Genomic DNA, 58,348 nt, shown 5'->3' on the forward strand with positions numbered 1-58,348 from the left:
GCCGCAAAAACACAGCAAATGACGCATTAAACCTACACAAAATGAAATCCCTAACTTCTTTACTTGACCGAATGAAAAAAATTATTCATTTCAGACTTGATGATTAAACCTCAGGCATAGCCAAAATTAAAACTGATTGAAGATGTTAGGGAATATTACTAACTTTTATTGATCAGTGCTAATCATTTACGTAGTCTTCCAGCAACAATGCATCTTCAGCTGTTTGATGACGATATTTAAAAACGCGGATTTCAAACTAATGATAATTGCAGGTCTTGGCTTGCGAAACCGCTTGCGCAACTGTTCACTTAGTGGACTGCATTAATGAAGTTTGTTGAGGGTTGGTGACAGTTACCACAAACCATGCTAACGGTTTGTCAACAATTACTGACAAATTCCGAAAGAAACTTGACTAACTTTTTAACGCTCGGGTTCCGTTCCAGCTGATAATTATTCCATTAGAATTTACCTCAGTGACGTACCAATGTTCACATTTTTCAAACATCTGTGTGTGTAAATAATTCTGTTTTTTGTCCATTTTCAGAGCTGACTATAAATATTTATAATTGAACGATAAAAAGTCATATAATGTTTCGACTTCCGGTCCTATGTATCATATACCATAGTTTACGCTCAGAAAAATATCGTGAGAAAAATTACAGCTATACTATGTTTTCCAACAAACATATCGGTGCATATAATATTTTCTTTTCTTATGAAGATTATTGTTAATAATATGGTTTATAGGAATTTATAATACGTTTATAAAAGGGCCGTGTGTTATAATCCATTAAAAGTTTTTACGAATAAATGGACTTTTTACATTTTTACTTCAATAAATTACGTGGTTGACTTCATTAGGAGGACGATAACTAGGGTAATTGGGTAATTGAATTGAAAAAGAACGTCAAACAGGTATATAATAAATAACAATATACTGATTATTATTTTAAACAATGAAAATAATGCATATAGCATGAATTCGACTGCTCTCGAATTGTGTTTTTAATCAGTTGAGAAAAAATTGAAGCGTTTTTAAGTTAATGAATGAAGAAAATGAACTTGATTGATAAATTAGGATTTATTTTAATCCATTAATGACATGAGCCAGACTTAAAAGTTCTCTGAACCATTTATGAATCTTTATGTTTGTATTTCTTATGTTTCTGAGATGAGCGACAAGAAGCATGTACCTGTAGCGCCCAGATGTTGCATTACTGGACCTGAATAAACAGAGCAGAATAAACAATGAGAGACAAACAGATATTTATGTTAGTCTTTTGAATGACCAAGGTCTGTGATGGAGTGACTATTCACTATCGGATAAAAAGAAACTTAAAAATCGAAGCCAAAGTTTTACGATAAAGAAGTTGGAAATTTTGAAGTGGGACTTCTGTTTCTTACGCAGAGTGCAATTACGCGCAGTTAGGTTAGGCCCCTCATTTTTTCGATTACATTAACATTATCTCGCGCTAGTTAGGTTTGGGTTGGTCTTTGGCCTTCGGATGTCCTTGTTGGCTTAAAAAAAGCAAATCCCGAAAATTAACCATTTTTCCAATCTCTCCGCAGAATCGCAGTGTTTTAAATAATAATATAATATTAAAAATATATATAGCAAAAACGGTAGCTGCATTAGCCATTGTCCAAATGATCAAGTAATCGGGTACATGTAATTCGCCGATAAAGTTTATTGGTGGCTTTCAAATGAACATTAATCGGAGCCTCATTTCATTGATGCATTTTATTCAATTTCATAAACCACAAAAAACAATGAAATTTATGCCTTTATGAATGCATGGTTGTGATCAGCGCCTTACGACAGAAGCTTAGTTAAATCGTGTAATATTATAGCTTTTCCACCATTATCTGCATGCTTCCACTCTAATAGTAGCGAGTAACAACTCAGCATTACGTTCTATGTTCCTAAATTGGCGTCTCATCATCTGTCGCCCACTGCGTGAGCTCCAAAGATTTTTTTTCTCCACTTGATTTTGCACAATTAAGGCTCTGCACGGGCTCGAATCTTTTAGTACCAGTGTAATGCTTCAGTTCTTGCGTCGAAAATATTATTAAAGATAATATTCATTTCATCAATGAAATTATTCCGAACCTATTTTGCGTCGGAATTATTTTTAAATATATGTAGTTTCTTCAAATTAGTGGGCCAAATTTCTTGGAAATACATCCCTCATCAGTCAACCCTCGTAAAATTTTAGAACATTTCTCTCAAACATCAGCAATAGAGCGCTCCGAAATTTATGCTTTGCTCTTTATTGTGGACTTTTCCTGCGAATATTAAGGTTTCAATATAAGTTTTTAAGAAAACGAGCCAAATTTTTGGGGCCTCATTCGCACAATTCACGAAGTTCCTTAATATACAAGTTAAAAGTTAACACCACATCAAAATGTCGATAATTTTTACATGGTAAAATAATTTTTGGCCATTTCATTTTTTCTTTAACTAATATTCTCTCCTAATTTATGAATTATGGGTTGATTATTACTGCTTGCGGTTAGTTCATTAGGATGGCATTGGAATTTAATTAGGCGTGACGGTTGCATTGAATTCTGACCTGAAGCTTTCGCGGATCTGCACGTCACGGCCGCTAAGTCAACTTCACCATACGGCGTCCGAGCAACGACCCTAAGCTTGTATGTTAACTACCGATGGTCGTTCAGTGAAAGTGACGGCGCTTAATGCTACCTATTCAAGTGCAAGCGCAAACAGTTCCATGGGGTTATTATTCAAAATGATGGAGAGCGCAATACATCAAATCCTCAATCTCGCTTTTCAATTTCATATTTCACATTATATATCGGCGCGAGTTAACCATTCGTGAAAATTGGAGTAAATCACTTAAATCTTCCCTGTTCCTTTCACGTGTTGTGCTTTCTCTGGAGCCAGCAGACCTTTCGATTCCAGGAAGAACCTGGCGCTGGAATCCAACATCTGCTTCATTTGGCTGTAGGAGTTTAGCGCTTCCGTAATGTGAGTTATGACTGCGACCACTTATTTAAACCCGTTACACAACTCCTGCCATGAAAATGATGTCGGGGCAGTAGAACTTGCTTTTTAAGAAAGTATTTTCGAGAGGATTAACGTAAAAGGCAATGAAAAGCGGATATGGACAATTATTTTATTGCGTTAAAGGATTACGATTAAAAACTTGTGGTCGTGATAGTGAGTTTCTCATAAATTCCTTTTATGCACTTTTACAAAACAAAAACTTTCTACTGAGCTTACTTCATTCCAATTAATATTTATCTCTACTGTGCACTTAATAAAGCAAGCAAATTATGACCCTTAATTGCTATCTGATCTTTATTCGTAACCAGTACCTTTTAATTTGGTCCGACTTATTATTGTTGATCGAAAAGATGTAAATGTGGAATAAACTGATCTCAGTGAATGAACCAGCAGTGCTAGCAACATTGTTGAAAGCTACGACTTACTGCACTTTAATTAGAGAACGTGCGGTCTATAGAGAGCAGCAACACGACCACATATAAGCGCGCTTATCCGAGGAAAGATAAAATGCGCATCGTAAACTTTCTCCAGTTATCCGAAGCTGCAGCTATCTAACGAAGCTTCTGCTGGTGTTTCATAATTCAATGAAGATCAACTTTATTGATAACAGAAAGCTAAGTTTATTAAAGAGATGCATATCAAATTGGTACATCCGAAATGTTTCTGAATACCTCCATCTGGCTGACATGATGAAAACGAAATAAAATAACTGAAAAATAAATTGGAACAGATAAACCAGTTATCAGGCTTTATGAGTATGGGGGCAAATAACATATTATTATTATTATTATAACATATTATTCAAATTTAAAAAGTAATCCAGATGAATTTATATAATATACTAGACGATAATTTTTAACATGAAACAATAATACCAACTAAATAATTACAGACGAGAATCACACAACGTATGAAACAACAATTTGATGTCATCGTACAGTATATTGGCACAGAAAAGGATTAGAGCTTTTTAAAATGAATGCAAACTCCTTCATATTGCGCTGCAAAAGATTTAACAGCACGAGACCGAACGGTTGGCAGAAAGAAGCACGCAACTCACTTCGTCTGTAAGAGCATTGCTCCGAGTTTGTAACGTATTCTCTGCACGCAATGCAAGTTGCGAGCCTCCGCCTTCCACTGAAAAGGTTTAGCACGACATGTAACGTGCGCTACACATTTTTCAACGGTCTCTGTACCACGCGTGTTGCACGTTACAGACCTCATATACCAGAGGCTGCTGCACTGAACAGACACCATACGTACAGTCTTCGCATCGGTTCAAATTTTTAGTGCACTGAACGTGTACAGTGTAGTGAATGCGTAACTCATTTCATCTCAGCAAAATAATTCATATTCATTTATTCTTCGAGACATCGTGTTATGGTAATTTAATCTATTTTAAACTATGTTTTTAATGTCATATATATCTTCATTTACAGTAAATTAATATATTCTATTAACGTGAATAAAGTAAACCAGTTTTGCTTTGTTTCCCACATGACTTGATTTCATATTGTGCTAATGATAAAAATTCGTCATTCACCTCAAATTTAACTTGTAATAAACTGTACAGCGGTAACGTGCAAGTTTGGGCACATTGAATGTTCCCCCGTTTGCATCGTCAGCTGCAGCGTTTACATGCAGCTAAGAATATCTCAAACTTTACACTCAATAATCCCACTCGTCACATGTACGTTATCATACATAAATAACACACATTGTAAATCAGTAGCAAGTAAAATCTATACCGTGAGCTGCACATGTGCATACTGTGCTGCAAGCGGTACAGATAAGGCAAGCGTATATAACAGGCGCTGTGCTGCATATGTAATGCGTACTCTTCGGTTCCCGAAGACTGCACCGTCTGTAACGCCTCTGGGGAGGCCACCCAATCATAGGTTACAGTTGAGGAAATTGGCGATATTTTGGCCTTCGATTTATGGACCTGTGGACAATCCAATCGAGGTCACGGTTGTTGCGAATACTATTTCGCACACCGCACACATCGATAGTATAATATCTTGGGGTCGTAAGGGATCATATGCTAGAAAATAATTTATCAAATGCGTTAGGGTGCGGTATACGTATGACGCGATTATTAAGTTTATTGGGGAAATTATTCGCCGTTGTAATTATTTCTTATCACAATGAAAATACTGATATGGATATACATAATTTTCCTAAAATGTGTATAATATACACAGAGAATAGAATGTGCGCGAGATCATTTCTCTAACCTAAGCGAAACAAAGTGCAGTGTCACTGTTTGAACAACACAATGCCGTGTCACTTCAGTCTTTGTCCTCTGCTCGGTGCCTTCCATTCCATCTAATTTGTGTTTTTTCATCTGAAGCATGTTAGGTGAGCATATAAGAATAACCTAATTTATTGTAAAAGAAATTTAGTAATTTTTTCCATCGAAGCAGTTTTGATAGAGTAGGCATGCACCTTTAGTTTGTTAGAAATATTACATGAAAATATTTATAACCCAGTGCGACCAAAAATAGGTCCAAATTACTGCTGGCAAAGAGTTGGTGTAAGGAAGTGGTTATTTTATAAAACAAAAATACGCCTCATCGTAATGAGTCTTGTACAAAATTCTACTTTCTTTACTTGGGATGCGACTGTTAGCAACACGAAATTATGAAGCTGCAGTTTTATATTTTTTATACAATGAAACTCATTCATTCCGCTGTTGGCTTTTCTGAATATAAAAAGGCTTCAAATTAGCCACCAGGAGTGTTTTGAAAACAAGGGAGCATATCGAGGGTTCTGAAATAAATTGTCCCTCGAGTCTGTTTTGCCGAAAAAAAATCAGTTTGATCTTAAGAGTAGATTTCGGGTCAGTGATACGCAAGTATCCGGCAAGAAGCTGGGGCGTTTGGGCGTTACTGGTCTTGAACTTGACATTGCAGCGCACGAAGGTCGGCTATATGCTTCGTCACGGCTAAACTTAGATGATCTCGCCCTTGCATACGAGAACCGGGGTGATCTCTTGCATACGAGATGCATGTCACTGTAGTCAACTCTGATACTGAGATCGTGTTGATTTTTATCAAATTTTAGGCCTATCATATTAAAGACAATGTTTTTAAGCAAAGTTATTCCTTGAATTTTTTTGGTAGGCAATTTTTTTCACATATGATGACTGAAATTGTTTTAAATTATAATATATACTAAGTGTGATGAGAATGGTGAAATAGTAAACTAACCGTCAAATTGGCGAAAATATTAATGGAAGAAAACTCCTGAAGTGCTGAGTAATGTTTTCAGCTAGAGTTAGAACCGAGCGAAATAGTTCTTCAAAAAGCCTTGGTTTCTCCGCAAGCCGATCTATGGCTCGACCCTGGTCGTTTAGAAGCTCGTAATGCGCGCGCGTTTGACGAACCAAACTAAATAATTTGAGTGTTCCGCAATTATTGGTCAGGGCCGTCGTACGAACTGTGAGAGAGTCTCATGAGGTGGCCAGCATTCCATTCAGTTTGTTAGAGCAGAGCAAACACTCGCGTAAACTCATGAATGAATTTTCGTGAATGAGAAGATTTAAGCATATTTTCTAAAACAAATTATTTTATATTTATAAGTCATGATGACCCGTGTAGCAATATAGGGGTTCGTACATCTCCCTTACTATTGAAGTATGAAAAATCATGCAATTTCACGACTGCAGGGAAGTGACCGATTTAATTTTAAGCTTGAATAATTTACGCTTAAAGAAAAAAAAGGATTCCTTTTTATATAATTTAATCAATATAAATTATTATTTAATAATAATTAGTAAACGATATTAATAATAAATTAATGTTAAACGTTAATTATAAACAATAAATTAAATAATTATTAATCCCTAATTAATAATGATTAGAAATTTATATTGTTACTTAATAATATTTATTACTAATTAATATCAAGTGATATGTCAATAGTAATTAACATCAATTGTTAATTATTACCAATTAATAATTGATTTAAAGTAAATTATATCAAAAGAAATATTTTTTTACAGCGTAAATTCTTCAAGCTTAAATCGGTTACTTCACTGCAGTGAAGTAACCGATTCACGAAAATTCATTCATGAGTTACTTCCACTTCTAAAACACTAGGGGATAATAGACTCTGTCATCCTTATGAATAATGAAAATAATTGGTGATATAAACAACCAAACTTTTCTACCATCAATCAATCTCATCCATCATTATGATTTTACTCGAGCAGCAAACATGTTTCTGTGTAGTATTTTTCAATGAGAATATTTAATTCTTTGAATTCAAGATGGTTTTAAAGATGTCATTTACAGCGTAGGAAACTCAGACAAGAAACTCTAGCGTATGTATATCAAACTATTTCTATCTGCCATCGTTAACCTTGTTACTGACTCGGTAAGATACATGGGCTCATAATGCGTGGAAGCACCAGACTTTCCGAGACAATAACTCGATCAAAGATGGTCTATAGAAATCCTTCGATATAGGCCAGAGTTTCTCACCTGAAGGTCTTACATACACTGTAAAAGCCTTCTATGAAGCACCGACAAGTCCCGTTCTTAAATGAGAACAATAGTCAAGCTGCATGCACTGTATCTAGATCTCACTCACATTTTTGTTCATTTGTCTCGCTTATTAAAACTTTCAGGCCGACGTGACGAGACGACCATCTTCATCGAGTAGCAAATGATGAAGTTCCCGCTATATTACAGCCAAGGAGCCGTCGAGCTTTCCTTTGTAGCTAAGGCGATTGATTATAGAAATGTGCTTTTATTCTCTAGAGAATGTGCACAGACTTACAGCGTTGTTCAACCATTACCAATTGTATATTAAATGGGAATTACTGTGACACCAGTAGTATCTTAGAGCAAAGAACTTATTGTGAAGAAATTTTCCATAAACTAATTTTTGTTGTGAAGCAAAAAAAAAAAAGTAGAGCACATTCTCATAAGACCCTTCTTCACAAAGCTTTAGGATGTGTATACAACAAACAATATTAAATTCGCCAAAATAACAATTGTTAAATTATTATTGATAATAAAGAATATTTTCAAAAGAACATATCCGAAAGCTTCTGAAATGTTAATAATATTCTCATTATTTGAATAGAGAGCAATTTTTCTGCTGAAGTATAAATGTTATTCCAAAAATTTGTTTTTCAGATAAAAGTCACCATCATGGTCATTCTTTAATTTTATTTTGCCTTGAACCTTTTAGTAACTAACGCTCGTATAGCTTTTATTTTGTATTAAATTTTCGTAGTGAAAATGACCGCACTTCACTGCAGAGGTATTTCGTCACTCGTTTACAGTCTTGGAGCATTACTGCTGCTGGTGAGTGTGCTGTCATATTCTCCGTACAGAGCAATTGATGTCAGTTTCCAAGGAATATTATTGTTTACTCATGTATTTGTTATATCATTTCGATCTTGAGATAAGAATATTCTAATATCTGCCATTTATATTGTTTCCGTAATAATAAATTTTTCATAGAATGGACACAGAATGGCTAATTTATGACATTTTCTTGGACCAGTCATGGACTTGTGAGACGAACGCGTTGTTCTCGCAAGCTTTTTGTCTCGACGACTCGGACTGCATCAGCAACTCCCTCCCTGGGGGAACGCACTTCCCACTTGCACGGTCCCTCGCTGGGGGAACACAACTTATTTGTGACAAGGGACGGTGCAAGTGTCCCCCATACCATCTGCTGGTGAATGGGACGCTTTGTCTCCCAGGTGAGTAATCGAGGAGTGTGAGCAAGATAATACATTACCTCTTATACACATTACATATCATAAATTTTTCTATTTATTCTTTGGAAGCATCCTATGCTAATTTCTCATTTTGAAGTAATATATCTTATTTTATCTTTTCTTATCAGTAATTAATCACTTCGCATTTGTGAATCATATGAACCCGCATCTTGTAAGTTCTATATCTTTATCTTAGGACATGTGTTAGAAATTTCCTTCTTAGTTGCACGGTACAACATTTGCCTAAAACTTGTCGAGGCGTCTGCCAATTTTAACTTATAATTCGAATCCCATTTTGGTGACAGGTCGTCTGCTCGGCTTCAAGTGTGACTCTGACACGCAATGTCGGGTGCGGGTTGCCATGTCGGGGTGCGTGCAGGGGGTGTGTCAATGCGGTGACGGCTTCACCCCATACAGGAGGGCCAACTGTCTGCCAGGTGGGTGGTTTCACCCCATACAGGAGGGCCAACTGTCTGCCAGGTGGGTGGCTTCACCTCATACAGGAAGCCAACTGTCTGCCAGGTGGGTGGCTTCACCCCATACAGGAGGGCCAACTGTCTGCCAGGTGGGTGGCTTCACCCCATACAGGAGGTAAGTTGATGGTTTCCGTCATTGAATGGCAGTAAAAAAAGCCAAATTATCATTCAAAAGCAATTCGTATACAATTTTCAGTACAATTTCAACAATATTTTTATTCAATTTGTAATTGAAATTCAGACTCAATCAAGCTCAGATTTGAGCTTGAATTGATGTCAATTTTTAATTAAAAATTTCATTTTCATTCAAATTGTACCGCAATTGAAATTTGTCCTTATTATTATTCAACGAAGAGTTTATTGCGATGGGTACGACTGGCTTTCGATGGCACGTCACACACTGACGAATTTGAATACTATGAATAAGCTTAATTTATTTATAATTAATTGCATTACTAACGCCCTGCATAGCGTCGAAGGCTGGCGAGGTGTGTCGCACTCACGGCCAATGATGAAATTGAATATCATGACTAAGCCTAATTTATTTATAATTAAGTGTATTACTAACGCCCCGATAGCGTCGAAGGCTGGCGAGGTGTGCCGCACTCACGGCCAGTGTCGCCTGTCGTCGCCACACGCGCACTGCAGCTTCTCCGTGCCGCGCGTGATGGGGCGCTGCAGCTGTGGTCCCGACCACTCCAGCACCAGCGACGGTCTCTGCGCGCCCAACATTCTGGGTACGACACAATTTGTAATACTTTATTAATGCTTACATTTCTGTCTGTAAATAAATTAAGCATACTTTTTTAATACTTTATTAATGCTTACATTTCTGTCTTTGTGCTTATTAAGCATAAATATATCACTTAACTTGTTTACATTTCATGTTTGTATTTCCGACTTACACCCTTCATCATGTCGTTGGTATTTAGCGACTTTGCTCGTGCTACTTTAATGTGTAGTTAACTATAGAATAGTCGGATAGTATTCGAAATTTGATCGACTAGTAATTTATTAACTAAGTTCAGATAATCATTCTGTGGCAGCCATTTCAGCTGTTATCCTTTGTCAGTCAGTTTTTTTATTTTTTTTTTATTGTTCACAATTTCTGCTTCTGTTTCATATCATTTTCCTATTTTTAAAGCACTTTTTTCAATATTCTCAGCTGGTCTTCAGGAATGAATTTAGAGTTTGATTCAAGCCATTTTTACGATCTCTCTTCGAATGCACTCCGCAGTTGACTTTTTATTACTTCGTTTAAGTACATTTTTTTGCAATGCAAACGCGATCGCTCATCCATAAGCAATATTTTACAGACAGTGTAGTCGACTTTATACAGTTTAGGCTCTTAAATCGAGGGATGAGAAAGTATTTCAAGAATTTGTTCTATAGCTTCACCGTGCTGTACAGTTGGAGTGACAAGACAAAAGCTCTTACCGCACTCGAGCTTAAAAAACTTTCGTACGGATTTCTGCAACGCATTGTTTGTGCTCTGTGTAATCGACGAACAGAGATTTTGAGTGACGTTTATCTTGTTGAAGCTTCGAATTAAAACAACCATTAGTCATTCTTTAACGTGATAAACGCTATAGTATATGTTTCTATCTATTTTTTTATAAAATGCGATTGTATAAATCAATGAGACAATGTATAGTAAGAGTTTTCTTGTATTTTCACTTGGAATCACTTTTGATTCAACCTCATTAACCTTTTTCGAAATTTTGAGTGTCGGCGCCTCTTTAAAGCAATCCTCCTATATTCGTGATCGTGACTATCTGGATTAACAAAGATTTGAATCGACAGTGAGGCGGCAGAACGGTTCTTCTGAGAACCTGCGAATCGGAGGTTTTAAAAAAAGCTATTACATTTTGATACAGTAAACTTCAGTAAACCAATGGCGCAGAAATAAGAATGCTTCCCATTTTTTTACAGATAATGAGAAAACAAATGCTTCCCGGGTAATGGGAAGCTATCATCTACATCTTTTTTACTTATTTTAATTTAATTAGGTTCGTGGGGGACAGAAGAAACCAAACGTATAGAAATATATTTAAAGATGATCTTTGAATATACACTACGTACATAAGACTACTGGAGCGTATCTGCAATTAACAACCAATCGATCTACGAACATGTACCCAACCACGAGAAATCATCAACGCACACATTCTAACGCGTTTGGAAGAACAATAAAGCTATCAGGTTTTTCTGCCGGGTGTATTGGATGTACCCACTTTCTAACACAGTGCCACTCTTGAATTATATGTAGACTCCTACATTATGTATATACTCGCTTATCCTGTAAGCATTATATATTACCTAGGCATGTCCAGCATCCAAAAGAGCACAAACCAGGCCAAAAATTTCGGCTACTTTCAAACGCATTTATGGCCAAAAGAAATGTAAGAGACGTGTAAACTAAAGAAGCTGTCTGTCCCTTATTGCCAGGTCTCGGCTCATCGTGCAGCAATAGCAGGCAGTGCAACAGACGAGTGAGAGGCTCAGTGTGCAAGGTTGCAGAGAAACATCAGGACTCGGCGCAGTCCAGGAAGTTTCACCGTCTCACGTCAGTGCCGGGCGTGCTGCGTGAGGAAGAGAATCCTTTCAATGAGCTCTCGGGCGGAGGATTTTGCGACTGTCCGGATGGTCACGCGCGTGACAACTTCAAGTGTATCCCTCTTGGAAAAGGTTATTTGTCTTCTCATATGCAGTTTGCTTTGTACATAAATAATAGAGCAATTTTTGTGTGTTTCATTCTGAAACATTTATCTAGTTCTTCGGCAATTAGTGACGATCAGTTAGATAAGCTCAAAAAATTTACGTAAATAGATTATTGCAATATTACGATTTTTATTATTATTTTAAGTATTTGTAGGTTTTATATTTGAATATCTAAACATGATTCTAAACGTTTAGAGTATCTGCTAAGTGATAGCATAATCCATTCACAACCATAATGTTTATGCCAATTCAACATTCAAATCATTCCTATAACTATTCTATCATTACACTATAGCTCAACAGTAATTTTTATGATATTTTTTTATGACTCTATAGTAATTCGCATAAGTACAATCATCACAATGTATCTCAATGATAAAGTTTATGATAATTTTCTTTGTAATCATTCGCATAGCAACTATCATTACAATGTATCTTAGCGCTAAAGTTTATTATAATTTTATAATTATTCGCATAGCAACTATCATTACAATGTATCTTATCGCTAAAGTTTATTATAATTTTATAATTATTCGCATAGCAACTATCATTACAATGTATCTTATCGCTAAAGTTTATTATAATTTTATATTCATTCGCATAGCAACTATCATCACAATGTCTCTCACTACAGAGATCGGAGAGTCTGCGGTGTCTCTGGGCCAGCGGTGCGCGCGGGACACGCAGTGCAGGGCCGCAGACCCGCACACTTGGTGCCACAACGGCGTGTGTGACTGCGTCGTCACCACAGCCAAGTGCTCGGCCACTGCCACCGGCTGCCATCCCGACACATTCCAGGTAAGTTGAAGTTTCTACATGTGTGAACTAGAGACACACATAGGCCTATAAAGAGAGTGTGACTGCCACCGGCTGCCATCCCGACACATTCCAGGTGATGAGGCCAGAAATGATCTGTAGCAAAATATCTTTAATTCTTCGTATTGAATCTTTTGCTATTGATATCATCCAGGTGCTGGAATTAATTTTTTATTCCTTACTCTGTCGACGTGCCGAAATTCTCCATGTTGTGAAATAAATCTCCTAGTCTTGATAACTTCCAGGATATGGAAAAAGGGATTTTTTACTTGAATTTAGAAGACAGATTTAGTATACCTACTCAGAAGACTTATTCCATGGATCCTGTTCCATTCCCAAATTTTTTTGGTTTCGACACATTCTAGTTTATGTTCACCTCGACCATGTCCAGTTCAAGGAATGTTGCGCAGTATGCAAGTCATGAAAACTATATTCGTTATTCAGAATAAAATCAATAAAATCACTGCCTTATTCAATTACTCGATGCCTATATGCTATTTTTCGAGTGGCTAACTTCTGAGTTTTCCAATTTTACTTACTGCTCTTGAATTTATTCATATATGAATCTAACTTTTATGGAACCATTTATTACTTTTTTTTACTAAATACAGGTAATAAATGAAATTTTTTAAATTATTTTTTAATAGAAGTAATAAATCAGATGTAAATCTAGCCTCCGTTGTTCCGACTCAGTGCGTCTCAAGCGGTCAGTGCATCAGCGCGCATTTCGTATGCGACGGCGCGCCGCAGTGCGACGATCACTCCGACGAGGCGCAGTGTCACGGGGGGCGCTGCTCCCAGCACTCCTTCAGGTGCCCAAGCGGACGCTGCATTTCCAGGGGCTTCCTTTGTGACGGCATCAAGCACTGTGAAGATGGGGCTGATGAACAGCCTTGCAGAGATGGTTAGATTGCATCAGTTATTGATGAAAATTAATGTTACAAATTACTCAAACCCTGTGCTGATGGCGATAAGTTACCAGTTATAAACAGCTTTATGGAGCAAAGGAGTTTCTATAATATTGAAACTCTATGTTAAATGTCGAAATTTAATTTGTAATATGTGAGCTATTTAACCTTCAAACTCCAGTTTTCGTTTTTATCATTGACTGTTACTTTTTCCCAATATACCTGTTATATGTATGACAGGGGGGATGAATCAATGTTAAATAAAGCTAAAATTTATGAAAAACTCTGTCCATCAGACTGTCCTCCGTCAACGTTCAAGTGTGGCGACGGCCGCTGCTTGCCAGGCTACGTCTTCTGCAACGCCAAGCCGTCCTGTGGCGACGCCAGCGACGAGGAGCACGCCGCCTGCATCCTGGGGGCGCCGCGCCTGCAGTATTGCCCCTTCAGGTGCGTCACTTCTTAAAATACAGGGTGTTCCTTGTAGTAAATGGTTTCTATTGATTAATAATAAGTCATTAAAAATAATTTAATGATAATTAATCATTTTTTGGCTGATAGCTGCCTGGCGCACTAATGAAATTGGAAGTTGTAATCATAATCAAGGTTCCCTTTTTAAAAACACCGGCAGTCTCTAAATGTTGGAATTGAAGTAATGGTCACTTCTTCGGTAGATTTTTCGACTATGGATTTGTTACTCTAAAACTACGGATTTGTTACTCTAGATTTGTTACTCTTAGTTACTTTCTGCGTCGTTTGGAAAAGTCATGGAAATTTCACTTTCGGCGGAGATTTTCTCGCAGGCTCACCAGTTAAAAGAACAGGTGTAACGATTTAACGGCAGATGCCATCAGCCTCACCTGCCGTGCTCATTAACCACTTCTACTCGTGCAGGTGTAACAACGGCAGGTGCCATCTGCCTCAGCTGCCTTACTCATTAACCACTTCCACTCGTCCAGGTGTAATAACGGCAGATGCCATCAGCCTCACCTGGCTTGCTCGTTAGCCACTTCTACTCTTGCAGGTGTAACAACTTCAGATGCCAGCAACCTCACCTGCCTTTCTCATTAACCACTTCTACTCGTGCAGGTGTAACAACGGCAGATGTCGATCAGTGTCCGTCTTATGCTCAGGCACGGACGGTTGTGGTGACAATAGCGATGAAGAAAAGTGTGAAGTTTGCTGTGAGTTTTAACTAAAATTATACAAATGGGTTTTTAATATTTATTAATTAAAATGATTGAATCAGTCAGATATGGCCTGGAAGGCACCCTTAACAATTTGTTGAACCAATAATTTTGATACTTTTGAATTTAAAACTATGTGTAATTTTATATGTAAATTTTCGAGTGACAGAAAATAATATTGAATTTATTGGCGGCAGGACAAATTTGAGTCTACCTATCTATGATGTCAATTTTTTTTATTTGTGTTTGATTAATGTTTAATATTCCAGCGTGCCCTGCAGTGTGACTGAAATGAAGACGATTAGAAGCAAACGCAATTATCAGAAATCAACAGGAACGAAAAAGTTCGCTAGTTTCATCGCGTATCTTCTATTACCTTCCATCCATTTCGAAGTTGTAACAAATTTTACTTCTAAAGTTACAAATTAGTATTGTGTAATGGGCGAATGAAGACTTTAATTATTATTTATATAAAAAATTAGGGTTTAATTTAGCTTTTAAGTTTCTAGGATTTTTGGGCCAGAAATTCAATATTGACAATGAAAGAAAATATAAAAGTGGCGGTTCACTTTTCAAATTATAAGTGAAGTCATCATCAAGCGGACATTTAAATAATGATGCCATAATTATGAGGTGCATAATTTGTCTTCAGCTTGTTTACCCAATTTGTGGGACGTGAGTAATTATTGCTGATGCCATTTATTTATTCCAAAAATATCTTTGCAGTTTGAATTCAACATTTATCTCTCCTATGAAACATTTCGCCTGATATTATTCGCAGTGATTTCTACTGTTTATTTTCTCTGAAGCGTTTATTCTGAAGTTCAAATTGTTCTTCCAAAGTGTCTGTGTAATTTATTTGTTATAGTTTGGTAAATTTATATCATTTTTGCAAGGTTGTTTGTTGTAGTGCAAACTTTCTACAACTTGGCTAAGTGAATTAATTCTTTCACATAACATTTGCAGCAGAAATTACAAGTAATCTGAAAAATTGTAACAGGAAACTGAAATGATTCCGTGGCGTTCACTTCGACACTTGATGGCATTAATCAGTAGGATGTATATTGATGATGTATAAAATATGTAGGTTAGCTCGGAGTTTCATAAGAAAAGACAGCTTTCAAATCTTGCAGAAATATTATAGTTTCAACTGGGGTGTGGAAAATGAACCCAGCCCGCCTGATGACGTCAACATTACAAAATAACCAACGACGATCTTCGTATAGAATCTGTAAACTAAATAGTATAAACAAACATGCTATTGTTGATATGCAACGAAAACATTTGGATACGACAACAGTCCGAATCGCCTCCAAATTTCATTCAGGTCAACTTTTTTCACCGCTGTTCATGTTCACATACCTTTGAAAAAACATTCAGACAGTTTAAAATTGCTGAATATTTGCGTCAAAGCATTTATATTTTATTTTCCGTCCTTAAGCTGAATTAAAAAAACCGTCGTGAATGGATCATGCGTACCTATTAGAAGAGAAGAAAGGCTAGAAATTATAAGCTAAAAATTATTTCAATGCAAGATTTTTCTATCGTTTGAAGTGTTTTTTCCCTAGGGTTTAACAATTCGAGGTTTTTTTACTCAGTACTTTTCCACGTTGTACTTTTATTTCTACTTACAACAATTAAGTATGATCCCAATTGTACATACTTAAGCCAGTTATCTGTATGCCAGAGGATTTTCCTGTGTAGTTTACAATTGTATCAATAACGTGTTCTTGCTGTGAGTTATAATGAATTTTTGATAATAAAAACATCAAGATAAGTGAAAAATTTTATTTATGCAACTGAATAAGCATAAGTTCTTGTCATTATTTCTTAAGTACACGAGCGAACATCAACAAATCCTTTGATTGCATAGGTGATAAAAATAGTAAAGCTTAACACTTACACTTGGCAACATTCAAACATTTCACGGGAAGGCAATAAAGCACAGGCTAGTTATACGAAGCATAGGCACTATAAAAGGCAGTAGAAACAATAAATTTACAGTTACACTGAGAAACTGTAATATTACATTACATGTAATAAAATCGTGACTTTGCTATAGAGAATTTATTACTTGCGACAACGAAGACTTGTCACGAGCTTTATATTTTCGAAAGCATGCGTTTTAACGTTGAATTTGTAATATTGAAAAGCAATTAGGATGTCCAAAGTGGGGATGTTATGAATTAAACCTTAATTTAGACAATAACATCATTGTCATCAATACATGGATCGTCCGAAAAAAATATATTTCAAAACATGTCATTCAAGATCGTAACGATACAAGCTGCCACTCCTGCTGCCATTCGTTCTTGTCCCTCCGCGGTAGTGGTAGAAAACAAATGAAACAAACATTTTTCCTGGTTAAAAGTAAACTAAGTTTCGCAAAATAGGCTAAAAATCTTGAGAGTACATGATATTTTTCATGTGGTTAAAAAACACGATGTACAGTATAAGGCAGGGTCATTACATGCGACTTGATTTGTTCGTTGAAAGTCAATTGTGTCTATCATAACATTGAAGTTTTAAACATAAAATGAGTTTTAAACATAAAATGAGTTTTAAACATAAAAATGAGTTTCAAACATATATGTGTAGTTTTAAATTCAAGTTCTTCGTCAATTTAACAACCGACGATTCAGATCGTCATAATTCAAAACTTTGGTTGTAGCAAGTAATCTTTTCGGTATAAAATATTATTTTTTAAATCGTCCATTGCCTGAATGCGAAAAAATGAAACGCAGCAGCGAATAAAATTTTCTCTACTCTTTGCTTTATGAAGAGATAAAGAATAGCTTGTGAGTAATCCGTTGGATTGTGACAGGTGGATTTTAAGTAGAACATTAAACTGAGTAATCACGCTGAAAAATAAATCGTTAAGCAGACTATCTACAGTTGGTCTTTGAGGAGCTGAACAATCAAGCAATCAGGTTAGGTACGAGATTGGTTACTTGTTGTCACTTATAACTGGATGGCATGTAACTATATATGATTACATTTTATCATGGTTAATAAGTACATAAATCCATTTTCAGTAGTATTGCGACACTAGCATTAGAATATGGCACATAAACGTACACTATTATAGCTTTAAGAGGCATCTTCTATGGAGTTTTGAAAGACTGTTGCTAATTTATTTGGCAACAAATAATTTCTATTTAGTTGTTCTAGCAATGTAGCTAATATTTTCTTTCACTTAATTCTTTCCTCGCTTTAATCACAGGATAATTAAAAAAGCAGCCAACAACCACACACGAAAAGCACTTACGATAACATTTTCATTCCATTATCAGAGCAGGAAACGAAATGTGTCTGAAGAATTTTTTTCCTATAGTGATTTCGTAGACCGTTTCAAACGGAGGTATCAAACAACACAAAATTATTTTTCTATAAAATTTGGTGGATAGACTCGGCACAGCATGACAAGTACATAAACAAACAATTTCTGTTCTAAGGAGACAGAAGACAACGTAAACCTTCACGTAAAAATATCCAGCTAAGTCAAGTTGTTCCGTCAAAGTTTTTGGTTTTTCTGTTTCCTCTCTTCCCTCGGGTCCCTGATGTACTCTCTGCAACAAACAATCGGAATATTATGAATAGTATAGATAAAAATTGGCATTATTTATATTACACTACATAGATAAAAATGAAACAAAAAAATATTTCCTCGGCTTGACGATGCAATGCTGGAGCCGAGAGCCTGATATTTCATGCAATTTGCACAGCATTTTGAAGTATACGTTAAAAGCACCAACGATATGTTCCAAATTACATACATGCTCCAAAAAAATGTATTTTATGAATGAAAGACTTGATTCCTTATTTGTACTTTATTCAAATATTATTGGGTGTGAAAATTGAGAAGAGTGAGTGAAAATTTTTTAGTGGTTTCATTTCCTCAACGAGGGACATATCTATTTTTCCAAAAGGTTTCCAATCCCACAATGATCGGATTCATATCAATTATGCGTGTTTTGAAAAAAGTAATTAAATCCACATCGTTAAGGTAATACATGTAATAAATAGAGCACAGGAAGGAGAAACAATGAAATGATGAAATATATAATAAAAAATGAAAAAGAATAAAAGAGTGATGAGAAGAAATAATGAAAGGGTATGCAAAAACAAAGGAATGCTATCGTGTTGGCAGCATAATTCATCATTCGATAACAATTTACTCCTCTAACGGCGAGTTAAAAAATCACTGGTTTTCGCACGGTTGAATTCGGGAAAAATCCAGTTCGGTGCCTCAACTCGAAAAACAAAGTTTGTCAGTCAAGGAATTTCGGCTTCTTTAGCAAAACTATTGATTGGGATTTAGCATAGGCTGTAACAAGACCAGGTTTCATTTTCGAGAGCATTTTTTAATTTAAACACTGAATGAATTTTTAGGTGAATAAGTTTTGGGACAAGTTTAGGGTGCGTCGTGCTTGAGTTAATTAGCAGCAGTAAAATCTACACGTCGGTGGTCAACGCCGATACAATGTATATAACATAAATTTCGACGTTACAGTAGGAATACTTTAGGTGACACTAAATTCAAATCGATTCAAATAAGCTCAATAATAGAAAAATATTACGGACCATGGAGTTGAATCTATTTTCTACTGAATTGTTCTAATCGCCGTTTCTTCCATTTATTGATTCCGTCAGCATAGTTGGATTGCTTTTCAATAATTTGTAAAGAATATTTTTACAGAACTTCGCATCGGTCTTACCTTGTGCTACGACTCGAGGAGAGGCGTCCCGTAATAGCGTGAAAAGATTAAAGACATCAGATTTGTTATTTGTCGCCCCAATTAATTGATTAAAATTTCAATGGAAATCCAAGTACTAAACGCGAGTTAAGCGAAATGTTTTGTATGAATAAATAATGTTTGCTCTAGTTATATATAACTATTCTACTTAGAATTCTACTTAGAACAACAATAAAGAGAATTAACATCTATAACAAAATCTATGAACATTCTGTTTGAACAAAAACAAATGAGCAACGGTCTGAGAAGTCATGACCTGTGAGCTAATAAATTACGGCGCCTAATTGAGTAACGAATTGGCAAATAGAAAATGAGTAAGAATGAAAAGCATGTGTGACAAATTCATACCAGGTATAAAAAATGAAGCGAAGTACCAAATTTTTAAATTGAGTGCAGAAATCCAAAGGTATGAAAAATACCAGAGCTCAACGAAATGCTTGTCATTTTCAGAATCAGGCAAGACATATAATGTATTGCGATGCTAAAAACTTCCTACATTACGCAGCAGTCTTTTAATTCGTTTTGTTATTAAAGCAGTCTTTTAATTCATTTTATTCGTTTTGAGTATGCAAATATACCAATCGATGCCTTTTGACTAAATTCACAAAATTCACTGCTTTTTCAGCTCTTGAAGCACCCCATAATTTAGATCGTTCTCCCAAGGAATTCATTGACTGCCATTTAATTTTAATTATTGTCCATAACATTTCCAATTGCTCATGCTATTCTGAGGTGATTTTAATGGATTGGTCATCCTCATATCGAGATAAAACGATAGCAGGATTGTTTTTACTCCGCATTTTCTTCCGTTTTCGTCGAGGATCATCAGATTGGCACCCATAAACGTTAGATTGATTAGAAGAGCAACTTGGACTTCGTTTTCTTCTAAAGCATAACGAAGTTTTGCGTCCAACCCAACTACTTTTACGCTGAAAACATTTCTCAGGAACAAAATCACTACTGGAGTAGTGACTTCTGTTAAGTTTTGGGACTACATCGGTACTCAGTTCCTTTACATCAACATCAACATTTCTAGTTCCACGGTGTCGGAAACATTTACCCAAGCCGTGAGGCTTAGAAGAACTTTCGCTTATGTTACCACGAGTAACGTCTGTATTTTCTTTCCCCAAACCTAACCTTCTCCAATTCTGATTCCGATTGTCGTATTCTTTGCGCATCGAAAATTCAACAAAATTGCATCTACTTTCATCAACAAAATTTTCGATTTTTTCATTTTTCATACCGCACCTCGTATAACGATGATCATCTTCATTTGAACGATTTCGATTTATTCTAACTCTTTTCAAATAATTGTTATGCATGGGGAAATTCAATCTACGAAGAGTCCTGCTCTCTGTTGAAGAACCGTATTTAAAAGTAGGGATCCACGCTGAATTTTTAACACGCTTTTTCCTAGAATTGCTTTGCTCATCGCAGGATCGCGTATCTTTATTGCTACTGACTTGATGTCTGGGATACCGTGATACTTGCATCATCCACCGTGCTTGCATACCATGCAATAAAGACTGTCCACTATTGAGCGGTTGCATGCAAAAGAAATTGAGTGGAATGTTAGGAAAATACATGCATTATTGCGACAATTAATATAAATTCTAAGGATTACCAATCCATACCTACACGAAATAACCAAGATTTTTATTAAACATGCATAAAAATTAACACACTCTTCGATTTGGAAGTATTCATAAAATAACCTCAAAGTCAACCTCAATAAACTAAATTAAAAAATTTTACATATCAATACATAGTGCAGCAAAAGTGTTTTAATCCATTCTCAATCATTGAAGGCAGCATGCGCAATAAAAAAATAAAAAAATAAATTAAAAAAATTTACATATCAATACATTGTGCAGCAAAAGTGTTTTGATCCAATAAAAATCATTGAAGACATCATGCGCAAAAATAAAAAAGTTTTCAAAAAGTAACAAAAATACTAGCATCGATGATTTAACTCACAAAAAATCCAAAAAGTAACAGGAAAAGGTAACTCACAAGTCCATGTCGTTGACGGTAGAGGCCGGGCACTGCAGCTCTGTCCTGACATGGCACGGCTTGTGGCACTTGAGCCCGCAGTCCCGGCACTCGTAGCCCTGCTTGCCCAGACGACGGTTGAAACTGCGCTCACACACCGCGCAGTTCAGCGAGCTGTGGGGCAGTCAACAGTTCAGCGAGCTGTGGGGCAGAGAACAGTTCAGCGAGCTGTGGGGCAGTGAACAGTTCAGCGAGCTGTGGGGCAGTCAACAGTTCAGCGAGCTGTGGGGCAGTCAACAGTTCAGCGAACTGTGGGGCAGTCAACAGTTCAGCGAACTGTGGGGCAGTGAACAGTTCAGCGAACTGTGGGGCAGTCAACAGTTCAGCGAACTGTGGGGCAGTCAACAGTTCAGCGAGCTGTGGGGCAGAGAACAGTTCAGCGAACTGTGGGGCAGTCAACAGTTCAGCGAGCTGTGGGGCAGTTAACAGTTCAGCGAGCTGTGGGGCAGTGAACAGTTCAGCGAGCTATGGGGCAGTCAACAGTTCAGCGAGCTGTGGGGCAGTCAACAGTTCAGCGAGCGAACACAACTGAAGTTGCTTTCTGCGATTAATTAAGGTAAGCGATGTGTGATTATTGCCTTCATCACTGTTCGCGTATGCATAAATACACAGCTAAATAATACAGGACACAACATTTTTTCATGCAAAGTGGGCCATTAAAATATAAAAGGACGGAACGCTAACTTGCCGTTTCACCGTTAGATAAATTTTATTGTTAAAGATGCATTCAATCTTATGTAGATTAAACGTAATTTGTAAATATCTAAAGGTAACTTCAAGATGATAATTAAGACGCTTACCTGGAGATGTGTTTCGCGACGAAGGTGTGGGCGCAGAAGACGTGTAGTTTGGTGCCTCTTTTACGCCACCTATTGCGCTGCTGTAGCGATACTGGTACCAAGTAGTGCCTACGGGATCATCAAATTATGACAATACATTGCATAAATAATAGAATAGAATAGAATAGAATAGAATAGAATAGAATAGAATAGAATAGAAGTGTCGGCACTGAAGAAATAGGCCCATGGCCTGTTGCCGATTCTTGAATTTTTCGTGACTTGATTCACAAGGGATCCGGCCTTTGGAACCCGATCTTTCCATAACTGACGATTGATTGACATAGTTGCTGGACTTATTGCCTGGTCCGTAATTTGCTAGGCATTTTAAGACTGAACATATGCTCCTGCATAGCTTCGTCTGGACTTATTGCCTGGTCCATAATTTGCTAGGCATTTTAAGACTGAACATATGCTCCTGCATAGCTTCGTCTACTCTGTTCTTGAAGGCGTGCCTGTACATTTTATTGTTCAAATACCGACGACTCAAAACCAAAATCCTCAGTGGTTACCTATGTTGGTGCAGTCATTACCTACAACATTTATTTCCACATGAAATTGTAATTACAAAATTATTGACCTCAGTACGCCATTCTCGAGCGCCTCAATGATAAGCATGGAGGCCTCGTTGACGTAGGTGCGTGTAGAAGAGCTGCTCAAGCCTGAGGTCTCGCTCAGCGAGGACCGGGCCGACCCTGTGTCGCTTCTCAGCTCCGCGGGCTCACGGCTGCCGCGCTTAGGCACTGACAACAAACCTGCAGAAACAACCCATCACATTTATAACCGTCATCCAACTATAGAAGATAAAAATGGAATAGCATCACGCATCCACCTGCAGAAACAACACATCACATTTTCAATCGTCCTTCAACCATAGAAGATAAAAATGGAATAGAATCATCCACCTGCAGAAACAACATCACATTTATAACCGTCCTTAAAATATAGAAAATAAAAATGGAATAAAATCATCCATAAGTCACAATCTTCTAAACGAATCCTCTCAAGTAAATAAGATACAAAACAAAGTGCTCTTGGAGTCATCGTGTATTCGTTAATTCCAATAATATGGTGATTGTACAACATAAAAACTCGAGAAATCATTGTTGTATAAATAAAAATTAGGTACATTGTCACATTGTGGGTATTATATGAAGTATTTTAATATTAAATTAGTCATATACATAAAAACTTGGCATTGCGAGTCAATGAAGATGGTAACGGATCATAAATCTGCATAAATAAAAAATGTGACCGCAAATATATACCTACATACAATCACAGGTATCAATCAGACAGAAATATTTATCGTAAAAATACTAGGTATAGCAACAGCCAAAGGGAACAATTTATTCCGAAAAATTAAGAAAACAGGGCGAGGACAGATAAATCTCCTTATGTATGAGATGACAATGGTAGTAACGAAAACAGACGCGAGTAGGAAGAGTAAAGCAGAACTTTAAGGCAGCTGTTCTCCTTTCAAACGGCCGGCTATCAGTGGTAGTAATTTTGGACTACAGTTTTGATCTCCCTATAAGATGATCTATAGTCCATTACCCATGGACTATAGATAGATTACCCATTTTCAAACTCACCGGATTTAACTACGGAATTACGTTTTATGAGGGCTACCTCAAATGAGTGATTGAAGGGGCTAAGGTCCACTGAATTGAAAGCTCCGTAGAGTTACGTAGAACTTCATAACCAGAATATGGCAATGAATTGACAAAGAGGAAGATTACTTGATTGATGTGTTAATACGGAACATTTAAAACTATTATTAAAAATATCCCAAGTTTTACTCGTACGAATCAGAATAAAGTTTGGCTGAAAATTTTTTCGTTACTTTCAATTAAACTACAAAATAAATGATACTTCCTCGCCCACACTGCGTAATATTCTCGATGTAAAATTATTAAGAGAGGCTCCCATCGATTAGTTACTGCAGGCTGTGCACGTAAAACAATCAAACTCAAATATTAGTGATGTTGCAATACATTCAATGAAATAAATAATACATTCGTGATGGTCTCATTAAAAACTGAAAATTAATCCACCGAATGTCAGGTAAAACACAGCGCGGGACTTAGGTTTTCTTAACATACCATACACGGAGATCTAAACGAAATAAATGAGCGATGAATATGCGTGCATTTTGATTAAAAGTTGAAGAGTGAATAAGATAATAAAACTGACATCATTCACTAAAAGAGTTTGCTACACTATCTTCATTGTATCTTAATTTAAAAAATTGACTTGAAATTAATTTTACGAATATCATGCAGCAGAACGAATGCTACAAAGTGCACTTTCACGAAACACTCATTCCTCACCAGAGAAATTTGGTCCACGATGCAGATAGGCCACACAGAAGATTGTAAAATTAAGTATTTTGGTTAGCACATGTGCATGTAAATCTGTTAGGTAAATCATTGAGAAAAAATTTTTATCTTTCATCAAGTTTATCAACTCACAGAGTGCATGCATGCGAGTAAACACGTCCGCTGAGTCTAAGAACGTTCCTATATTCGAATAGATTACTCATTTATTCATTTAGAAGAGTTAAGTATAAATTCTGTAATGATTCATATTATGAATCAACAAGTTCAGATTTACATATCATGAATCACTAAGATTCTACATATTTTATTGGAAACGTATTTTACGATTGAACAGAACCCAGAGCTGAAATTTCTAAAATTTAGGTTGAAATGAGCTCACATGCAGGTTTAGATTTTCGAAATAGAAAGAACTTCTAACGGCAAGAATCTCATAAACTATTTGGAATCGCATGAATCTATTATCAGGTATTTTATTCATAATAAAACAATAGTAATAGAAATGTTGCCGGAAGATAGCATCAGTAAATTAAAAAAAAGACGCATAAATATGTGAATGGTTGTTTTCAAAGTAATGCTGGAATTTTAATTGTCCTAAATAGAATGTCCAACGTAAATATAATCTAGGAGTTTTCACTATATTTCATATTACTGAGTAAATTAGGAGTGGTTTTTTAACATTAACCTAACCTGCTATCAGTCTCTAAATAATTTTTTTCCGAGGTTTTTTTTCACACTATATAATTTCAATGATGTAGTTTGACTTCACCGTTCTATCGATACCAATTTTATTTCTTACTTTGATTATACATAATTTCCTGTATACCGGTATTGCAAATATGAGTAGAAGATTGCCTATCTGCAAAAGTCCAGTACAGTCTCACCTCGTGAGACTGTACCGAGTCCAATTCCGAGGTAGGTTCGAAGTGCAATTAAATAAATTATTATGAAGCACAAAAGAATAAAATGAGAGAACCAACCTTGTCGGTGCAGTAGATACAAGTAGTGGGAAGGACCTGAGCAACACAACACAAACGTTACACAGCAACTCTAGTTATTCATTAGCAGAACATTGCTACAGGAAAGTGACATAGTTAATAACTCAGGGTGCATAGATAATGATCATCACCAGAGACCATGATCACCATTCAGAGACCATGATCATGACCAGAGACCATGATCACCATACAGAGGCCACGATCACCATACAGAGACCATGATCATCATACAGAGACCATGATCACCATACAGAGACCATGATCATCATACAGAGACCATGATTATCAGCCGAGTAATAATTTAGTGGCCCGGGAGCAGAGCGGAATAAGATGAATTATGAATATCAGGAACAATATCCTTAATAATGAATATTATGACCAGTATTCATACTGATGATTGTCAGAAACATTGTTAACGTGGATGAATGTCAAGACAAATATTCATAATTAAGACTATCAAGACAGATAATCACGATAATGAATATCGGGTTTGATGGTTTTGATCCTGACGTAAGTTTGCAGATCAACATCGTGGTGTTGCTAAATTTTAATCAGTAAAGATAACAGTTAACTTTAAGCGAAGAAGACCCAAGAAATGATCCGATATAATATAAATATTCCACTGATTATATTTTTGCGGCCGCTTAATTTTGTATATTTATATAATTTTGTATTAGTCACATAGATTATTCGTTTAAAGCGAACATGAGAGAATCTTTCTCTATCAGAACACAAGTTACTCAGAGCGTATCAGGGAAAATAACACTTCAATCATTTTTTCAGATAAAGACTGAAGGTTTTCTGAGGTGAAAAAATTCTAATAAAATGAAACAATTTGTCGAATTGTATCTTCACACACATTTCAAAATCGCACCCATGCATTTAAATGAAATATAGATATATAAAGTGTACAGTTTGTATGCAAGAAGTAATTTAGGTGAATGAAAAGAGACTTCAAACTCTTTAAAACTATTTCAAATTGATTGTGTTTCCTATCAACCACAGAAAAAAAATGCAATTAGTGGTAATTGATAAGAGCTTGTATCGCCATCTATTGAAAAATAATGGTTCTTAAACCCTAAAAAGTTTATGAAAATTCCATGAAAGACGTCACAATTCATTCAAAATTTATAAATAACATTAATTCCAATTACGGCCACAGGTAAGGACTCACTTGTGGAGTGATGTTCGGAGCTCGACTGAGGAGAAGAGTTCTGAGTTGGGAGGCTTTTTCTTTTTTCCTCCTTAGGTTCTAAGACGACACGCGCATAACAAACATACCATCAATAACATGACAAATATAACGTCTATTATAACCAACACGAAGAAAATTAAGTCAACACGCAAGTTGAAAAAATTCGTTAATAAATACGGAGGACACGAGAGTTGTAGGAAACGTGTCCTTAATTAAGAGGTATGTAATATACAATATATTACCACATTCAAAACTACAAATCAACGTAATCAATATACACCAAAACGATTATTATACCACAAAGCACAGATTATATCACACTCTACCACGTGTAGAGTAAAATGATTAGATTTTACAATCAATGAAACAATAATCACACATTAATCACAAATAACCTCCCCGAAGGCTGTTAGGCATTCTCTTAATTAGGTAATAACAGAACAAAACTTACTTCGAAATGTGATTACGATCAACAATACTGAGATACAAGCACTGAGAGAGAAGGGTTATGAATAAATACGTACTCACAATTTTACGGAAAACTCAATTACTACAATGATGGATTTGGTCTACCAAACTAAGTCAGACATCTTCGAATAACTACGATAATGACCAATCCAATAGTTGTTAATGGCATGCAGACGACGACTAATACGTGCAAATATTAGACATTTTGACAAAAGAGATAATTGCGGTTAAGTTCCTTATTTGGTCACTTGGTTACTACCCAGATCAGACTTGCGTTACATAATTACGACCTAGTAAAGAGTTGCACCACTTGGTTACGATCTAGTATGGACTTACGCCACTCAGTTACAAACTAGTTACGAGTTGCACTATTTATTCACGTCATTTTTCCTCGCATGCGTTCCTGAGGCTCACCCGTGGGCCTGAGTTTGGCTGAGCGCTCCATGCTGACGGAGCGTCCCACGGTCGCTGTGCGGGGCGCGTCGTTGGGGGGAGACCGCCCTCTGCACGGGGTAAATTATTCTATATAGTAAAATTTAATATTTTTAAGAAGAATAAGTATTGTAATGTCTGATATTAATAAATAAATGACACGTGAGCAAGTTCGAATAACTCACGATAATCTACGATGGTTTCCTTGTATTGCATTCAGATCATGTGCCAGCAACTGGAAACTATCCCACACTCATACTTGTGATTTTAACCTAGTTTTTCAAACAAAAATCGCAACAACAAATGTGTAAGGAATTTATTCTGTTTGCATGTACACGACAAGTGTTAACACTGCTATTCACGAGAACCACCAAAACAGCATTTTTGTTGCATTTTACCTCTTCGCCCGCTGGGACGAAGGTTCCATACTCTGAGACCGGACCTTGGAGCGACTAAACCTTTTCTTCAGTGTGCCAAAAAACGATTCCTTCTTGGGCTTGTTTCTGCTGCGCCCTCGCCCATCATCTGCTCAAGAAATGCCATTGGCATCTGTTGTAGTGCCATATTGACCTTTCCTAAATTAACGTAAACCGTAAGTAAGTTTCAGACTAGTATTTCAACCCTTCAACTATTAAAAGTAACCGTTGATAGCAGGTACGGTATCATGCATATAGCATCTTCGATGATTCTAAATAAATCCATTAACAAAACCAAATAACGATTGTGTTGAATTTTTTTAAGTGAATTGTTCGTATCACGTAACTAAATGGAAACCTGCAGCCCGAATTCGTTTCGGATCGCATGTTAAAGTAGAAATGGGAGTTAGTGGTTCCATGAAAAAAAAACACTCAATTTACCTCCAATTCGAATATCTTCTAATGATCTCAATATAAATATTTATGACCAGTAAAAAAATGTCACATTCACGGACAATTTGACAAAGGAAATAAATCATCAACGATAATGAGATTGATCATAGGAAAATCTTGTCATTAGAATCACTGGTCATAAAATCCAAATTCGCTTCATCACGTGCCTTCTAATTCTATGTTTTCGTCGCCAGTGTCGGCCGAGTGACCGTAGGGCGACTCTCTGGCAGCCGCTGCAGTAGAGGCGGCCGACGAAGTCTCCACCACGGACGAGGCTTTGGTGGGTGGCAGTGACGAGGAACCGGTGGTGGGGAAAGGATACTGAAGTGTGTTGACGACGTAGTTGTCGTCTGAATCGGTGCCTTCTTCAGGCTCGTCTAACATCGGCTCTTCGTCAAACTAAAGCAGATACATGCAAATTTATTGTGGCAAGATATGCGAAACTATATAAAATCATGCGGTTTCCATACAGAGAATAGAAGTGCAAGCAGGAAAGAAAAGTGTCTATTTGTTTGATAACGTTCCGATATTTACCAACACCTGATCGATTTACGAATTAAAGATTTTTTTCTGTTGTTTCGTTCAATTGCCGAGTTTGCTTAGCTTTCGGATCATAATAAGCAAAAGACAAGAAGCAGAGAGAGCAAGTTTATAAAGCCGCAAACCCTTCAGTGTAATCATGCACCAGACTCTAAGTACCGATCCGTAGCAAGGACAAAATATTCAAATTTTTAACGATCGTTTAAAAAAATCAAAGACACAGAAATTTAATACAATATACGCCTTAACATCAAGAGAGATCTAAATATCAAGAAAAATGATAATTGTTTAATGAAAGTGATGTGGAACCTTGTTCAATTAATCTAACGATTTTAAATGGAGGATAATGGGAGATGGGTACCTGGGAGTAGGAATCTTCTCGCTCTGAATACTCCCCTCCGGGCAAGCGAGATACCTGGGGTATGGTTGGGGTTGATCGTGTCTTAGTTGCATGTACTAATTTATATATCGATGTCCGCAAGATGTGGAATAAATTGAAGTTTTCTTCTCATCTAAAATATACTCAATTGCAAACGCAATACAACATATTACCTCTATAAGCAACAATTGAACTACCAATTATGCAGAGCTTCTACCAAATTTTTCACATAGCAAGCTGGCAGTTCCAAACAACCTGCATGTCTAGATAAATAATCAACTACAAGTTATTTAATTTCCTATTAAATTAAGTAATATTGTCGAATGAAACAATGCAAAGCGAATGTATATAGCATCGTCAGCTGGGTCACATGGATTCATTTCAGAGGAGTCAAATATATTCTCTTATATTAAATATTCATATTCATTCAAATGGCAAAAGTATCTGTCGCAATCAATCCTTTCTTCAGCGAAGAACGCGAATGATTTTTTTTTTAATATTTGTGACCTCTAAATGGCCTGTGTAAATTCCAAGAAATTAAACAGCTTGAAATAAATCGCATATCGAGAACTGAACTCGGCAACATTCTATAGTACCATGATATGAAAATGAAATGTGAGTAGAAACAAAGACACCTCAAACATTATATCGGCTGTTTGAGGTGATACAAGTACACAATAAATTGCATTGAAGATTAACAGTTATGGTGGCCAACGAGATATATACCCTGGATGCCACTTTACATTTCATTATTTATATGGTTCTTCATTCTTATTAATTTTTAAAAGTACAGTGTACATTGATTAAGAAAAGATAATGTCTGAATAGGAAGTAGAGTTCGCAGCTGATAAATGAAACCAACTTCAAAAGTTGGCACATATTATTAGTACTTATTCAATCGACAACAGAAAAAGTTTCAGCAATTGTGCACTTGTTGATGGGAAGTACATTTGGAATCTCTGAAGCAATTGCAAAATAAGAAAGAAATAAATTTATCTAGATACAGGCGAAATATGAAGATACTCAAGCAGCAGAAGCGACAGCGATATTGCAGTAAAGCGACTTACCTGTATTAATTTCTTTGCTGGTTCCTGAAAGCATGTGGAGGATAAACATCAAAAATGTGAAGTAAACGCGCAAAAAAAAAAACTGCACGATGAATGATGTGTGATGCCAACAACGAACGTTGAATTAGGCGTATAAACTGTTGCTCGGTGAAAAAGAGTGTCGTAATAACGAGGTTCTCACAGCTATTTTATTTATGGGAGAGAGATTTTCTCCGTTAATGATGCACGGCATTATCAATCGTTAATTCCATGATCCATCGTACGCGTGGAAATTGTGATTTCATCCAATTAAAATTAGGTATTTTTGACAGCCTCCCAAATCCTTATCACCTGTTTGAGGCTACTCGTTATCCTGCTCCTGATTGTTCATATTCATTGATTTCAATTTCGATAACCTAACCGCAGCTCGAAGAGGAATAACACCAACTAAAGCATACAAAGTTGTTGTATGAGTGCAAATAGCCAAGAGTTATCTCGTCGCAATAGATGAATACGAGAATAATTTCTTTATTGTGAAATGCTATTTTTTTAATGAAGCAGACTTTTTGGCCCATAGTGATTTAATTAATATTTGGGACATATTAATACTTTCCGGTAGCCACACGATTCCTTCTTAGATTAAAACCGAAATCCGATTGTCAGGTTCTCATTAACATGTTAAACTTCACGATCATAGTGATTATTCCCGAGAATGACTCGTCTAACCTTTTTCGAGGCGTGTATGATGACTGTAGACTTTGCGTTGGCCGTGACAGGCTGTGTGGCAGCCGTGGAGGTCTGCTCCAGCCCTCGCAACGCTGAGGCCGTCACGCTGTCGTGGCCGTTAACCATCGTCTCTGAGGATCGAACTTGAATATAAATACAAACAAATCTATTGTATAAACCCAAAAATTATTCAATACCTAACTCGGGAATTAAAAATATAGATTAAAGTCATTTTAAATTGACTTTTTATGGTCATTGCATACAAGGGAGAATTTTCCTGCGAATAATGCTGAACGAACAAATAAATACTGGACTAGACATAACCCAGAATCTTCAGTTTTTCGATTCATTTCTTAATAAGCGAAATAAAAGCTTGGCTCATCACGCTATATATACATGAAGATATTCGTAGTGTGGTCTACTTCTCGAAAGAAATCCAACAATGTTTACAAAGAAGGAAATAAGTGCAGCAAAAAAGCAACGTACACTATATATACAACACAAGATAGCGATTGGAACAGATTTTGCCGCCACCAAAATGTACGCAAAAAAATTACTTGTACTTGCAGATATTTCTGAGTAGAATCCAAAAAAAAGTCAATACGTTCTCTCCAGTGTTGAACGTAAAATAGCTAGAAGACTAGACAGTACGGGTGCGAACATACGAGTAGTTTGGACGGAAGCAATTTTCATTGTTCCAACAATATAATTATAGCCTTGATGAAAGAAGCATCTTATTTGATTTGAGTACCAATAGGGAGATTGTTTAGTCTTGCATTGCAAATATATTGTTTTCTTGGGAAGATTTTCATGTTATTCCCTTCTTTTGGAAAACGCGCTCACATTTCTCAACAATGCGAATAGATTCACGATTCAAGCAGGAATGTCCTCTGTCAATAACTTATTCAACATATTAATACGTATTCGCTAATAAAATTGCTACTTCAACCACATACGCTAGTTTTAGCAACGCATGGACAGATATACTTCCACATTCAAGTTACAGCTCAAGGTAACCCTTATCATCATCCTGCATGTATAAGCAATAATAATTTATCCAAGAAAATAATATGTAATTCTCAATTACAGCATCGGTCACAAGCAAGGGTTCCTACAACTGCAGTACTTCTACATTCAAGTTACAGCCAACGGTCACCCTGATCATCGGCCATGTACGTAGGAGCGTTAATAGCTTATTCAATAAAATAATATGTAATTATCCATAAAATAATCGGCCACAAGCAAGGGTTCCAGCAACGGGAGTACTACATTCAAGTTACAGCGCACGGTCACCCTGATCATCGGACTGCATGTATGAGCGATAATGATTTATCCAACAGAATAATATGTAATTCTCAATTACAGCATTGGTAACAAGCAAGGGTTCCAGCAACGGCAGTACTTCTACATTCCAGTTACAGCGCACGGTCACCCTGATCATGAGTCTGTACGTAGGAGCGGCAGCGCTTGAACGTCCTCGGCGTCACGGACTTGAGGAACTGCCAAGCCTCTTCACGCACACAAATGTTAGAGTTTTTGGTCCCAAGTAAATAACCGTGATTGATACAAGCAGTAAGTCAATGCATAAAGGCGAAAATATCAGTAACGATCAATTTAATTTAGACTCTTTTCAAGATATCTCTAAATTATACTAACATAATTTTATTTCACATGTTTACATGAGCAAGGTAATGTAACAAAGGCAACAATTTTTTAAAGAGTGGAGTATCAGAATAATCAATCCTTGAAGCAAATTCCATTTAAGAAAAAGTCACTATATAAATAAGATAAGACAAGTTGAATAAGAGTAAAAAGCTACAGGGATGCTCACCAGTGGCGAGAGGCAGTTTAGTGTAGGTGGTGGTTGTGGTCTTGACGCGTTCCCCTTGTGGACTGATGCTCTGCTGGACTTTACTGCAGCGCACGGTCAGGTCTGGCAAGTCTCCGCCGTCCAAAAAAAGGAACTGCAATAATGTAAATTTTGTATTGTGAAGATCTATTATATTGACTTGAAAACGTAGAATATTCATCAAAATTTTGCTAGGTAGTGATTTGCAGGCAAGTTAAAACATAAACGCAGATGTCATGAATACCGGTGTGAAAGCATAAATTAAGGACTGCGGTGCCCTTAGTATAGCGCTAACGCGCCCATCGCACCTACATATATATTGGAGGCGCCGCTATTTGCACCACGGCGCTAATTTTCGCACCACGCCGGCAATATTTGCATTACGACGCCAAATTTTACACTAGTGTTCAATAGTGTTCAGTAATGGACCAACAAGACGACGATACTCGCACTAAAAAGCCAATATTCGGTCCAAGGCATTAATATCTACACAAATTTGCCAATATTGACACCCTTCCCTAGTAAAATTTAGAGGCGTGTGCGACCCGGCATTAGGGCCGCCTAGGAATCAGGCAGCACATAAATCAGCTTCTCTATGTCCGCTTCGGCTCAGGGTTCGCAGGGCAGCCTCTAGGCAACTGGCTAGCTCGGTATGATTCGGTTCGGCCAACCCTTGTGATTGCAACAGATTTTGCCGCCACCAAAATGTACTAATTTTGGTGTCTGATATTAATAATTGACACATGAGCAAGTCCGAATAACTCATGATAAGATTCTCTTCGTGGTGGCCAAGCAGACACAGAATAATTTGGGGCGAGTGTAAAGACTATTCCGTCGAAACCTAGGCGGACCCCGAATTTTGTTAGGGTTGTTTGTACCAAGACGGCAATATTGGCACCTAAAACCCAATATTCATATCATTGTTCGCGCCAAGACGCCAAAATTCGCGCCAAAGACCCAATATTCGCACCAAGGCGCCAATATTCGCTACCATAAAGCAAATATTTGCACCCATGTGCCAATATTCGCTACCAAGGAATGTGTTTAGATCACTCACCTCGACAGTGAGGGTGCCGGAGACAGCGTCGTCCTCGTAGGGCCTGGCCTGTAGGGGGATGATCTGGCGCTGCGAGGGCGTAGCTACGAGCTCCTCGATGCCCACGATGCCCAGACCGAGGAAGCTGTTGTCGCACTCGTCGTACAGCTCGAACAGAAGCTCCAGCGTCATGTCACTTAGCTCACTGTAGGTATAATAAATATTGGACAAGACATAAACCAAAACCTTCAGTTTATAGATTCATTTCTAATTAGGCGAAATGAAAGCTTGGCTCATCACGCTATAATACACATGAAGATATTCGTAGTGTGGTCTAGTTCTCGAAAGAAACCAACAATGTTTACAAAGAAGGAAATAAGTGCAGCAAAGTACTTTAAACACATTCTCCCAGTGTTTTTGATGAGCTTAACATCAAAATGGGTGCAAAGGTCTAAATAATTCACGATATCAAATATTTTGAAAACTCCGAAAGTTTGTCGGTTTGAAAGTGGGAAAAGTTTTTAAGCTAGTCTGTTGGTAAAATGATTGAAAACTTACTGGAATTTTTGGATCAGAGAACTGAATTATAATTGATAAATAGCCGTTACATTTTATACTAACCCACAAGGTCTTAATTTCATTATCAGAACATGCATCATAAATCTAATATAATTTGAATGTTCATTAATGCCAAGAACAGCCTATGCAAAACTGCTCCGGCCAAGGCGACTTCAAATACTAGAAGTGCTAGAGAGTATGCCAAGCTCATGGCTATATTCCTGAAACAATTAAATACGTCTTATAACTCACAACAAAAATTGCTCATCCCAAAAAGGCGAGTCCGTTTCTTTGATGGTCGCGGTCGTGAATTTCTGATTAGGCTCGTCCATTTCCACAATCACGTAAGCGTTCACTGAGCCTGTTTGGTATAAATTAGAATAACTGATTTACTAATAAAATAGACAATCTCAAAAATTAATCAGTATCATCTGTAATCAGCGTTTTCAACTCCAACGATCGCAACTATTCAACTGCATTTGAAAAACTGTGTTGAAATGTATCACATATGTTAGATAATGATAAACTGTGTTAGGTATAATTGTAGAACTGAACAGAAAAGAGAAAGTAACTAGACATTAAGAAAGCATTATATAGCAAGTAAAAGCGAAGTAAAAACAATGTAAAGCTCACTTTTGTTGCAGCCGACACCAGTGGCTTTAACGATCTTGACGAGCAGTCGTTTGCCGTTGAGGGCGCTGAGCCCCAGCGGCTGGGGTGCTGTGGTGAAGCTTGGAACCTGATTAAGCAAGGAATATTTTACCAACAATTTAATACAGGAAGGCTATATACGCAAGTTATGCAGCGACTTAAGGAGACTAATAGTAAGTTGAATGGAAAGAATGTAAGGTCAATGTAATTCATTCAATTTTACAAAATTAATATAACGAGAAGAGTGGGAGAAACAAAATTTGCTAAGCTACTTTATCAGTGATATTGAACCGATGAGTTTTATATTACTCCAGCAGAGCAATTCACATGTGTTCGTCAATGTTTCAACTTCAAATGAGGCGAAATGTAATCGAGTTGAAAATTTTACCATGTAAAATGAATATAACAATCATGTTTAATGTGAAAAAAACATACATATTCAAACACTTTAAAAAGCTCAATGCAAGAAAGAAACATTAAAGCAAAAAATAAAAGCGTCCATAAAAATTGAGTGAAATGCAAACACGATTTAAGTAAAAATATCACCATGAACATTCACACTAAACAAACCATTATTAGCTTGTGAGACATGACAAAAAAACAAAACAATTTCGGTTATAATTCAAGAACTCCATAACGAAATGAAGTGACACGCGGCAGTGTAAAATGAACAATCATGCAAGTTAAAATATTTAGGATAATATAAAAATTTGTGAGTTCATTATATAGTGGATTTTTCTCCACAAATTCGTATTTACAAAATGTTGCTCTAGAGAATATAATAGCCAAGAAATGTTGACACTATAATCATTTCAGTCTTTGTTGCAGTACCATGCACAAATTGGATATTATCGTGAGCATTTGTATAATATTGTTTCAGTAATTGTGTTAACGAACAAAGGGCCTTAGAGGCGCTGTTAAAAATCAACATATGACTGAGAAATTCTGGATTGAAGTGAAGGAGAGAAATACGCAGGATAAAAATTAACCATCAACTAAAAATGAATAAAAATTCACCATCATTGATTTTAAACGTATTCGCATACACTTAGGAAGTTATCTATGTCCACTACTTTTTAAATTTACGAAAACGCGCACTTTCCCCATCACTTAAACCAATTCTCATTCAAAACGAGTCAATCCGGGAAATTTCCACTCAAATTCAAACAAAGCAAAAGCAGTCCTAAATAATTAGGATCGAACATTGTAGTGTACACATGTTTGTGTGGACGTGCGTGAGATAATCATCAAAGTGTTTAAAAGGCCCGTGACATCCCACACAATATGAACATATACAATTAATTCACAGGACAAAAGCGCCGACGTCAATACAAGTTGCACCCGAAATACGATTTCCACTCTTCAACTTTCGTAATGCTGCGTAAAGATGAACAACAGCGCTGCCATCAGTGGCAGAAGAATCGCAACACTGCCACAGGAATCGTTCCCAGCAACACGAGAGAAGAGTATCAGTATAGACGTCAGTGTTGACTCTCTCACCACATCACCGAGCAGAGAAGAAGTTAGAGACACACTGCTCGAGACGTCTGAATCGCAGCCTTTCACCCGTTGTGGTGTCGGTTCCAAATAATCGTGATTTTCAGTGACTTCAATTGTCTGTAAATTATCCAAACGTGTACTTTTGACCCATTCCTCAACCCGGAACTGAGCATTGAAAGAACAAAGCGTAGGCAACTCTGAAGCCTCCAGACTACGGGGTACGATTTCTGACGCCTTGGTAAGATTACTCGTATTCTTGTTGGAAGAGAGTCTTGAATTACTTTGAATTATAGGAGCCTCCAGGTCTTCCTGTCTTTCTTTCATGTCATGGTTCACGTCATAAGTTAATAATGATTCGTCTATCCCCCCGGCATTTTCAGCAGTAGCAATAAACGTTTCCGGCTTTGGAGAGTTGTCAATTTCAGTCGGCCTCTTATTTCCCAATAGTTCGTCAGACAGAGACTGATGTAGCAAGTCTTCTCCTTCCTTATCGACACTACAGCCACTGGATGCCCCATGATAATCCACAACCTCTTCTGCGCGTCGGCGAAGAGGCACATCATCGCCTGAGTACTGAAAAATATTTCTCGTGACGCCATTGGAAGTTCTAATGCCATAGATGGCTCCTCCAGATAACATCTCATTGGAACTGCTATGTAGACTCTGAAGAGAAGTACGGAGCTCCACGCGGCTGGAAGAAGAATTATTCTTCGACGGGAAAATCATGGAATGAAAAGGTTTTTCTTTAGTGTGCACCACCGTAGGCAACTGCAGGGTGCTCTGCGTGAAACTTCCACCAACAAGTATGTTATTCAAACTGGCACTTTTCTGCCAAGTAGAATCCTTTCCATCTGCTGTCTCCACCCTACCATGAGACAATCTGGTTCCCAGCTGTAACTCAGGTACGCTGAGCTTCAATTGGCTTGTCTTGTTACATGTAGCAGAACGATCACTGGACGACGTATCGTCATCCATGTTACTGCAGGAACTCTCGTCGTCAGATGCGTAACCAGAAATCCCGCCTCTATCAGAATTGGATCCAGGACTGGGTGCACGATCGACAAAAATTTGATGGTCAGGAAATTTTGCGGAAGCGTAACTATTATCGTGCTGACATGCAGCTCTTGCACAATTGATATTAGAAGATGTGGTTGCGGTTCCATCAGAGGGTAAATTATTTTCTAAGGGAATGAATGACAAACCTGAATTGTCAACAATTTCGATCGGAGTTTTAGGTCCAATACCAGTTCCGAGCTCAGAAGCAAGATTTTCAAGCGAAGAATTCAATGAACTCGTAATAGCTGGACCGGATTTATACGAAGCACGATGTGAAATTTCACCCTTGTCATTTTCACCAGATTTGCCGGCTCCAGTGGCGGAATGCGGCAAATTGACAGAAGCCCGTTGCTCTTTTTCCATATTATTACCATACCTTTCGACACCAGACGAGTAACCAGCGATCCCGGAATGCTCATCATCGGACGGATTCACAGTATCCGGAGAAATTATCGGTTCCATGGAAGGAACAGGCAGAACTTCAGGAGTGTCAAAATGAGAACAAGGGGTGCCGTTCACATCTGCAGAAAAATTTTTAGTTTTAGTAGGACTGCTTGGGCGTACGCAAGAGTCAATAACCTCACAGTCACTTTCGGGTTCTTTAGTACAACTCATATCGAGAAGATTCTCAAGCGATGAACTTAAATCAACCTTGGCCGTAACGTTATTGCCTGAGCCAGCTTCAGAGCTGTAAGTTAAATTATCGTGTTGGCTTCCAAGCGATGAGCTCAAATTCTGTTCCCGTACACCAGCATTTGAAATTTTATGTTCGTTTGCTGTTTTAGCTTCCGAGCTTACGCAATCGAGAAGGTTTTCAACGGCTGTGCTCAATCTCTGGCAATCTTTCCGATCTAACGTATTTTTACCGTTTTCAAATGTTACATTGCTTGAATTAATATCATCAAGAAGATTTTCCATTGATGTGGCGCAACTCCTTTCAGCCGTTTTAGTTTTCGTTCTTCGATCAATCATTTCATCACTGGAATTTATGTCTTCAAGTAAATTTTCCAGGGATGTGGTTAAACTCTCACCAGATTTTTTATGTTTCGTTCTTCTACCATCGTCAATTAATTCATCACTGGGATTTATGTCATCGAGAAGATTCTCCAAAGATGTGGTAAGACTTTTTCCAGATTTTGCGTCTTTTGCACTTCGATGGCCATCAAGTGTTTCATCGCTGGAACTAATGTCATCGAGAATATTTTCCAGTGATGTCGTGAGGCTCTTTCCAGAATTTGCATCAAGCGTGTTTTGAACATCGTCCAGTCTTTCATCATTCGAATTTATGTCGTCGAGAAGATTTTCAAGCGATGTCGTGAGGCTCTTTCCAAATTTTGCATCATGCATATTTTGAACATCGTCGCGTGCTTCATCACTCGAATTTATGTCGTCGAGAAGATTTTCAAGTGATGTGGTAAGGCTCTTTCCAGATTTTGCATCAAGCGTGTTTTGAACATCGTCGAGTGTTTCATCACTGGAATCAATGTCGTCAAGGATATTTTCCAGTGATGTAGTTATGCTCTTTCGAGATTTAGCCTCATTAGCATTTTGAAGACCGTCGAGTGTCTCATCACTAGAAATCGTGTCATCAAGAAGATTTTCCAGTGATGTTGTGAGACTCTGTCCAGGTTTTTTCTCCTGTCTGTTTTGAACATCGTCGAGTGTCTCATCACTGGAAATCGTGTCATCAAGAAGATTTTCCAGTGATGTTGTGAGACTCTGTCCAGGTTTTTCATCTTGTTTGTTTTGAACGTCGTCGTGAGTCTCATAACTGGAAATCGTGTCGTCAAGAATATTTTCCAGTGATGTTGTAAGACTCTGTCCAAATTTTTTATCTTGTTTGTTTTGAACATCGTCGTAAGTTTCATAACTGGAGTTCATGTCATCAAGAAGATTTTCCAGTGATGTTGTAAGACTCTGTCCAGATTTTTTATCTTGTTTGTTTTGAACATCGTCGTGAGTTTCATCACTGGAGTTCATGTCATCAAGAATATTTTCCAGTGATGTTGTAAGACTCTGTCCAAATTTTTTATCTTGTTTGTTTTGAACATCGTCGTGAGTTTCATCACTGGAGTTCATGTCATCAAGATTTTCCAGTGATGTTGTGAGACACATTCCAGATTTTGCATCATATGTGTTTTGAACATCGTCGAGCGTTTTATCATTGGAATTTATGTCATCATGGAGATTTTCCAGCAATGTGGGAAAACTTTCTCTATATTTTATATTTTGCGAGCTTCGATCTTCGTCAAGCGTTTCATCACTATAACTCCAGTCATTACGTACATCAGCCATTGGTGCTCCTAAACTCGCAGCAGGAGTTTTTTTCGGAAGTATTGCAAGTTTTTCTCCGCTTTCTAAACTAGACTTCGAGTCATCAAATTTGTTTCCAAATGATTGGTTGAAACCTGACACGAGTGTAGTTGCCTGAAATGTACTTCCTCCAGATCCTTCATGCCCGTCGTAAATATTTTCCAACGACTTCATTAAATGAGGTTCAGCAGGCTCAGCCGGAACAGCTATCGTAGAAACGGCCTCTTGTTTGATTAAACAACGATCATCAAATGCACTTTCATAAGGTGTAAAGGTATCGTCATTTTCACCTGCAACCATAGAATTGTCCACATCACTCGATGTCAAGACTGACCTTGGTTCTTTCATCCGAATCAGATCATCATTTTCAATGGGAAACTTCACATTTTCGGTCAGTATACTCTCGCCATGTTCCAATCCAGAGGTTTTTGAGCAGTAGTGGTTTTCAGCGGCATTGAGAGTGAACGATTCAGACCGAACACCAGATTTAAGAGGTGGCGACTCAGCATCTAGCCACGCAGGGGGCACGATGCAGTCCCGCCAACTCAAAGGTGTCGTACTAGTGCGATTTTTAATGATTTTATCCACTGTAAGGCTTCTACTCTCATCGTCACAAATTTTTGATGAGGGTTTCTGTTCGTCTTCAAATGCAATGTTATCTTTTTTCCCGGTGAAAACATCCGTTATCGACAAGATTTTCCGAGATGTGTTTAAACTCGAGGAAACTCCAACAGAATTTTTCGTGTTGCTGTTCGAAGGGAAGAAATTACATAGTTCGACAGCACGAAAAGCCTCTTCGCTAGGCCGATTCCCTTTTTCGTTGTCCAATGCATCATGGAAAGCGGGCCTGATTTCTACTGAACGTTCTTTATCTTTGGAATATTGGAGACTTGTAGATTCATGTAGGCTTTTTTCATTAATTGTATGATTTGTAATTACATTTATCTCATGAGATGGAACCAAATCTGACTGAAATTCACCCAAACTATAAGTAGGAAGGTTCATTTCTACTTTCGGAATTAGATTGCCAATCAAAACTTCGCTTTCAATTTGGGTGGGCGAAATAATCGAGCTTTCTTCTTCTTGTAGTGCATCGCTCGAAACAGCCTCTTCGGCAGCGAATAAATCTTCTAGACACTCAAAACTGGAGTCTATGCACGAAATTTCAGTACGTGTGGAAAAAGAAGGAGAACTTTTGCTCGCGTCGGAAAATAAAGCTGAGAATTTTTTATGTGAATTACTTTCAGAATCTGAATTAGAGTGAGTATTCCTCTGCTGCTTGCAAATAATAATTTCTTCGTTATCCTTGGAAACATCTCTACGATTTTGTTCTTTGAGTTCGACAGATTCTATCTCATCGGACACGGAAGAATCCACAACAGGAAGCATTTCAAAACACGAAACTTCTTCAGAGTCAACCGTAGAATCCTCTGATTCAGAATTTGAGAGAGGGGTTGGAGGAAGAGATTTGGAGGGTGAAAATAAGACATCTTTCCCCCTAAATAAGGCTTCTGAATCATCAAGAACAAGTTTGAGCGCGAAGGAAGAAGTTCGTTTAGGGACAGGTGGAACGTACTCAGTCATAACAGCTTTTTGTGTCTCTTCAGAATGACAGGGAACAGGAGGAGGTTTGTAGGACGGCGGCTCATCGTCCACTTCAAGGTAAACCATTTTGGGCAATTGTGTCTTATCTTTCAAGACATTATCAGTCACGTAAATGTTTGGGCTTTCAATCTCGTCAACCATTGTCTCTGTTACTGTCGATCTTTCTGGAGGTTGAAGGATTTGTGAGCTTACGAGTATTGAAGCGATTCCATCACTAGAAACTTTTTCCTCGGCAAGTGTTCCAAGACCTTGATGGGCAAAAAATTGCTTTACTGGATCTGCGGGGACATCACTGGTTAAGCGTAAAGCTTCCTCGTGTTCGAGAACGAAATCACCCCCAACACTTTTACTTTCTTGTGTTTCATCAGGGGACGGGTTAACCGAACCCGGCAATAAATTTACAATGTTTGAAGTCACTCCTTCATTCATATCATCAATGGCTGAATGACTTGGTGCTTCGTATTTTGTCTGTGCCGATCGTAGAACATCAATAAAAGGATTTGTGTTCAGCAAAGAGATTGCGGGCAATGAATAATCATCAACACCAGAGAATTCCCACTGAAGCTGATCACGCATGTGACTAGTTTTGGTGTCAAGATCCAAACGACGAGAGTTGGGAAAATTTGGTAATGAAGCATTTTCAAAATCTTTGCAATCATTCGATTGAGGTTGGAGATGCGCACGAGAGGAAACAGGGGTTTCAAGGTTATCAAAATTCGACAAAAAAGGATTGGAGGAGAATGATTGCAAGCGGTCGGTCGGGACTGGCGGAATATGCGACTCTTCTCGAACCCAAATCTCCGGGAAAATTTTAAAATTGTCATCAGAGTCCAAAGATAGATCTCCTAAGTCCGTCGAAGTGAATGTCGGGCAATTCGAGTCGCCTTGAAAGGAACGTTGATGCAGAGTGCAAGAGTCAGCCATTAAAAACTTTGTAGAAATTACGGTAGCTTCTGTTGTTGTTTTCGCTATTTCAGGCGGACCGAAATCGTCCATATTTACTTCGAGATTTTTATCAACAGTGGAATCGTCTACAAACGAAGGTTCCGAGTCTGTCATCAAGTTTGATGTGATGTCTGATTGTGTAGTTTTATTATTCAGTCTGTCGTTCGGATTCGATTCTGAGGCATCATTCATTGGTGTACCAGAATCTTCACTTGCACTGCGAGACGAGCTTCGGCTCGCTTTAGACTCTTCATCGCTGGAAGAAGATTCCATGCTGTCTTCATGCGATACAAACTTTCCAGTCAGCAGTTTGAGGTCGTGAGAAGAAGAACCTGAGCCAATGCTGCCATTTCTAGTTAACGTAGCATCTACCAATCGCGGCAATGAATGACTTCTTTGCGTACGCAGGGTCGGTGTTGTCAAGTCGTCAAACAAAGAGGGGATATCAGGTACTGACGATGAAGTGGCTGCCGTGTATAGTTGGGATTGCAAAAATTGTTTCATGTTCTGGTTAAGCGAGTACGGTTTTAATTCGGGCAACTTAACTAAATTAAAGCAAGTCGCGTTGAGTGGATCACCAACAGCTTTGCTATTTACAAGTTCAGTGAGGCTAGGCGTGTAAGGGTCACTCTCGACTTTCGATACAAATCCAATTACAACTTTGGTGGCACATGCAGGACTTACAAAATTGCTTTTTGGGTGGTGTGGCAGCCCCATAGCTCCTAATGGTGTTGCTGCAGAATGAGGAACAACTTCTACGTTTTTGGGCAGAGGATCTAAGACCGGCTTACTTGAAACTTCGCTGATCTTTGTAACTAACTCCCTTACTTCAATGGCTGAGTGATGATCTTTTTTCGAAACAGGTTTTCGAACGGGGTGACCTTCAAGATAATCATCAAAGTCTTCATCTTCATCGTATTCGCTATCATAGGGAATGTGGTCAAAAGAAGACCGTCTGGAATCAACTCTGGGTTCTTCTGAAAAGTTTGGAAATAGGCCAACCGGGTCAGAGTGCGTTTTCTCCTCGACTTTAGCTAGAGTGGCAGCCGTCACTCGCTCCAAAAAGTTTGGAGGAATATAATCGTTCTGACCCATTGTAATTTCTTTTCTGATTTCGCAGTAACTGACACCACAGTTTGTGGGATCAGATGTACCACTAGAGAACGGGAAATTTGGTTCGAAGGAAGTCACATCTTTAGCAATTAGTCGCTCTTCTCTATGAGTCAAAATTGGACTAGCATTCTGGGTTAATAGACTATGCAAAGACGGAACCTCAGGATATCCTAAATCTTTCGGTAAAAAGCTACTCTCGCCGAGACTAACACTTGGTATGTCCCGAAGCTTAACCGGTGGTGCGATTTTCGGCTTAAGGACGGGTGGGTGCGTCTGGTGCTCACGTACCATCGAATCGTAGCCCACCGGTACCACTGTGTCGGGTAGTTCCCTGCCTCGCTTGAAACGCGGAAAACTCGCGTCTGTCGATAAATCCACTTCCAGGTCCATACTTCTGATCGCGCTGCTCAAGACCTCCTTGATGACTTCTTGCAGCTCCTTTTCGCCAAGTCCTTTCTCGTTGTTGCGGATACCTTCCAGCTCAATATTCACCTGCAAACAATCACAGCTTTAAACTCAACATCGTTAAAAGTTTGGACAAGTGATCACAAAAGATAAAAAGAGAGGAATGACGCGTCTTAAAAGAGGCGAAAATGAATAATGAAAAACGATAGATACATAAATTTTGCACATGCAAATCACATACTCATCCTTCTATACACCTGCAGAACATCGTACACGTAAATGATTCCTTGATTCATGTTACAAATCACACGTACCTTAAGAGAACGCGCCGTAAGATATTATTTTATGACAAGTTATGATGAGCAACTTCCTAATTTTATTGAGCCCCGTTAATACTAAATCGACAGGGTAATCTGTTAATCTGCAGATGGACGTCAAGCAAGCGCACCTCAGGCCAGCCATCAAACTTGATGACAGTTTTACAGGCGTGGGGCAGGATAGCGGCGTTGAGGCGGCCTCTCATTGGCTGGACTGCGGCGGCGTACTCGCTCTCGGTGGTCACGTCGCGGTGGGTGCGTGTCGTCTGAACGCGCAGGAACAAGCTCGTCTCGCAGTCGCACGTCACGCTCTGCTCGATTACGCACAGACAGAAAAAGGTTGTAAAAGGTACAGTTTCTGGTTAAGCTAGTAAGGTTCAACTATAATAACTTTAAATTAAATAAAATCGCACTGCGTTCGGGAAGTTTCGGACATCCAAGCAGTAGTTGATAATAGGAAAAAATAATTTCCATGTTTAGAGAGTCCTTGCATAGACCAGGCACGCAGTCTTTTATGTCAGATCACCAATACAAATGCTAACAATTAACTAGCTGCGGAGCATGAGAGGATTCTCGCTGATTTCCATTTAGCGGCTGTTTGGCTTCGCTGAAAAACACACGAGAAAATATACCATACGCTTCAATCAAGCGTCTGGCAGGCCAATGTCAACAAACAACATGAAGATAAATACAGCGGAGTTTGATATCGGGCGCCGTCTGCTTCATACATCAACATTCAACACACGAGACCTATACACGCCTGCCAATACAACGCTTGGCAGCAACTGCATGTGTAGTTTGGCAAGAAGTACTGCTTGGGAAGAGTAGAATATGGCTGCTCAAGACGACTACGGAAGGAAATAGATGAAAAAATATCAGACATTAAATGATAAAATAGTAGAATGGGGTTACAGAGAAAACTACCTATAGGAGTAAATCGCTGAATGAAGCCCAGCCTAAGATGAGGCTTCATGGAAGAATAGGGATCAAATTATTTGTTAATGTTTCGATGTGTGATTGTATCCATACCTGAGTTTCTTTCAATGAAAATCTTTCAATAAAAATGAAAAAAAAATCATTCACTTTCAATGAAATTCTTTCAAGGAAAATCCAGTATTTTATACGTAATCTTTGACGGCAAACTAGATATTTTCAAACATAAAGTGATTTAATATTTTCTGAGTAAGGGTCAATAACCCTTCAGGGAGTCCCATGAAATTAAACGTTAAGCTATATCTTCAAGCTTAATCAGTATCCAGCTTAGTAACTCTTCATACAGTAATTTGAACGTTAATTAAGCTTTACTAGCTAATAGGTTAGTCCTATACTCTGCAATAACACCCGAACTTGTGCCAGGAATTGTAATTATGTCGTACAGCAAGCTCACATTCATGAATATTATATCGAGACGAGATTAATTTCTCGTTCTATGTTGAGAGCAGCGATGCTGTCTGCGGCAAAATAGCTGCCGCAATCAGTTCATACAAATGTAAAATTATAGAAAAACTAAATTATTTAATACAGTTTGAAATAATTGAAAATATTACTCATAATTTAGTACATTTTAAGGAATATGCTCAGATTATTATTTATCAGGTAATTGACTGGCAGCTCTGTTACATTCTTGAGAGTTAAAAGTTTTCTACTAGACACCGAAACAAGCATATAACCTCAATAAGTACTTGCGCAAACCAATACAGGCTTTGGCATCTACATAATCTTACATGAAATTAAACTATTACATTTGATATTTTACGAAAATTACAAGAACTCTAGAAATTTTCTACAAAAATATAGTTGATGCTCTACAAAAATTATAGTTGATGCTCTACATAAATTACAGTTGATGCTCCACATAAATTACAGTTGATGCTCAACAAAAAATAAAATTTGATAATAAATAGCAATTGACATATATTCTACGGAACGTGATTTATGGCGCGACCGACCATGGAGTCGTCAGCCGCGCAGTCGACAACGATGTTCCGCAGCACCGGGGACGGGGTGGCCGGCAGCAACTCCACCACCTCGATAAGCACCCCAGTCTGTAGGTGACCAACAAAACGTACTAATAAGGTTATTAAATGGTATAATAATATAACGGTAAATGTGCACGATTACGCTAATTAAGTTTAATCTTGAATAAATCAATTAATTAATTAATTGTAATGAGTAATTTTACAAGGGGAGAGTAGTGACGAGTCCTTCTGTGGTACGGAGCGACAATGTGAAAGGGATATACGCACGGTAAATAGTGGTAGATGGTATTGAAACTGTCGCCACTAGGAGCCATGTGTCCAGGCACCTCTGATGAGGATGGCACTTCACAGAATGATATCTGATGCCTCGCTAATGATATATCAAATGGGAAAATTTATAACTTGAAATCATATTTTTTTGAAAGAAATAAGTGAGGATTAATTTGTGGATTGTGGAAAAAACTACTGCAAGCAACTGAAAACGCCATTCAAGATCAAAAACTCGATTCCTGAAAACTTGCAGTGTAACGTAATTAACGATCTCGTGTCGACGATTATCAATTATGTTCACAATGTATTCAACGTGTAATAATCAATCCAACATACAGTGGGGGGAAATAAATATTCGTACACTTGAAAAATCGTATTTTAATGTATGTAAGTACACAAACTTAACAGGAAAAGTGATTTAAATTATGTATAGAGACGCATAGTATTCAAAAATACTATCAAAAGAAATTAAATCTCAATGCAACAAAAAACAATGCAACATCTGTCTCTTATACACATAAAANGCGTCTCTATACACAATTTAAATCACTTTTCCTGTTAAGTTTGTGTACTTACATACATTAAAATACGATTTTTCAAGTGTACGAATATTTATTTCCCCCACTGTATATCATAATGAAAAAAAAATCGTCAATGCGTCACATTAATTGCTTTTGAAAATGTGTCTACAACAAAAAAAATCCAGGGGCCTATTAAACGCTCCAAGCCAGAAATTTTTAACTATAAGGCCGAAAAAACGTGACTTAACGCTTTCTTGCATAGTGGCTAACTGGCTATGGAGAGCATTTTTGTTTTCCTTCCTCAAGCTCATTCTAGAGTCCTATAAGTAGACTAGTAAGTACTAAGTATCTTGAATACAAGGCTACCAGCTTTATCTTACATGGGAAATTGAACAAAATATTGCGTCAGAAAAAAAATGATTATTAAAAAAAATCTCAATTGGCACTATGCTTTCTTGAGATAGCAGGAGTATAAATTATCGAAAGGTCGTCGACCTGCAAGTAACCACACGACCTGTCACGGCATCCCGCGATTCTCACTCGCTACACACACGACCTGCCACGGCATCCCGCGACACTCACTCGCTACACACACGACCTGACACACGGCCTGTCACGGCATCCCGCGATTCTCACTCGCTACACACACGGCCTGTCACGGCATCCCGCGATTCTCACTCGCTACACACACGGCCTGCCACGGCATCCCGCGATTCTCACTCGCTACACACACGGCCTGCCACGGCATCCCGCGATACTCACTCGCTACACACACGGCCTGTCACGGCATCCCGCGATTCTCACTCGCTACACACACGGCCTGTCACGGCATCCCGCGATTCTCACTCGCTACACACACGACCTGTCACGGCATCCCGTGATTCTCACTCGCTACACACACGACCTGTCACGGCTTCACGCGATCGTAACTCGATCGGTGTTGCAATAAACAAAAACGATAGCACGACCGAAGTATATCGCGGCCGAGCACACTTCAGAACGTGAGCGAGTTTTTCAACAGCCGAGCATTAGTCCTGAGCAATCAGAAACAAGCGAACAGCAACAAGATGCTGAGAAGGCAAAAGTGTATCCGGAGTTTAAAAAAGAATTACGTTTAATCAAATCAAAACCTGATCAATACAGCACAAATGAAGTTAAGTACCAACTTGAAAATAGGGGTAAAAACCTACATAAAGTTTAGAAGCTGGCATTCGATCAGGCTCTGGAAGCTCTAAACAAATTCAACCATTGAACGTATTGTCAGTGAGAATAATAAAAAAAATTAAGAATAGTCCATATAAGCAAAAGTGCGGGTAACATCATAAAAATTTTACGCTGCGATCGTCAATGCACGTATACGCTTCATGAGAAATTAGACAGTTCTCCTGGTCGGTTTAAATATCAGATGAGTATTTCAACTGAATAATTCTGTACGTGTAATAGAATTACATATAACTATTCGGTATTATTATTACGTAGCGGAATGTTTAGAGATCAGTTTTTATTTTCCTACATATTCCATATACTGCCTGATCTCTGTATTTTCCCCAAAATGGTACTAAGAAACCGTGCTAAAGACAGTCAATTGCTTGGATTCTATTCTAGTGGCGGTAAATAGTTATTATTTAGGGAAACATGCCAGGCAGCGTCAATGGTAGCACGAGGGCCCTGTCTCTTTGCAATAGGAGGCGAAACTTAGGAAACATAGGCAGCCGTTTACACGTCAATCAATTGTGAAGTGTAGCTCATGACATCATGGAAGTCACCTATAAATATGCCTGACGACATAATTCTGGGGACTTTAGTAAAATCAACAAAATCCAATGTGAAATTTATTCATGAAATCAACAAGAAACATATTTGTACAGCAAATAACTATGAGTTATTAACATTCATAATGTTTATTATTATGCTATGTATGCTGCACTGAGTACATTTCTAGTCCGGTAACCAAGGGAGGGTTTACTCCTCCTATAAAGGTTTGATGTTTACAGACATTTGAAAAGGAAGAAATTTCTGCAAATAAAAAGTGAAACAAAATGAGACGAATAGTTCACTGTAACATTGTGGCGCGTTTCTATACCGGAATGTGTTCAAATTTTTAATATAGTGGAAGACGAAACAAAATAAAATGAAAGAAGAAGAATCACATGGAAGTGAGAAACGAGCTGTGACTCAGCGAACGCCCACGAGCTGCAGAACAACATATATCAAGGTGAACATAGTCTATATAGGTATATATAAATGCACCTCTTTATAGGAATTACGTTAATTTCAGCAGTTAGCTGTCGATAAAACCTTTCATGGATGTTGAAACAAAACTATTTTGATTACCGTAATTAATCATGAATATAAACGTCAGGGCTCAAATTTTTCATATATATCTGTAATACATTGCGTATAAGCATTGCCAACGAATTTAAGAACCGAGAAATTAACAGAAAAATTCATTATAGTTTCATATAATTTTGTCAATGAAAATGGTGTAAATTTACTTATGATTTTCTTTGGTTTTAAATTCTTACTCAATTTGCGACTTAATAAAATAAATTATAGAAATACTTGGTGAAATGTTTACAATTGTTTCAGTACTGTTAACCTTTTGGGGCTATGACATTATTGCTTATAATTTCTGTGTTATTAGTTACCAATTTACCGTCATCAAAATATTTGATTACTTGATTTTATTCTTCAATGTTCAAAATAAATACAAACAACAAAACAAAAATTGAAAAATAAATTTCACTGAAGGCCATCGTGAGGCGAGCAAGTTATGAATGTTTTAAGACTCAAGTTTTATGGGACAACTTGTACAAATTCGTACAGAATAACTCAATCATGCGGCATAATCCTACACCACTAACCTATGCTGCGCATTACATCCCATGCAGTCATGCTTAGCAACAACTGAATTATGTGCTGCAAATTAAGCATAAGATATTAGTATGGATATAAAGTGCACTGCCCTGGGCACCTTTAAATGAACGACTGCTTTGATAAGCAGGCATTGCGCGTTCAATGAGAGTCAACATCAGATTAAAGGACATCGTTTGTTGCTTAGTTTATTATTTTTTTAGAATCTAGAATCAAAAATAAACGCTACGTTATTAATACATCAGCTGTGAACTGATCTAGGCAAGCATCAACAGTTGAATATACAGCAATGACCATCGTGTAGCGTATTATTTAGAAAAAAGTATCAGTTCACCTATAAATTCGAGAAACTTGTAGTTAACTAAATTATTATTGGTTACAGAAATAACTAGGAAGACATTCAAAGACAGCAGTTTAGAGTTTGAGCAAATATTTGAGTGTGTAGGAACAACACGTGACCTAACCAAGGGAACATTCTTACACAATCCAAATTCGACCAGAACATTTTTCAGGAAGTCTTCATTTGTGAAGGGAAATATGTCAGCATTCCTATAAGTAGCTCAAGACAACAAAAAAAGCCACAAGCATCACAGCGTGGCTTCGGCAGTACTTGCACGGCTTCCTGTCTTGTTCTGTACGATATAATTACTAAAAAATTAAGACTTCGCTATTTTATTTAATTCTCAATATACTGTGACATGAAATAGAAAATCGAGTAGAAAAGATTTATGGCGAAATTAATAAAATAGATAATATTCAACTCGCAATAATTTTTGGTACTCGTAACATTTAACCCTTTACCGCCTGACATGAGTAACCGGAGCAATATTGTCACAAGCCTACTTCCCAAAAAGGATACGTTCTAGTGAGCGCAAAATGACTTGCACTGATGGTTGCCGCCACGTACGACAACTTTGAAATGTTCTCTGTTGCGTACAAACGTCCTCAGGTTGCTAAAAACAATAGTTTACGTATAATTTAAGTTGAAAGTTATGTTCCCCAGAGAGTGACGTACGGCGGCAGAGGGTTAAATCAGCGCTAACAGCTCTTCAGTGCCCCGCTACTTTAACAGCGCGAATAGCCTTTGATTGGAATCTAGTCATGACATGGGAGTTTTTGAGGAGTCGAACACGCTACTCACAAGTGGTAGCACGCCACTCGCAAGTGGTAGCACGCCACTCGCAAGTGGGCACACGCCACTCGCAAGTGGGCGCACGCCACTCGCAAGTGGGAGCACGCAACGCACGAGTGGGGGCTCGCACAATTAAAGGAACTCGTCCCTAGAAGAAAACTAGTGAAAATTTTGTAGCTTTCACTAGTTTACCAACGTATAAGGTAGTGAATTTATTCAGAGACAGGCGAAATATCGGCTACTGTTGACTAGCAGGAAATACTGCCATGAACTGATACCGACGTGCTGAACTACCACCGTCTACTGCAGTTCACCACAGCACCACTACTGCAGTTCACCACAGCACCACTACTGCAGTTCACCACAGCACCACTACTGCAGTTCACCACAGCACCACTACTGCAGTGCACCACAGCACCACTGCTGCAGTGCACCACAGCACCACTGCTGCAGTGCACCACAGCACCACTACTGCAGTGCACCACAGCACCACTGCTGCAGCATCACAGACAAGCAGCAGAGATCAATACAGAGACGCTGAAGGCCTCTGCTCAGCTGTGCTTGCATCGAAAGCTAGATAACTTAATATGTTTTACTTTCATCTACACTTCTTTCAGCTCAGATATGATAAATTGTAATATCATTATAGAAACGGAGCAATCGTTCGTACGCCTGAGCAGTCAAGCTGCGTACATGTACTGGCAAAGGAATTTCTATTCGAAAATATAAGTAGGGTGGATACAAGTATTTGATGTCTTACATAATTGCCTTGGACATGCCGGCAGTTTAATTGCCATCATGCAACAATGTGTATTAAAAACCTTCAAACGCCACCAATATAAGGCATTGTGCAGCGAAAAGAAACGACGAACAGGAGGCCTCTACGAAGTCTCATCCGCTTTCAAGTCCATTTAAGTAATACAACTCTTCAGTTACCGTTTAACAACATTAAATAAAACAACTTTAGCATGCTAAGATTCCTTCAATTCGGTAATATTGATTACCGATATAGCAAAAGAATAAACTATGAAACGTCAACAGAGAATCAAATAGTGATTAATAATCCATGAATCCATGAATGATTTACAAGAATAACGTTACGGTAGCGTTTAACGATAGGCCAATGAGAAAATACGCACACAATTTAAATTGGTTGATGGTTATTGTCAATTGCCAGTTTTATTTTACCATTTCGGAGCATTTTCAGTATATCATTCAAGTGAAAAGGTTCAGAAATCCCCATGTTTCTTGTTGGCATCCATTCTCTACAACAACGCACATCATAATGCAGGGATAAATGTTTACTTCATATGCACAAGGAAATTATTGAAACAAAGCAACCGTATCTAATAATTTCCAGTCACAATCCAGTCAGAAATCGTTAACTAATTCAACGAATAAATACTGAAATTGTAAATAAACAACTGGATTCATAGTCATCAGAAATAAAGTGGTCATTAAATAGAGCACAAAGTGAGCCGTTTTAGAGCACTACAGTTGACGTGACCGCCTGGCTTAATGTTTATTTTCAACACCAGCAACATGCGACGCGGGTGGGGGAGTAAATGGAAGGTACAAAGTGACTCACAATTTAGAGCTGAAAACTCGCAAGGAATAATAGGAAACAATTTGACAAACGTAAGGAATTGTTAGATTTATTTGGTATGGGACGAAGATGAGACGATGCAGGTAACAATAGGTTATAGGTATATTCTCATTTCAATATTCAGACGGGTTCTGTCGACAGCGTAGAAACAAATAACAAATTTTCATATCTAATTAATGAATGGAATTATCTTGTCTGAGAGGCAATTGCATACGTTTTTAAGAGCAGTCACTATATTCGATGTGATTCTAAAAAAACAAGGAACGAATACCTGAGATTGAAAGTGAACTTTACTCGTGTGCTGTACGAGATTCTTACCTAACCATCGAAAGAACAGGGTTGGTTTGAGCATAGAAAATGATTACGTACATCTTGGTCGCTCTTTCGTATATAATATATATGCGTCTAACACGATTAAATTTTCGTACAAAATTACTGGTATCAAATGACTTTGCATCGAACCAGGAAGGATGAAAAAATTGAGCACAGAAACCCCTTCAATAACAATGAAACAAGCACAGATTTAATTTATAGCTTAAATTCTTGAAGAAAAGCACGGTGCCCAATCGCAAGGTAAAGAAATTCATCAGTCGGAAAAGTAAAATTTTGTCAGCAGGAAATGTAACGAAAAATAAATATAAACTTGTATAGCAATACGGTCAAACGTTAACCCTATGAAACATTACCCTCAGGCTAACTTGACAGGCTAACTTGTAAATAAAATTGAAATACGGAAAATTCACAAAAAAATGATCAAATTTTAAATAGAACATGGCATCATAAATTTGTTAATATTTTCAAATTATGCCGAATTTGCAAGTGTCACTCTACTTACACGCAGGCCACCTCACATGTGGAGTGACGATCAGGGAGTCTGCTAACGATTTTTAAGGTCCTAAAACATGCTCAACTGAATCAAGCAAGCCGTACCAAATCTGACCTTGAGCCGTTAAGAACACATCAGCATTACTCTCCCACAGTTAATAAATTTCGTTCGTAAATAGGCAGGTAAACCTAGTTTGGTAAACCTTCGTTTACCTAGGCAGGTAAACTTACGTTTGGTGATTTTTGCCGAACTAACTGCAACTTTCGTTCCTTGCGTAAATGAAACCAACACTTACCGTATGATATAAAACTTGCATCAGTTGAGGTTAACTTCACATCGAACAATCTTATCATGCGGAAAAATAAACTAATATCAAAATCCTATAAATCTCAATTTTGGCGAGACTTATAACTAGAAGAAAATAATTCTGATATCGTGAAATTAACACTCCAGTTGAATGAAATTCAATAACGTGAAATGAAATAGTACACCAATTTTTCGAGGAATTCGTACGTCGCAGTTCAGAACTTCAGTTATTTACTTCCTCTCACGGATACGTCCGATATCAGGAGCTGATAAGATAAACCTACACGACGCAGCTCCCTGATATCTTATCGCAGTCATAAACCACTCCGTCGACGAAGCCTCGATCATAATCTAAGCGATCTAAAATGATCTTCAAGAAACAATTTTTAGAATCGATACTTACTGAGCTACTGTTAGACATCAGCACCACACCGATGAACTTTTAAAATTCATCAAAGACTTCCCTGGATACTCTCGAAAATATAATAATCATTTCTGAAAATATAGTTCTTTCGAAGTAATACTTCTTGAAAAAGTACCAAAATATGTTAACAACTGCTTAAAATATCAATATGGATGTCAGGAAAACAGTACGCCGTGAAAAGAATTACTTAATTACAAAATATTAGGGAATAAGACGTCGCGTTAGGTGAAAAAATGCATTGTAATCTCTTCAACAAGTCTCATGTAGTCATGTTTATAAGAAAATGTTTTTGATTAGTGACCAAGCATTTAGTTTGAAATTGCAATGTCTACACTTCTTCTGGTACCATTGATTTAAAGCAGGGATTTTAGATTTTCATTTGCCACATTTACATCTAGTAGTGCAAATAGGCTCAAGCCTTATTCAAACTACGACAATGACGGAATTCCACTGAAAGATTACCATCTGAGGTACCGTATCATATTCATGAACTCGAACACCATTACGAAGCTAGAGTTCGTGTTGGGCAAAGGTAGGAAGCTATTTAGTTAGAGCGAACACCAGAGAAACTAGTGCTAAATAAAATGACTTTCACTATACCTAATAAGGTATTATTGCAGATTAACTACATCCAAAAAAAAGGGTGTTTTTTTTTAATTATATGTTTTTTGGGGTGTAGATTACGAATCTGAAATCCATTTTTGGCGGTCGGCATCGGAAAACCGATTTTTTTCCGACCCAAAAATCGCAGAAAAAAATCGGTTTTCCGATGCCGACCGCCAAAAATGGATTTCAGATTCGTAATCTACACCCCAAAAAACATATAATTAAAAAAAAAAACACCCTTTTTTTTGGATGTAGTTAATCTGCAATAATACCCCTAATAATATGACTGAAATCATAGAAATTGACTTCAAAACATAGGGTTTTATCATCTGCGACTTAATTTAACCCTCAATTTTCTCAATGAAATGAACAAAAAATAATAGGTTCGTTCTTGCTATCGTTAATTACACTAATAATCGTCAATCAATTGAATTCATAAGCAACTGACTTTGCCAAAAATTGTCAATACAAACTCGATATTATTAAAAAACTAATATAAATTTTCCGTGTCTTAGCACACGTGTTGAAAGCATGCAAATGGACCCTACAACTCAAAACAGTTGCAATGCTTACGAACCTCAAGCGCAGTCCGTGCGGTCATGTCATTGAGCAGCGATAGGTAGGGTCCAGCTATGGCCGAATGAGGTCCTCTATAAAGCCAAGCCATGACTGTGTTTATCCAGCGTACAGCATCGGCGTCCTGACCAGCAGCTGCTCCAGCTGAACCAGCAGGTAATGCTGATACAGCAGGTACAATAGTGGGCACCCTACGTTCTTCCTGCTGCTGTTGTTGCTGAGGACTAGTTTCTGTTCTTACTTCGTCAGTAGAAGAAACAGCTGCCGCTTTAGTTACGTCATCGATATAAACCTCATCTTCGTCACCGCGCAAAAATTTATCGTACAAAAGCTTGAGAAGACCTAATATAAGAATGGCCGAGAAGAGCCAGCCTAGAAGCAACGTGTTGAGGGTGTCCATTGTGTCGGATGAACCACCGCCCCGCAACCACCATGTCCAATGTTCTACTGAGCTAGCTAGCATTTCTGGCATCCACCACAGTATGTCCAAAAATACACTCCAGACTGTGTCGCCCCGCGGCTCGACACTTTCCTCGTCTGTAGCCATAGCCAAGAATATCACCGCTCACACGCTTAACTGAAGTCCCGTCAATCGTCACACAGCGTGAGAGTCATCTCTGGAAATGATTTCGAGCGCCGTGCCATGACATGTACCGTTCACTAGCACGAACAATCCTTCACTGAGCCTGAGCGCCCGGCAGTGCTAACGACTGTTGAAGTCAAGGCCACGCTTGCCTTACCGCGCTTTCTGTGACCTTGAGAAAACAGATCAGCTGATGAGCAGGCAAGCCGTTGCCATGGCGATATTAGTTGAAAACTCCTGATTGTGAGCATAGAAATTGTATTATGAAATCATATCGTCACAAATTGCCAGTACTTGACCAGAAGTATCATTAAATCAGTTTCTTTATAAATCAGCGGGAATTAAATATCAAGCTTCCGAAGAAACGGTAAGCAAGTTGGACTTGGAGCATCAAATTCATTTGAATACATTCATTCAGAGTAATAATATCACCTTCCGGACAATTTGCAAAACCTAAGTTTATTCCAGCAAAAACAAGGAGCGAAACGTGATTCTTAATTTGAAAAATTATTATTTGTATATTTTATATTTTCAGCACGCCCTGATATACCATAGTGGAATTGGAACTTAGGTGTTATAATGCTGAAAAAAATAATATGATGGCAATTGGCAAAGTGACGATGATTCATGACCCAGCAACAAAATTTGTATTTATAATGGCAAACTCATACATACAAATTATGATTAATTTTTTATCAAAATTCATTATATTGTAATATCAAAATGTTTTCCTACATATTATTTAAATCAAATATTCAGCAATAAGTTTACAATTGCAGCTTCTTTGTTATAGCGACATTTGTAGCTAGACAATATAGGAGTTTAACCTATATATTCTCGTTTTCTTATAAAATTTTCTCTTGGTGTCAAGAGGACAGACTTTTTCAAAATGTTATGCAGCAAATTTGCCTGACTCGCGTCTCGCGACAGGTCTCACGGCTAATTTCCAAGTTCAATGACCAAAGAATATCTCTCAAACTAATGAACGTAGCCCGGTCTAACGTCTAAACTTGATGGCCATCATAGTACGGTAGTAACGGTACCGATTTTTACTCTAAAAAATTTTATTTAAGATTCCAATTACATGTTTAAAACATTGCTTTGCCTGCAGTTTCAACCTGTTATCCATTATATCCGTTTTTTTCATTTCTGCTTATTATTCTTATTAGCCTTTACGAAATCCGTTCAGTATTTGACAATCTATTCATCCGGAAAATTTACGGCCTTGCTTCCACAGTATTGCTCCCATTAGCTTTCATACATATATGCCTGCACGCAATATTTATTTTAATCTCTGCTGAACACAATACTTCTTCATAATAACCACAATGGAAATGAATTGTGTAATTTGCTTCATGGCTGGGTTCAAAACTTAAAAATCATGATCGCATTTCTCATGCTCACGTTCAATGACATTAAAGATTTTTTGAGGTTTAATGAAATCCAATCGAGGAAAAAAATGGTAAACAAAATCCATTGATTTGGGTTCATGAAACTCATCAGGCTTTAAATTAATAAATATATAACGTGTACAAACTTTTTTGAGAGTATTATAAAAAAATTCGCATTAACATTATCTTTAGAGCTATTTTCTCAAAGATTTGATATAACATAACATAACATAGTGATGTCGGCTCTGAAGTGTAGGCCTGATGTGGCCTGTCGCCGATTCTTTTCCATTTCGTGCCTTGTTCATAGATCTAAACTCGTGTCATTTGACCGGATCTTTTCATGACTGGCGATAGTTTGAAGAAGCTACTAGACTTCCACCGGGTTCGATAAGGAGC

General features: G+C 37.8%; 2 protein-coding genes across 4 annotated transcripts; one reads left to right on the plus strand and one right to left on the minus strand.

The window, feature by feature from the left end:
* Positions 1 to 8,172: 8,172 nt before the first annotated feature.
* LOC108673438 (low-density lipoprotein receptor-related protein 2) lies at positions 8,173 to 16,650 on the plus strand. The gene is made up of 10 exons (XM_018161272.2): positions 8,173 to 8,346; positions 8,549 to 8,750; positions 9,074 to 9,205; positions 9,823 to 9,981; positions 11,693 to 11,932; positions 12,600 to 12,763; positions 13,475 to 13,685; positions 13,986 to 14,136; positions 14,776 to 14,870; positions 15,143 to 16,650. Exons 1-10 carry the CDS (start codon positions 8,281 to 8,283, stop codon positions 15,157 to 15,159), a joined length of 1,437 nt encoding a protein of 478 aa, XP_018016761.1. The 5' UTR covers positions 8,173 to 8,280; the 3' UTR covers positions 15,160 to 16,650.
* On the minus strand, positions 16,647 to 56,664 carry LOC108673437. 3 transcript variants are annotated; one of them, XM_018161271.2, is made up of 20 exons: positions 55,980 to 56,664; positions 46,808 to 46,903; positions 44,990 to 45,169; positions 44,425 to 44,628; positions 35,587 to 35,692; positions 35,206 to 35,314; positions 34,417 to 34,600; positions 33,342 to 33,474; positions 31,511 to 31,641; positions 30,806 to 30,829; positions 29,721 to 29,774; positions 28,987 to 29,218; positions 28,349 to 28,475; positions 27,933 to 28,021; positions 27,030 to 27,107; positions 25,838 to 25,873; positions 23,099 to 23,273; positions 22,483 to 22,590; positions 21,644 to 21,796; positions 16,647 to 18,442 (listed from the first exon to the last, which is right to left on the minus strand). In XM_018161271.2, exons 1-20 carry the CDS (start codon positions 56,523 to 56,525, stop codon positions 18,388 to 18,390), a joined length of 2,820 nt encoding a protein of 939 aa, XP_018016760.1. In that variant the 5' UTR covers positions 56,526 to 56,664; the 3' UTR covers positions 16,647 to 18,387. The 3 variants fall into 3 exon arrangements, with proteins under 3 accessions (XP_018016760.1, XP_018016759.1, XP_018016758.1); XM_018161270.2 differs by having other exon boundaries at positions 44,347 to 44,628; XM_018161269.2 differs by having other exon boundaries at positions 43,708 to 44,628.
* Between the last annotated feature and the right edge of the window lie 1,684 nt (positions 56,665 to 58,348).

This window comes from Hyalella azteca, unplaced genomic scaffold (assembly GCF_000764305.2).
Source record: "Hyalella azteca isolate HAZT.00-mixed unplaced genomic scaffold, Hazt_2.0.2 contig17967, whole genome shotgun sequence".
Taxonomy (NCBI): domain Eukaryota; kingdom Metazoa; phylum Arthropoda; class Malacostraca; order Amphipoda; family Hyalellidae; genus Hyalella; species Hyalella azteca.

Coding starts and splice junctions, on each gene's coding strand:
- LOC108673438 (XM_018161272.2), top strand. CDS start 8,281: ATGACCGCACTTCACTGCAGAGGTATTTCGTCACTCGTTTACAGTCTT. Junction 9,982..11,692: donor CTGCGCGCCCAACATTCTGG/GTACGACACAAT, acceptor CCTTATTGCCAG/GTCTCGGCTCATCGTGCAGC. Junction 11,933..12,599: donor GTGTATCCCTCTTGGAAAAG/GTTATTTGTCTT, acceptor CTCTCACTACAG/AGATCGGAGAGTCTGCGGTG.
- LOC108673437 (XM_018161269.2), bottom strand. CDS start 56,525: ATGGCTACAGACGAGGAAAGTGTCGAGCCGCGGGGCGACACAGTCTGG. Junction 27,108..27,932: donor AGCCAAACTCAGGCCCACGG/GTGAGCCTCAGG, acceptor GTGTCGTCTTAG/AACCTAAGGAGGAAAAAAGA. Junction 22,591..23,098: donor CTCGAGAATGGCGTACTGAG/GTCAATAATTTT, acceptor ATGATCCCGTAG/GCACTACTTGGTACCAGTAT.